The sequence below is a fragment of the Neofelis nebulosa genome, chromosome 9 (assembly GCF_028018385.1).
Source record: "Neofelis nebulosa isolate mNeoNeb1 chromosome 9, mNeoNeb1.pri, whole genome shotgun sequence".
NCBI classification, from domain to species: domain Eukaryota; kingdom Metazoa; phylum Chordata; class Mammalia; order Carnivora; family Felidae; genus Neofelis; species Neofelis nebulosa.
Window position 1 is genome coordinate 127,184,580 of NC_080790.1, and position 59,099 is coordinate 127,243,678.

The window sequence follows — 59,099 nt, forward strand, 5'->3', positions numbered from 1 at the left end:
TCCACTCATTCCAAAATACCGATTCCCACGTGCTATGAATGCAGTAGTAACTCTCGGTGCAGTAGAATGCTGTTGCACAAAAATCAAGTACATGATCCAATCATATCCCAAAAATTCCATACATAGCTGTCTATATAATTACAATGTGCAGAGAGAGGCATATTTTTTCTTATCTAACCCAGCCTGAAGTAGCAGGATTGGTGACACTTATTTCTCTCTCTTTTTTAAAGTAATCTCTACACCCAGTGTGGGGCTCAAATTCACAACCCTGAGATCAAGAGTCATTTGCTCTACTGACTGAGCCAGCCAAGGGCCCCTTGTTTCGTTTTCTTAGTGCTATTATAACAACGTCTCAGAAAAGTTTACTCCTAGACCAGTCACCAAGGAAAAAGTGAAGGAGATGAGCAAGCCAAATCAGAGAGATCTTCTTGAAGGGGGCTTCTTATAGAAAAACGGGAAGGGTCACTCGTTGTTAGGAAATCCTGCGGCTTTGTCATTTTTCTTGGATTTGACCATGGCTGTTACTGGACCTTCAAATTTGTATGTACATATTACAGTCAACTTGACATATTAAGAGTCAACTTGAGGTGTTCAACAGTAAAATCTGCTGGGATTTTTTTTTTTTTTTTTTACTGAGAATGCATTAAATCTATAGACCAATTAGGGAAAATTGCAATCTTTATAATATGGGGGTCTTCAGGCCTAAGAGCATGGTACATTCTTTCTTTTATTCAGAACCTTTTAAATTTCTCTCCTTATTATTTGTTGTTTTCAGTATTGAAAGCCTAATATAGCTTCCGCTAGATTTATTCCTCTATATGAAATGACTCTGATACTATGCAAAGGAATATTTTAATATTTTAAAATTTTCATTTATTATCTGTTGGCATATAGAAAAACCACTGACTTAAAAGATATTTACTTCATATCTAGGCACCTGCTAAATTCATTTACCTGAAGTAATTTCTAGATCCATTTATTATTTATTTATTTATTTATTTATTTATTTATTTATTTATTTATTTATTTTGAGAGAGCACGCACAAGTGTGGGAAGGGGGGAGAGAGAGAGAGAGAGAGAGAGAGAGAGAGAGAGAGAGAGAGAGAGAGAATCCCAAGCAGGCTCTGCACTGTCAGCATAGAGCCCAAAATGGGGCTTGAACTCATGAACCGTGAGATCATGACCTGAGCTGAAACCGAGAGTCAGACGCTTAACCAACTGAGCCACCCAAGTGCCCCTATAGACACAATCATGTCTTCTGCAAATAGTTTCATTCCCAATCCTTCTGTCTTGATTTCTTTTTCTTTCCTTTTGCACTAAGATCATTGCAATGTTGAGGAGACGTGGTGGTAGCAGGGATGCTTTTAACTCATTCCTGATGAGACGAAATAAAAATTCATCTTTTGATCCCATTCAAGGGGACAGCTCCTGATATTTAACCATTTCTTGACTAAGGAATTTTTTCCTTTCCTATTTCAAAAGTGATATTCAGCACGTTCTTCCTCAAGAGTTCTCCACTTCTCCCTCTTGGGCCTCAGTATCTATCTAGTCTTTATGCAGAGGGCTCTTAGTCCCGGGACTGGGACAAGATGTCTGGTCTGGGTGTTGTCTGCTGAGTCCTGCTTGCTTCCGACAGGGTCATCCGATCCTTCCTGGTCTTCAATTTTGGCTTCTGTTCTGCCCCATCTATTGATGGTGTCACTTGTCTTTGGGTACAAGTGTATCTGGATCTGGTGGTGCCCCCTTCTGTGGCCTTTGGTCTAGGTATTCACATTCGGGGAGACTTCATCCCTCACCCAGGCCACGCTTAGGGGGACAGCATGTGCTGCTTGCCCAAGGGCACCTTGTCAGTGTTGGCCCATGGGATGGGGAGGTGTCTCTGCCTAAGGTGCCAAGTTACTTCTCCTCCTCCACTGTAGGTACCTTGTGAAGGTAAGGATGGCCGGGTGAGACCCTTCTTCTCAAAGTGTCAAGGGGGAAATGGGTCACAAGGCTTGTGGGGTCTGTGTACTACAGACCTCACAACTGAGGCACATAGCAGGCACATTGCTAAAGAATGCTCATAATTTTTCAGCCTAAGCCTTGTTTATTCCTCAGTCCACTGGTTTTCAAAGTATGGTCCTCCACCAGCAGCACCCAGAAGCTTATGAGACATACAAACTCTTGGGCCCCACACCAGACTTACTGATTCAGAGAGCCTGGGGTGGGGCTTGGCAATGGATGTTTTGACAAGTGCCTGTGGTACAAGCTCAAGTTAAGGATGACTGCTCTACTCCTCTCCTCATTACACTATGGGCCTGAAGGGCTGGGCAATGTGTAGGCAGGTGACTGGCCCTGACTGAGAAACCAGAAGGTCCCGGGTGTGTTTATCTGAGCCCCATATAAGTGGGTTCGGGTGTAGGCCGGGTCTGCCCTAGTAGTGGGATTTCCTTCTTGCAGAAGGGGAGTTCACTCCCTGTCTGCTGGATGCTAGAGGCAGTTTCATTTTCCAGGACAGATTTGGTGAGGGAGGGCAGTTCAGACTCTAGATCACTGGGGCAGCCTGCTCTACCCCAGGTCCTGGCTGCTGTGGCAACCCTGTGGGCCCATCAGGTAAAGCAGGGAATCAGAGGGTCCAAATTAGGGGGTCTGAAACAGTCTAGTCTGTTCCCGCTCTGTGGTGGGAGGCGGGGCTGTGGGATTCCTGGTCTCTCATGCTCCTGTTTTCAGTTCCAAGGTGTGGCTTCTCAGAGTCTGTTCTTCTCTAGTGATGGAACGAAGAAGAGGAGAAGGGGGAGGAGAAAATGATTCTTTCATTAAAAAAAAAATCCTGTCCCAGACGCATTAGCTTCTCGTCTCTTCTTCTGAGATGCCGACAGGCAGTTCCTAACCTGTCAGCTGCTGTGGTGTCCCGGCTTCTCATACTCTCATGTCCAGTGGCAAGTTTTCCACGTCTGTCTCTCCAGATGAAGCTAGTCAGAAAGCGGAAGTTCTCTTCCAAAACTCACATAGTCACTCAACAAACGACTCAAGGAGGTACTGACCAAAGGATATCAGAAGACGGTCTACTATGAGCAGTGCTGGGGGATTTGCTAGGAATTTCACTGTGGGGGTGCAGCAGAGAACAACTGAGTTGGGGATGGAGCTAGAGAGCAAGTATTGGACAGCAGCATCAGGACCACCTGGGAACTTGTTGGAATTGCTAGGACTTGTTAAGACTTGCAAAATCTCCGGCTGGAGTTGCATCTGTTGTTCTGAAATCTCCTGTTGATCAGGGGTAAAGCAAACGGTCAGTTAGGACAGACTGGTGTGAACCTGTTGCAATGCCAGGATACATCTGGATAAGAAAAGAAATTTAGGGATTATGCACACTACCAAATTCTTTTTTTTTTAAATGCTTATTTATTTCTTGAGAGAGAGAGAGCGAGCGCGCATGGGAGTAGGGGAGGGGCAGAGAGAGAGGGAGACACAGAATCTGAAGCAGGATCCAGGCTCTGAGCGGTCAGCACAGAGCCTGATGGGGGGCTTGAACTCATGAGCTGTGAGATCATGACCCGAGCCGAAGTCGGATGCTTAACTGACTGAGCCACCCAGGCACCCTTACCAAATTCTTTTATTAATCTCACCAAGGTACAATGAAATTGGCCTTAATGTTTAGAGGTTAAATGCAATGACGGTGAACATTCAGAAACATATCAATGTAGACAGAAAGGTTAGGTGATTGATGAATTTTTGCAGAATTTAACATAAGAGGACAAAGCTTAGTCAATGCATGACATCAAAGAACTGGAAACAAGCCAAACACCCACATATAGAAAATAGGACTTTTAAGTACATTTAATTCAATTATACTTAATTTGATCAAAATATTTCTTAAAATGTTTAAGGAATTTTCATGAATATAATATACATGATGTCATTGAGTAGAGTGTAGTGGTTATTAAGCTGGACCCTGAGAATCAAACAAAGCTAAACTGAATTCTGTGTTTGTCCTGGCATATCACACTTCTCTTCTTTCAAACTATAAACATACTTACAGATTCTCATATTTAAACAATTTTTTCAAAGGTTTGTTTATTTTTGAGAGACAGAGCGCAAGCAGGGGAGGGGCAGAGAGAGAAGGAGACACAGAATCTGAAGCAGGCTCCAGGCTCTGAGCCGTTGGCACAGAGCCCAATGTGGGGCTTGAACTTACAGACTGCAAGATCATGCCCTGAGCTGAAGTCAGACACTTAACCGACTGAGCCACCCAGGCACCCTTGCAGATTCTCATATTAATGAAAAAAATGCAGAATAAAAAGTGAAATTCTTCATTGATCACCATTGATCCCCAACCCTATCTCATTTCCTCCAGTTTTTATAGACTGTGACTCTTTAGGCATTTATATGTGTGCATATACATAATTATACATATAATTAACATTTTTAGATTTTTGTATAAAAATGGGAAAACCTATGTAATATCCTGTAAACACTTTTTTAAAACTTCACCGTATTCTATGTGTGTGTGTGTGTGTGTGTGTGTTTGAGAGAGAGAGAGCACACGAGATGGAGAGAGGGAGAGAGAATCCCAAGCAGGCTCCACACTGAGTGGACGCGGGGCTCAATCCCACGACCCTGGGATCATGACCTGAGCCAAAATAAGAATCAGACCGTCAACCAACTGAGCCGCCCAGGGGCCCCCTCTAGAGATATGTCTATGGCTATCCATAGAGAGCGCTCTAATTCTTACAACTTCTGCATGCAATTCCACAGTCTGATTATCCCATAAAGTACTCCTCTAATTATATATCCATACAGTCCCTGCGTATTTACTGTTCCAATAATCTGCTGTAAACGTACTGTGGATGTGCAGATATTTTTCTACTAAAACGTAGTTCATTAAAAGATATGAGCTATTCTTGTTTTCAGAAGTATTACCAAGTTGTACTTTGAAAAGACACGGACCAATTTTTAAACCCATCTCCAGCGTTGGGGAGTTCTTTGTTCCCAGAGCTCGACCACAGTAGATATTATCTGTGTTTGGGTATTGGGACTTTCTTGCCAAGAAATTAGAGCTCATGAGTAATTTAATTGCATTTCCCTGATTCCTACTGGATCTGACCATCTTTCACCTTTATTGGCCCTTTGTCTTCATTTGAACAATGAATTTTCAGAGTCTTATTCACTACCAAGAGCTTATCCTTTTCTTAGTTATTAAGCTGCATATAGATTCTGAATATTAATTTTGGCTATGCCCTAGGCAAAGGTCTCCAGATATGTTGCCTATCACTTTGCTTCTGGTAGATTTTCTATCTTTAATATAGGGTCATTGACTGTATTAGTCATTTCCATTTTGTTTCTTGAACCTTAAGTTTTGCTTAAGACCTCCTCTCCCCTCTGACTCCGAACTATTGTAATTTATTGTAACATTGGTATGCCCTTTTCATGTTAGTGTCTGTCTCATCTGGAATTTACTTCTGTGGGCAACTCCAGACACAGACTTTCTTCTTCTCTTCTTCCTCCCCCAGAGGATGTTCATTTATCTACTTGTTGTTCATTCAATCATTTTACAATTGATATGTGGATTTCTGGGCTTGTTACTCGATTCCATTGATCCACCTGTTCCTATGCCAATTATTATTCCATAATTACTACAGGTTTATATTCTGTGGATGTGGGAACCCCTTCCTTATTCTCTTAAAAAAATGGATTCATCTCCCACACTCCCCTCCATTTGAATGTTAGCATCTATTTACGAAGTTCTATTAAAAAAAAAAAAAACCCTGCTGAGGGGAACCTGGGTGGCTCAGTCGGTTGAGCGTCCATCTTTGTCTCAGGTCATGATCTCATGGTTCATGGGTTCAAGCCCTGCATTGGGCTCCATGCTGACAGTGGAGAGCCTGCTTGGGATTCTGTCTGTCCCTCTCTGTGCCCCTTTCCCACTCCCACTTTCTCTCTCTCAAAAATAAATAAACTTAAAAAAAAAACATTGCTATTTTTATTGGTGCTTCATTAAATTTATGGATCAACTTTCGAGAACTAATGTTTCTGGTATTAATATTTCCTTCCAAGAATTTTTGATGGTTAATATATTCGGAGCTTCCAGCATTCCCTTCAGACTTTACTTTTGCTCTGTCCATAGGTTTTACACAGTTCTTTTTGAATTACCAGCTGTTTAATTAGGGGTGCTTTGCCATTGAGAATGCAATGCCTTTTTTTCTTCTCTAATGTTTCCTTTTCCTGGATGGGAAATCTCCTGACTTATAAACTTGTTCACATTTTGTTTTTCATTTTTGTTGATTATTTGTCTATATATTTATATATAGTTTGACACGCATATATGTGTTTTATTACCCTTGTCAATTTTTTTTCAAAGAAAGCTAAACGACAATAGGAGCATCCTAGACATTTTTGTTATAATGAAAATGTTCCCACTGTTTCATTATTTCAGATGTTTATGTGCAATGGGTTTTGAGTAGCAATGCTTGTTATCTAAGTGATTTTCTTTTCTTCCTTGGTTTCAAGGAGTATTTTTTTCAGTTTTTGCATTAAAAAAGCTATCATTGAAGTATAGTTGACATACAATGTCATAGGAGTTTCAGGTGTACAACATAGTGATTTGACAATAATTCTATTACTCAGTTCTCACAACGGTAAGTGTTGTCACCATACATTACCTTATTGACTACGTTCTCTATGCTGTATTTTTCATCTGTGACTTATTTGCATACAGTATTATTTTTTTAAATTGGCTGAATATTATCAAATTCATAATTTGGTGCCCATTGGAAGCTTTTCTTTCCTCTCTTAATGTAACAAATTTAAACAACAGGATCTTTGTAATCAATAATCAACGTTTATGTTCATCCCAGAAACAAAATTTATTAACTATATACAGAATAATTTTGCTATTTTATATTTAGAATTTGTATCTGTTTAAAATAGAAATTATTTATTCTTTTGTGACTACACGTATGTACTATGCTTGCCCTGTTTATTTGGGGGGTGTCTTTGTCTCCTAGAATAAGGTGGTTAAGTTTCCCATATCTATTTTCTTTCTTCTGCTTTGTATAATAAGGAAATGTGTTCTTTGAAGTTTGATTTATTGATTTTTTTATTAAAAAAAATTTTAAGTTAACTCTACCCCCAACGTGGGGCTCAAACTCACGACCCCGAGATCAAGAGTCACACGCTCTACTGATTGAGCCATCTAGGCGTTCCTACCCTTTGAAGTTTTCTTTTTTAAGTTTATTTGAGAGAGAGAAAGAGAGGAGAGGCAGAGAGAGAGAACCCGAAGCAGTCTGCACTGTTAGCGCAGAGCCCGACGCAGGGCTCAAACCCACAAACCACAAGATCATGACCTGAGCCAAAACCAAGAGTTGGACACTTAACTGACTGAGCCACCCAGGCTCCTTTGAAGTTTTGATTGGCTTTCTGCATAAAATGGTCAAGGCCATGTCCCTTTTTAAGAAATGATTTTGTTTAAAGAATCATAGGTTTTTTACAGACATGTCACTTTTCTTTATGGTAGAAAGGGGCTGGTCTGGCAATCGCTGGTTTTGGTTTCATGTCCCGTTCCCACTAGCACCTTTCGCTGAGTTGTACTTATTTAAGAATAAGTACAGGTAAGGCTATAGCTCACATTGAGCCTCAATTTCTAAATAGCTGTATTTTCTAAATAGCTCAAAATCTGAATTAATAATTCTTTTGCTGTAGTGTTTCATAATTAAAAAAATTTTTAGGGTAGGGGCACCAGGGTGGCTCAGTGAGTAAAGCATTCGACTCTTGATCTCAGCTCAGGTCATGATCTTGAGGTCGTGAGACTGAACCTCGTGTCAGGCTCCATGCTATGCATGGAGCCTGCTTAAGATTCTCTCTCCCTCTGCCCTTCCCCTCTGCTTGCGCTACAAAATTAAAAAAAATTTTTTTTCAGGGGAACCCTCTTACCCTGTTGGTGGGACGCAAACTGGGGCAGTCACTCTGGAAAACAGTATGGAGGTTCCTCAAAAACTTAAAAATGAGAACTACTCTATGACCCAGCAATTGCACTACTAGGTACTTACCAGAAGGATACAAAAATACAGATTCAAAGGGGCACATGCACCCCTATGTTTATAGCAGCACTATCAACAATAGCCAGAGTATGGAAAGAGTCCAAATGTCCACTGACTGATGAATGGATAGAGAAGATGTGTGTGTGTGTGTGTGTGTGTGTGTGTGTGTGTATAAAATGGAATATTACTCAACCATCAAAAAGAATGAAATCTTGCCATTTGCAATGGCATGGATGGATCTAGAGCGTATTATGCTAGGTAAAATAAATCAGAGAAAGACAAATACCATATGATTTCACTCATATGTAGAACTAAAGAAACAAAACAGATGAACATAGGGGAAGGGAAGGAAAAATAAGATAAAAACAGAGAGGGAGGCAAACTGTAAGAATCTTAATGATAGAGAACAATCTGGGGGTTGATGGAGGGAGGTTGGTGCGGGATGGGCTAAATGGGTGATTGTTGTGTTGAGCACTGTTATATGTAAGTGATGAATCACTAAATTCTACTCCTAAAACTAATATTATACTATATGTTAACTAACTTGAATTTAAATAAAAATTTGGAGGAAAACATTTTTTCAGACAATATTTTATTATTTTGTTATGTTTGGCTTTTTAATAAATACAATCAGTTTGGGCAGAAAATCAGACATACAATTTTTTTTAATTAAAAAGATTTTTAATATTTGAGAGAGAGAGAGAGAGAGAGAGAGAGAGAGAGAGAATGAGCAGGGGTGAGGGGCAGAGAGGGAGACACAGAATCCGAAGAAGGCTTCAGGCTCTGAGCTGTCAGCACAGAGCCAGACACGGGGCTCGAACCCACAAACCACGAGATCATGACCTGAGCCGAAGTCAGATGCTTAACCGACTGAGCCACCCAGGTGCCCCAGACATAGAATTTCTGCTTTTAGAATCTGTGGAGATTTTCTTTGTTCCTAATACATTACAAAACTCAAAGGGCTGGCTATTAAATAAATGTTGGGTATATAGTAACTTTGTAACATTTAGGTCAAGTTTAATTGTGACACTCTTCTGTACTCAATTTGCCCACATAGTTTTCTGAGACAGACGTAAAACAAAAAATTCTTTTTGTTTCTATTAAGTTTTACTTGATTTAAAGCATACAGCTTTGGTGCATAAAGACTAATACAGAATCTGAAGGCTAATATTTATCAATGTACAATTCTTCTTTGTCTCTTTGATACAGAACATTTGGACATTAAGTTTATGTGGTCGGGCGTCTGGGTGGCTCAGTCGGTTAAGCGTCCGACTTCTGCTCAGGTCATGATTTCAGTTTGTGGGTTCGAGCCCTGCATCGGGCTCTGTGCTGACAGCTCGGAGCCTGGAGCCTACTTCAGATTCTGTCTCCCTCTCTCTCTGCCCCTCCCCTACTCACACTCGGTCTCTCTCTCAAAAATAAATAAACATTAAAAAACTTTAAAAAAACCTTTCTGTTCTCTTCCTATCACTACATAGGCATTGAAAGGTGGCGGGGACTCTGAGAGCATAGGATTTAATGGGTGCCAAAGGAATATTTTGGCACAAACACATCTATTGTTTCCAAATTAAATGTAATAGAGAAAAGTCGGTCCTTGAGCATAAGGAGTTCCTACTATATACACTGTGACTTATTTACATTATTTTATTTACTCTGCATGGGCCATCTAACCTTTTAGTGATTTTTCTGGTCTGGCGATCTTATTTATTTAATTAATTAATGTATTAATTAGTTTATTTTTTTTTAATGTTTATTTTTATTTTTGAGACAGAGAGAGACAGAGCATGAACAGGGGAGGGGCAGAGAGGGAAACACAGAATCTGAAAGAGGCTCCAGGCTCTGAGCTGTCAGCACAGATCCCGACGCGGGGCTGGAACGCACGGACCGTGAGATCATGACCTGAGCCAAAGTCGGACGCTCAACCGACTGAGCCACCCAGGCGCCCCAAGGTTTGGCGATTTTAAACGTGAGTATTCCGTGTATTCTGAGTCCTGGATACTTCATCTGCCCCAAAAGGAATGTTCACAAAGATGTATTTCCAGGATAACCTTCTTTCCATAACACAATTCTGTCAGTTACTCCAGGCTCAAGAATGAGATTCATTCCTCAGTCAACCCAAAAGTCCTGGACAACCTTCCTGCTATTATAATAATACTTTAAAGAAAAAAAAAAACATACCCATTCAGTGGAAAAGTTGAAAGTATGGGCAAAGAAAATACACCTATATGGCCACATCTCAGACTTCCACTATTAGTCATCCTTCCTAGGAACTGTATATTTCTTTCAAAGGCACAGTATAAAAAATTTATAATATATCAGTTTAACGTAAATTCTACAAGTCATTAGATATTATCAATGGCAGATTATAATTTAAACTTGACTTTAATATTTAATAGCTTCTTTGTGGTATATCCCATAAATAGGCATAATCTGACTAATCCCTCAATGTAAACAATTTTTTTCTTTTTTCACTATGATAAAACAGTACTACGGACGTATTTCTAGTTAACTCTTGTATATTTCTCTTAGGATGCATTTCTGGGAGTTCCTCTGTTTAACCCTGCTTTTTCATTTATGACATAATCCAAATTTACCTTCTTTTTGAAGGCAACATTTCTATACAAATAGTGATCTCACTTTTTGATATCCCTTGGCCAATGTAACACATTTAGCACTACCTGTTGTAATAATTTTAATTTATTTTTTTAATTTACATCAAGGTTAGTTAGCATATAGTGTAACAGTGATTTCCGGAGTAGATTCTTTAATGCCCCTTACCCATTTAGCCCATCCCCCCTCCCACAACCCCTCCAGTAACCCTCTGTTTATTCTCCATGTTTAAGAGTCTCTTATGTTTTGTACCCCTTCCTGTTTTTATATTATTTTTGTTTCCCTTCCCTTATGTTCAGCTGTTTTGTCTCTTAAAGTCCTCAAATGAGTGAAGTCATATGACATTTGTCTTTCTCTGACTAATTTCACTCATCATAATACCCTCCAGTTCCAACCATGTAGTTGCAAATGGCAAGATTTCATTCTTTTTGATTGCCGAGTAATACTCCATTGTATATATATACACCACATCTTCTTTATCCATTCATCCATCGATGGACTTTTGGGCTCTTTCCATACTTTGGCTATTGTCAATAGTGCTGCTATAAACATTGGGGTGCATGTGCCCCCTTTGAAACAGCACACCTGTATCCCTTGGATAAATGCCTAGTAGTGCAATTGCTGGGTCGTAGGGTAGTTCTATTTTTAATTTTTTGAGGAACCTCCATACTGTTTCCCAGAGTGGCTGCACCAGTTTGCATTCCCACAAGCAGTGCAAAAGAGAGCTTCTCTCTCCCCGCATCCTCGCCAACATCTGTTGTTGCCTGAGTTGTTAATGTTAGCCATTCTGACAGGTGTGAGGTGGTATCTCCCTGATGTATTTCCCTGATGAGTGATGTTGAGCATTTTTTCATATCTGTTGGCCATCTGGATGCCTTTGGAGAAATGTCTATTCATGTCTTTTGCCCATTTCTTCATTGGATTATTTGTTTTTTGGGTGTTGACTTTGATAAGTTCTTTATAGATTTTGGATACTCACCCTTTATCTGATATGTCATTTGCAAATATCTTCTCCCATTCTGTCAGTTGCCTTTTAGTTTTGCTGGTTGTTTCCTTCGTTGTGCAGAAGCTTTTTATTTTTATGAGGTCCCAACAGTTCATTTTTGCTTTTGTTTCCCTTGCTTCCAGAGACATGTTGAGTAAGCTGTTGCTGTGGCCAAGATCAAAGAGGTTTTTGCCTGCTTTCTCCTCTACGTTTTTGATGGCTTCCTGTCTTACATTGAGGTCTTTCATCCATTTTGAGTTTATTTTTGTGTATGGTGTAAGAAAGTGGTCCAGGTTCACTTTTCTGCATGTCTCTGTCCAGTTTTCTCAGCATCACTTGCTGAAGAGACTGTCTTTATTCCATTGGATATTCTTTCCTTCTTTGTCAAAGATTAGTTGGCCATACATTTGTGGGTCCATTTCTGGGCTCTCTATTCTGTTCCATTGATCTGAGGGTCTGTTCTTGTGCCAGTACCATACTGTCTTGAGGATTGCAGCTTTGTAATACAGCTTGAAGTCTGGGATTATGATGCCTCTTGCTTTGGTTTTCTCTTTCAAGATTGCTTTGGCTATTCGGGGTCTTTTCTGGTTCCATACAGAATTTAGGATTGTTTGTTCCAGCTCTGTGAAGAATGATGGCATTATTTTGAAAGGTATTGCACTGAATATGTAGATTGCTTTGGGTAGTACTGACATTTTAACAACGTAATAATTTTTTAATGAATATAAGTAATTCACCTTCCCCAAACCTTAAATTCTATGAGGGCAAAATGCTCCACAGTATTCAGTCTGTGTCACAATTTGACAAGCAAGGGGCATATGTGCTCCCCAATAACCCGATGTGGAGGACTCAAGATTCCTCCCACTGTATGTTCGTTAGGCCTTTATTCTGCATTACAGATTTATGGGAGTTAGAATGACAATATAGAAGGGCTCTCTGTACCCTTCACCCAGTTTCTACCATTGGTTATAACTCATATGACCATAGTACAATATAAAAATCACAAAACTGACATTGGTATAATGTGTGTAAATCATCCTATGTCATAGATATAGATTAGTAGAACCACCATGGCATTCAGGACTCAGAACTACTCCATCACTGTAAAAACTTCATCTACCCCTTTACTGGCACACCCAGTCCCTCCCTGCTTCATCCCTAACTTTGGGCAACCACTAATCTGCTCTCCATTTCTATAATTTTTAAAAATCATGAATTCAGTTTCCTTATTAGTTTGGGGGATATTTATTTCATATTGGGTGGGTTATAATAGTTTATGCTTTTTGAGACGCCCTTTACGTTGCCAAAGTGTGTGTATAGAGTTGTTCATAATATTCCCTTATTATCTTTTTGATGTCTGGAGGGTTTGCAGTGATGGCTGGCTACTATTTCACTCCTGATATTGTTAATTTGTGTCTTCTCTTTCTTCTTAGTCCACCTTGCTATCCAAGTTTATGCTTAGACTCAGACTCCCACTTTTTTTTTAATTTTTTTTTTTTCAACATTTTTTATTTATTTTTGGGACAGAGAGAGACAGAGCATGAACGGGGGAGGGGCAGAGAGAGAGGGAGACACAGAATCGGAAACAGGCTCCAGGCTCCGAGCCATCAGCCCAGAGCCTGACGCGGGGCTCGAACTCACGGACCGCGAGATCGTGACCTGGCTGAAGTCGGACGCTTAACCGACTGCGCCACCCAGGCGCCCCTCAGACTCCCACTTTTTATGACCCATCCTTCTAGGACTATTTGACTATATGGGCAGTTGGAGAATCATGAAGTATTCGTTGTTTCAGAAGTCAATAAAATTTGGAGATGTGCTCATTGACTTAGTTTGGAAGCAGTGGGAATATCCAGATGCTACACAAGAAGGTGACGTTGGAAAATCACAAACATCTGATGACTTTGGGTAAGAGTATCTTTCCCATTTGTTGATAAGCTGCCTACTTTGAGATTTTTCTTCCTATTGTACAAATGTCTACAGAACTCTTGAAATGCTTACCTAAATTTCAGCTGTCTCTAAATAATCTGTGGGGGCTTTTGAAGGAAGGGATGGGCACATTCATGCTACGAACACTCAAGCTTCATGTATCACAGACTGCTCAAATCTTAATGCCTTTCTCAAAGACAGTGGTGCAAATGCTAAATTCTCTGATACTCAAAGCATTGAAAAAAGAGCACTGTATTTTCCTCTGTGCAGGGCAATATGCTTTTAAAGCAGAGGTGAGGTCTCTTTGAAGCAAGATGGTGACCCCTGGATGATGGTGAGAGAGGGGCAAATATGTCATGCTCAGGTAGTTGACACAGGGAGCAGAGGTGAAAGCCATCACAACTCACACCTTAACTGGTCAGAGTAACCTGGGTCCCTGAGGTGAGGAGACATGAGCTCTTTGCATTGGGCTTCCCTACAGCGGAGAAAAGAATATGAAAATGGATCTTTTTACCCATCATTATTCTTCTAGAGTCCCTCTTGCCACATCCCTCTTCTTAAAGATGTAAATACTCTTTTTAAAAAAATTTTTTTCAATTTTTTTTTTTTTCTTGAGAGAGACAGAACATGAGCAGGGGAGGGGCATAGAGAGAGGGGGAGACACAGAATCCGAAGCAGGCTCCAGGTTCTGAGCTGTCAGCACAGAGCCTGACGTGGGACTCGAACTCATGAACCATGAGATTATAACCTGAGCCAAAGTTGGACGCTTAACCACTGAGCCACCCAGGTGCCCCAAAGAGGTAGATACTCTTGCCTATCTTTGTGGTGGGGTGCCTGGGTGACTTGGCCGGTCAAGCATCAGACTCTTGATTTTGGCTCAGGTCATGATCTCAAGGTCCGTGGGTTTGAGCCTTGCGTGGGGCTCTGTGCTAACAGTGCCCAGCCTACTAGAGATTCTCTCTCTCCTCTCTCTCTGTCCTTCCTCTGCTCGTGTGCATGCTCCCTCAAAATAAAGAAACTTAAAAAAGAAAATCAAAAAAAAATAAAAAATGTTTATGGCAAAGCAACAATCAAACTGGGAAAGAAAACAAACCTCAAATAATCAAGAAGTTTATATCTACCTGGGGAGAGATGCTGTGACCTTAAATATCAATATAGAAGCCACCAGGATTTCAAATCACATAGAACATAAGTTCAATACAGAGTTCAGACATAGTAAAATACAATTTTCTCCTGAAGTTTTATAATAGCATTTTGAAAGAAGTCACTGCCCATTAGCTGATGTCTAAAAATTTAGGGGATTATTATTTCTGCTTTGGGTCATAATTAAACTCAAAGAATAGGGAATAGATCAAATGTAGATAAGCTGTAATCAGTTTTTAATGTGCACTGGAAGCCCAGAAGTAAGTTTAAAATATATATTTCTGAGACTCAGTCCTAGGATATCACAAGTGATATCTCGGTATTGAGCTTCCTGAGTTAAAAATTGCTCCTTCAAGGTGACCTTAATATGCTTCCATTTAGAATAGTCAAAGTATGAACTTGACTGCAGGATAGCATAACCTGAGTTATGATCACTCATGTTCAATGTAAGAAAATGTTCTTTCCTTAAATTACATTTTCAAAAATATAAACTGATATATAATCAAATGCCAATCTATAAAGTTTCAGGAAACATAAGAAATGACCCCCATCTACCACTCTGTGAGAACTGAATGAACATTTATTTCTGATCTTAAAATTATCAACTGAACCTTTACTAAGATCTAACCATTATCAGATCATTCCCATGTTAGTTTATGGTAGTCACACACCAATGCCCTCAGTTCATTTAGCTAGCTTCCAGTACTTTTTTTTTTAATGTTAATTTATTTTTGAGAGGGGGGAGGGGCAGAGAGAGAGGGTGACAGAGGATCCAAAGCGGGCTCTGCAATGACAGCAGAGAGCCCAACGCGAGGCTCGAATTCACAAACCGTGAGATCATGATCTGAGCTGGGGGGTCAGACACTTAACCCATTGAACCACCCAGGCACCCTGGTTATATATACATTTCAATGCTAGCTTCCAGTACGTGGTACTTAAGCTACCTCCTAGGACATGTAGAACAGTAGAATGAGAAGCTTAGCAGATCCTCTCTCCAAAAGCACTGATAAAACTGAACAGGACTCTGGTAGTGGACGAAGAGCATACAACAAATTGAGAAGTATTTCTCCAAGGAAACTACTGAACTAGAGGTACGAACAATGAGATTCTTGGTGTTTTACCCCAGCTTTGTCAGGCCAGTAGCCTCACGGCAAGCTAGAAAACTAGACACTTTGATTTAAGAGAAGACTGACTTAATTTGGAAACCTAGAAGCTAGGAAAAATCCCACGTTTGGGTAGTTTTGGAAATGGTAGTGAGCTTGGTGCAAATGAACGACGAAGGTCAAGGTTGTGGTTAGCCTGAGGTTGTGATCCTCACCGGGGTCAGCAACAAAGTGGCAAACTAGCCGGAACTTTTTATCAGAAATCCAAGAAATGAGATAGGTATAGTTAGCCCTGATGAGTTCACCATATCCCTGGTGATCCGGAATTCTGAGAAAGGGTGGGCACAGGCTTAGGATAGGAGAGAGGACCTTAACTATCTACCCTTTCCTGGTTAAATGGGAGGCCATGCTCAGGCACAGGAGAGACACGAGAGCGTACCATGGAAAATAAAACCTGGAGCAGACTTGTAAACAGATTCAACTTTGAATTCAATACCCAACATTCACATAGGTTTGTTGGCAAAGGGTAGAAGCCTTATTGGCTCAAGATGTTGGAGCACAATCTTCAGCCAATCAGTGGCTACCTATGAACCTATGCTAAACAGGATTAAAATCAGGCTTATGAAGGAAATCAAGAATTTTTAGGGATGCCTGGGTGGCTTAGTTGGTTAAACGTCCGACTCTTGATTTTGGTTCAGGTTATGATCTCACAGTCTGTGGGATCAAGCTCCACATTGGGCTTGCTGCTGTTAGCGCAGAGCATGCTTTGGATCCTCTGTCCCCCTCTCTGCCCTCCTCCATGTATGCGCTCTCTCTCAAAAATAAATAAAACATTTAAAATATGGGGCAGAGACAACAGTAGTTGTATACCACAGGGGAGACAGACTCCAAAGGATTAGTTCAGACAAGTCACCAAAAAACTGCAACAATAATGCCCTCCTGTGGTAGAAATCAGAATCCAGAGTCACTACAATATTATCTAAAATGTCCTGTGTTTAAGAAAAAAAAATTACAAGCCATGTAAAGAAACTGGAAACTGTGACCCACACAGAAAAAAGCAGCCAACAGAAGTTTTGAAATTTTGAAATTTTGGGTGGGGGGGGGCTGGGGGGCAGATGCTGGACTTAGACTTCAAAAACCATCATTGTAAATATGTTCGAAGAACTAAAGGAAACCACTGCAGGTATGACAATGATTCAAATAAATATCACTAGAGAGGCAGAATTTATGAAAACTGGAGATTCGGGGTTTAATTTGGCATAGAGCAAAATATGAAGATATATTATATGAAATATGAAATATGAATATGAATATGAATAAAATAGGAATAAAATAAAATAGGAATAAAATATAAAATATGAATATATATTTGAAGATATATTAATAGATATTACCTAATCTGAAGAACAGAAAGAACAAGAATAAATAAAAATGAACAGAGCATCAAAGACCAGTGGAATGCCCTCAAGCATACCGATAATATACATAGTAGAAGTCTCAGAAGAAGAGAGAGAGAGAAAGAAAAAATATTTGAATATTGACCAGAAAGATCTCAAATTTGATGAAAAACAGTAATCTGCCTCGCGTAGAAGGTCAACAAACTCCACACAGGAAAAATAGAGAATTCCACAACTCCCTCCATCATGATCAAACTGTTACAAGCCAAAGACAAAGAGAAAATCTTGAAACTGGCAAGAGAAAACTGACCCATCACGTACAAGAAAACAACAGTATAATTCGCAGCTGGCTTTTCAAAAATGGTGGTAGGGTAGAGGCAGGGAGAAGAAACTTTCACGGTGCTGAAGGCAAGAGACCAAACCTGTCCACCAAGACTCCTATCATTTCTGGGGGAGGATTCAGATATTCTGGATTATTTTTCTCCTCCAAATTTAATTTTTCTTTTATTCTGAGGCTTCTAGTTAGTAACAGTTCTTTATTTTATATTTGTCTTAATGTTAATATTCTTTTAAATCCAATCTGGATTTTTCTGAATTCTCCATAAACTTCCCATTTTACTCTTTTGTCTTTGCCTGTATTATTCTTCCATTTATACCATCTATTGTATTCATTCCCAATAGTTCTCCTTTGTTTTTAGAATTACTTTCTGATCCTGCTTCACATTAATGATAACTTAGCCATCATTTTGAGACCAGAGTAGCCCTACCCACAGTTCGGATGCAGGCAAGTAATAGGATGTTCTGCTTAATTACACTTTTTGTCAGTGGTGGAGAGTCTTATATTTGCTCCTTCATATTTTTGTAATTTATTTCGTTTTATCTCATGAAGCAAAAACCAACTATTTTCTAGCAACTGAATAAATCCAAATAAAAAGATCAGTGATAAAACTTCATATCTGATTGGCAAAAATATAAAACATTGGTAGAACGTGGGTTTGTAGAAATTGTGATGACAATGATATACACACACATTAGAGTTTAAGTGCCAACTTAGCAGAACTTCACTTTTGTGCTTTAAAGTATACAATGGAGGGGCGCCTGGGTGGCGCAGTCGGTTAAGCGTCCGACTTCAGCCAGGTCACGATCTCGCGGTCTGTGGGTTCGAGCCCCGCGTCGGGCTCTGGGCTGACGGCTCGGAGCCTGGAGCCTGTTTCCGATTCTGTGTCTCCCTCTCTCTCTGCCCCTCCCCCGTTCATGCTCTGTCTCTCTCTGTCCCCAAAATAAATAAAAAACGTTGAAAAAAAAATTTAAAGTATACAATGGAGATTCCTCTTTGAAAAAGTCTAATTCTAGAACTTTAAATATAATATACTGTTGATTAAATCCATAAAGGCCTATCTACGATTTAGTGGACCACTCTTTGTATTAACAAATGGACACAATGTAAATTCTATGTAATAAATCAATGGGAAGTCTAGTGTGACACTCTAATTGTTAGTGTTGAAGTAGCATTAAAATCAATGTACTGTATTTATATTTAGTCACATATTAACTCATTAAAATCTGTGGCTAAAAGAAAAACTTGAGAGTAAAATCCAATTAACACTCTATTAAGTGTAAAATTTTTGAGTGTAAAATTTTTAGTAGGTAATTCTTACAGAAAAAGACTTTCAGTTTAAAGAATAATGTCTGTGCCTCTTTATTGTTTAAAAAATATTGGTGTTGCTTTTTTTTTTAATTTGAGAGAGAGAGAGAGAGAACGAACACACAGGTGACGGAGAAGGGCAAAGGGGCCGAGAGAGAGTCTCAAGCAGGCTCCATGCTTGGTGCAGAGCCTTATGTGGGACTTGATCCCGTGACTCTGGAATCATGACCTGAGCCAAAATCAAGAGTTGGACGCCCAACCGAGCCACCCAGGCACCCCTGGTGCTGCTTTTAAATGAGACCTTCAAGTTGTATGGCTACACCCCTCATTCTTCACCCTCATACACTGCCCCTTCCTAACCTGCAATCGTGGTATCCTTGTAGCCTCCACACACTCTACCCACCCCCCACACACAATAACTCATTGTGACTTATATTGTGATGTGAGAGTCTAGTCTTATTTTCTTCTCTTATTGCCCCCCCATCAGCATGCCAACCAACTTTGGATTTTTCTCTATCCCTAATGCAGCCATGAGTGCCTTCAGACAGAGCTCACCCTTGAATGCACAACAAAGACTTTACACTGTAATGCAGAGGCAGGAGTGTGAGGGCTTTGGAAGAACATTCAGTCATGTCTGTCCCTTTACTCGACATAAGAAAATTCATACAGTAGAGAAACCAGACAAATACAACGCGCACGCTAAGAGGCCTTTGAAAGTACCTATCATTCAGCATTTTCTACTCACCAAAATACCCATGCATTTGAGCAACTCTTTGAATGTAATGATTGTAGAAATCCTTTTTATCAGAGCTTCAAAGTTTATACAGTATCAGAAAAAGCAGACAGGACCAAAACTACACAAGTGTGACGCTTGTAACAAACAAGGTCCTTACACTGTGTCCCCTCGTTATTGAACATCAGAGACTTCACATTGGACAAAAAACCCTCCGGTGTGATGAATGTATGAAGGACTTGAGCCAACAGGCAACCTTGAAGTGACATAAAATAATTCACACCCCAGAGCAACTCTTTGAATGTAATGGATATGGAGGTAACTTTGACAAAGTTTCAAAGCTTACTGAACACTGGACAACACTTACTGAACCAACAATATACAAATGTGATTAATGTGAAAAATGCCTTAAGGTTTACTCACAGTCTAATAGACCTCAGAGAACTCATACTGGAGAGAAACCCTTCAAGCATAATCTATGTGGAAAGATCTTTAGTCAAGGAGCCATGAAATGGCATTAAAAAAAAAATCACACTGGAGAGAAACTTTTTTGTTGTCAAGTTGTGTGGACATGATGTTAGCACTAACTATGATCTTACCCAGCATGAAAGAACTCATAGTGGAGAAAAGCCACATGGATGTAGCCAGTGTGGTAAGACCTTCAGAACTACATCTAATCTCAGCTATCATAAAAGAACTCATTCAGAAGGGAAACCCTTTATTTGCATTCAGCATAAAAAAGCTTTTCAAATGGGGCGCCTGGGTGGCGCAGTCGGTTAAGCGTCCGACTTCAGCCAGGTCACGATCTCGCGGTCCGTGAGTTCGAGCCCCGCGTCGGGCTCTGGGCTGATGGCTCGGAGCCTGGAGCCTGTTTCCGATTCTGTGTCTCCCTCTCTCTCTGCCCCTCCCCCGTTCATGCTCTGTCTCTCTCTGTCCCAAAAATAAAATTAAAAAAAAAAAAAAAAAAGCTTTTCAAAGAAGGTCATACCTTGTTCAACATCAGAAAATGCATGGGAAACCATTTCTAAAAGGACTGAAAAGATCTCTAGGTGCCACATCTTTACTCAGCACCACACAATTCATCCAGAGAGACCTGATCTATAGCTAAACAGCTTTCTGTACTGAATATTCAACCCTTGTTCCTCAGAATTCATACTTATTGGAAAATTTTAGAATATAAAACTCATGTATGAAACTTAAGAACAAACTCAGCAAGGAAAGAGCATTGTATGATTACAGACGTATTTTCTATCTTCCTTTGACCATGGCTCTTTGAAATATCCACCACAAAAATGAGAGGATTCAGCCTAGGATTTGGAATAAACCAAGGCATTGTCTTTATCATATTCCCTGTATTGAAAGTAGGAAGCTATGAAGAGTAATGTAATCAGGAAAAATTTTTTCTTTAGGTTATTCAGTGAAGACAATAAATTAGATCATAAATACTTTTGATACAGAGGCAATATGGTAAATGATAAAAAGATTTCATGTGGAACACTTTACACCCAATCCAAGTAGACATAAAGTGATATGAACTGTTTCTGAGATAAAAACTATTGAAAAAAAATTCTAGCTGCAGAAACCAACCAACCAACAACAACAACAACAAAAAAACCAACCAACCAACAACAAAAAAAACCCCTTCAATTGATTTTTCTCTAGTTTTGAAACCAGAACGTAAAGAATGATTACTGATGGGTATTGACATTTGTAATATAAATAAAAATGTTGGGGCTGACAAACATTGGTATCTGTGTCCTCTGGCCTCATGGAATTATCATTAGTCTTCGATCTATTTAAAAGGAAAAAGATTTATACGATTTGAAGAGAAACCAGAGTATAGTCTTCAATCTATTTAGAGAAAAATGAGGATACTGACTTATTACAACAGAGGGCTGTTGGCTTGCATTCAGAAACTGGAAAACCTACTTAAAATATTTTTTTAACATTTATTTACTTTTGAGAGAGAGAGAGAGAGAGAGAGAGAGAGAGAGCGCGCAAGCGAGTGAGCATGGGGAGGGGAGGGACAGAGAGAGAGGGAGACACAGAATCTGAAGCAGGTTCCAGGCTCTGGGCTGTCAGCCCGACGTGGGGCTCAAACTCACGAACTGCAAGATCATGACCTGAGTGGAAGTCAGACACTTAACTGACGGAGGCACCCAGGTGCCCCTGGAGAACCTACTTAGAGTAGTGTTTTGCTTGAAAGTAACTACATTTACTAATGACTTAATAAGCAATAAACCTTTCTAGTATCTGCTACCTAGTGGATTTCTGACCTTACAAACCTAGGACCTATCATACACTGCCGGGTGAATTCCTTCAACCATTAGTGATGAAGTTCCCCTGCCCAGCCTAAGGCAGAGGGTCTAGTTTAACAAGTCTCTTGAACCTGATCCCAATGCACCGACAATTTTTTGAATAGGACCCTCAATTTCTGTTTCTTGCCCATAATGCTTCTCTCTCAGATATTACTAAGGCTTCTCTAAAGAAAAGTTCGTTTTGGATTTCCAGATGAGCCTTGCGAGCACATTCGCTAATATCTTTCTCCAAGTTAAAGTGGATACAGATGTTAAGTTCTTGTACCTATACAGGGCTCACTCCACTTGGACTGGATTCAAGGTAGAGGAGCTGAAAATCTAACGGCACTTGGCTGAGAAGTGAACTAAAATATGTTTGAGAAATGGCTGAGAAAATGGAAATGAGATGAGAAACACAGTCATGAAAATAGTGACATTACGGGCCTGAGGTGGCTCATAAATTCCTAAGTTCATGAGACCATGCATCAAACCTCCTCTCCCACCTTATTTGGTTCTTAAAATCCAGGGCTAAAGCAAATTGAATGGCATCTATGGCATATATTTGGCCCAAATAACTCCTACCAGTCCACAACTCCAGTACTGAAATCCAAACGATAGGAAAGAAAAAGAAACTGAATAGAAAACCAAAGGGACTTGCTCTGAAAAGCTGGGCTTCCAAACAGGCCATCAATGGATTTGTTAGGGTAAGAGACCCCTCGCTTAAAAAAGCCCAGACTAATATTCTCCTGTCCCTACATGTTTGCCACACTTGCTTGGGGCATTCACTAATGGCAGGTCAGTCTCGGCTTCTGAAATAATGGTCTGAACCGACTGCCTAAGAAGAAGAAGAAGAAAAAAAAGCATCCATTATGAAGTGTTGGTCATTCGAAGACATCTTGATCAAAGAACTCCAGGCAAAATCATTTTACGTTTTCCCCATTTTTAATAGATCTGTTTATAAATAACTTACTATATCTGATAATACAGGGTTTTCAATACAACCAAATGATAGTTGGGAGTGATTTTTATATCTACCTTGGAACATCTGAATATTGATGTTATACACATGTCCAGTTTGAATTTTTTGTCATTAAGTCTTTCAGACAGTCAAGACCTAACATAAAATCCTTTATACTGACATTTTGAGGAGCTATTAAAAGTATTGTCCAATAAAATACCAGGAGCCCCTAGATTCTAGTTCCTTTACAAAGAATTGGGGACCTACACCATGTCACCTAGTGTCTAAGCCACAGAACCAAGATCATAAGTATGAGATTTGGAAGAACTATAGAAAAATATCCTTCCTGGTTGGTGGGTAGAATTCAGAGAATCAACCTCAATTTTTCAATGTTCTCCAACTCTAGCATCTGGTCATTTCTTTTTCATCCCCTTCCTTCCTTCCTTCCCATATTTTAACCATGCATTTAAAAATTGAGAGCCTATTTCTATCAGGCATACTTGTTCCTAGCTGCTGAGGATATACCCATCAATGGACAAAACAGATACATCTTACTCCCAATGGAGTGTACATTCTCATGAGGAAGACAAACCAATTACAAATCTACAGAGTAGCCATAAAGTTGGGGAAATGGGGATAAATATTTGATTTGTGACCATGTTATAAAATCAACTAATGCCTACACTTGACAGGGAAGAGGGAGATCACCCAATGTGAGCCTAACAGGATGATGGGCTACCCCTTTATGCCAGGATGGAGAGAAACTGGTTGGATTAATTTCCAAAGCTGGGTTGGAGGAGATTGCCACGTGAAATTGGGTGCACATTCTCCAGATCAGAAACTCTGATTACTTCTTCTGAGGGATGCTCAAGGCACAGGTTATCTTGTGAAAGTCAGAGACAAAAATCTGAAGTATGTACTCCATATACAAGTGGAGAGGCTGCTGAAACTTCTAGGCCAATGGTCCGTGTCCAGTGCAGTTTTGTGAAGTACATGGAACGATACGCTGCTAATGAGGAATTAAGAGTTTGAATATATCACATAAGCCTTTGGATGTATCATGTATTATAATATCAAGCAACCATTGTATATATATGTATATATTTACCTGTATCCAGAATTTATGGCCACCATGTACATGGATGGGAAGGAGTCAGCCTGAATAATTAGATCACACTGGTTTATTTATTCTTGAGAGTTCATGCGCGTGCACATGCCAGGGAGGGGCAGAGGGATAGAGGGAGAATCCCAAGCAGGCTCTACACTCAGTGCGGAGCTGATGCAGGGATTAATCCCATGACCCTGGAATCATGACCTGAGCTGAAATCAAGAGTCAGATGCCCAACTGACTGAGCCACCCAGGTGCCCTGATCATGCTAGTTTAGGTCCACAGCCGTAGGAGTTCAAAATATTGTATGGATACCTACCACCTTTACAAGATGCTTGAACTCTTTTTGCTCAAAATTTTTTATTTACATATTGGGGCTAAAGCATATCTAGATCAAAGCTTTAAATGGCCGTTTGAAGAGAGAAGTTAATGAGCAGCAGAGAAGAGAGATACAGAGGCATAAATAGATTATCAAAGCCAGGCACCTCCAAGATCATCCAGTAGGAATTTTCACGCTGAGATTTACATACCTGAAGGAATTTGCGGACCTATGCCTACAAGGAAAGGAAACCACAGGATTTACTGGATACATTTTCTTGGATGATCAACTTTATTTGAGGTCATATAATGTAGGCATTATTCTATGAAAATGTAAATGTGGGGTAAGCTACAAAACCATCATACATTTTAAAATAAAACCTCACCTTTTTAACAAAAGACTACTGAAGCAATTGGACATCCACAGGCAAAAAGTAAGTCTTCACCTAAGCCTCATACATCTACAAAAATTAACTCCAAATCAACGGATTTAAATGTAAAACTAGAAGTTTCAGGGGGAAAAAAACGCTGCAGGAGTTCTAGGCAGAGACTTCTTAGACTGGACACCAAAGCATGGTCCATAAAGGAAAAATGTATAAACTGGACATCAGAGTTAAAAACTTTTGTTCTGCAGAAGACCATGTGAAGAGGATGAAAAGACAAGCTACAGACTAAAATATTTGTAAACCAGATAGATCACAGAGTTGATATTTGAAGTATATAAAAGCCTCTTGAAACTCAATAGTAAAAAAAAAAAAAAAATCCAGTTAGAAAGTAGGCAAAAGACGTGAACAGTGTTTGTGCTGAAAAGGATAAACAGATGGAAAACACACACATGAAAAGATGTTCACCATCGCTAGCCATTAAGGAAATGCATATTAAAACCACAATGAGCTGTCACTGCATACCTATCAGAATGGCCAAGATAAAAAATAGTTCCACCCCCAAATGCTGGCAAGGATGTGGGGAGACTGGATCCCACATTGCTTGTGGGTATGTAAAATGGTATAACCACTCTGGAAAATAGTTTTGGCCATTTTCCTTCCTTCCTTCCTTCCTTCCTTCCTTCCTTCCTTCCTTCCTTCCTTCCTTCCTTCCTTTTCAGAGAAAGCGCATGCATGAGACAGCACGAGCAGAGGGAGGGTGAGAGGGAGAAAGAGAATCTTAAGCAGGCTCTACGCCCAGTGCAGAGCCCAACTCGGGGCTTGATCCTGGGATCATGACCTGAGCCAAAATCAAGAGTTGGATGCTCAACCTACTGAGCCACCCAGGCACCCCTGGAAGTTTCTTATGATCAATTATCATACAACCCAGAAATTTCACTCCTGGGCATTTATCTTAGAAAAATAAAAACTTATATTCACCTAAGAACCTATACACTGATTTTCACGGTAGCTTTATTTGTAATAGCCCCAAACTCAGATGTCTTTCAGTGATTCCCTAAACCATGTGGTCCATCCATGCCATGGAATGCTACCCAGCAATGAGAAGCAAATGCCAATACATATAACATGTTGGACGAGTCTCCAGGGAATTAGGCTGAGTGGTAAGAGCCAATCCCAAGCGTCATATACTCCAGGATTCCATTTATATAGCACTTTCGAAATTATAAAATTTTGGCAATGAAGATTAATGGTTCCCAGGTTTGGGAAGGGGGTGGGATGGAAGTGGGCGTGGTTATAAAAGGGCGACCCCAGAAATCCTGGTGGTGGTGGAAAGGTCTAGAACATGACTGTAGTGGCGGATACACGACCCTGCACATGTAATGACCTTGTATAGGACACGCACAAGCACACTGGGGGAATCTGAAAAAGAATGGAGAATTTTATCAACGTTAATATCCTGGCTTTGATACTATACTATCATTTTACAAGATGTGGCTATTGGGGAAAACCAGGCAAATGGCATGTGGAACCTCTTTATTATTTCTTACAATGGTATGTGAATCTACAATGGTCTCAAAAATGTCAAAAAAAAAAAAAAAGTCAGACCCAAAAGAAAGTTTTTCCCTGCAGTCTCAGGTTACACCTGTAGTCACAGATAAGTTTGCATCATCCTTACGATAAAAAAATCGTGAAAGAGTCCAATGCCTTCAGTTTAAAAGATGAGAAAACAGAGGCATATCAAGATTAAGCACCTACTCAAGCCCCTAAAACTTGTTACTATCAAGCAGCTCATCACAAGTTCTGCCTTTCTAGATTTATAACGGAGCATTTTGTGGCAAATGTCAAGCCCTCCAGCCCTGGATCCAAACAGCTTTGGGATCTATCCCTTCCGGACCACAACTATCTGGCCACGTGATCTTAGGAAACTAATGTTTGCATTTTTATAATAATTAATATGAGAACAATCGTACCTACACCAATGGGATTTCAAGATGCTGAAATAAAATAATTCATGCTAGTACAGAGGGCTGGTGGTGGGAGATTTAAAAAATTTTTTTTTTAATGTTTATTTATTTTTGACAGAAAGAGAGAAACAGAGCATGAGCAGGGAAAGGGCAGAGGACAGAGGGAGACACAGAATCCGAAGCAGGCTCCAGGCTCTGAGCCGTCAGCACAGAGCCCGACGTGGGGCTCGAACTCACAGACCGCGAGGTGGTGGGAGATTCTTGAAAGAATGTCTCTTCACTGCTATGAAGTGCTAGACCCCGGAGCTGAAGGCTTTGATTGAAAGACATAAAAGTGACAGCACCTGGTCTATGAGCAAAGCCTAGGACAAGGGAATATATTAAAACAAAACAAAACAAAACAAAACAAAACAAAACAAAACAAAACAAAACAAACCCTCAGAAGCACAAAGTGGGAGATATAGGCGGGTGGAGGGGATTGGTTCACAAGCCTGCTAAGTCAACTGTGGCCAGGTGCAAAGTCAGGCATCTGAACTGTGCCCCCCCTGGAGGGTCATGCCAAAGAGCCTAGCCCTTCAGCGTCAGACAGCTGGGGGGCTGAAGCCCAGGGGGGCCCCTCACTGCTAGGAGGCCTGGGGCAAATTGCCTCTTTCTCAAAATCATCCCTTTCCGCATCTCCAAACCAATAGAATAATTCCCGTTGAGGACGTCTGTGTCAGTAAATGAGATCATGAGCATGACAATGCTTAGCACCTGCCAAGTCCTCAGGATCTCCCAGCAGCCCACGACAACGCCCATCGTGTGTGCAAAAATGCCACCACCTTGAGGATAATTCAGCTACTTGCTCAGCCACAAATGATGATAGAACACATCTTCTATACTCATACCACTCTAAGGTAATCTCACATCTTCGTGTTTAACACAGGGTCTTCCGAAATGATCAATCAAGAAATTAAGTTCTCTGATTCCAAATTTCACGTATGCTCTCGCTCCCCGTCCTCATGTTTTGGACTCAGAGGTAAGCGTTCCCCCGCGTGGAGGTTAAATGGGAGGCAAAGGAACAGGGGACTGGGTCTCAGGTCTGGTGCTGTCCTCTGGGCCCAGCTGGCTTCTGTGTGGGGCATCCTACCCTGCCTGGGCTTCTGTCCTGCTGCTGTGTGTGGTCACCCTAGCCTTTGGGTGGAAGTGAGCATCACCACCTGGCATGCTCTTTCATGGCCTCTGCTCCAGACATCTGCACTCTGTGCCCATCTCATCCCAACCCTGGCCCTCTACCTCTGGCCCCTACATCAGTTTCCACTGCTGCTCTAACAAAGCGTCACAAACACAGAGTACAGCTTGACACAATACAAATTGATTACCTTATAGTTCTGGAGGCCAGACGTCCAAAATGGGTCTCATGGGGCTAAAATCAAGCTACTGGCAAGACTGCGTTCCTTCTGGAGGCTCTAGGGAGGACCCATTTCCCCGTCTCTTCTAGCATCTAGAGGTTGCTTGCCCTTCCTTAACTCTTAACCCCCTCTCATCAGCGGATGCCCCTGCCTCCTTTTGATTACATCAGGCCCACCTGGACATTCTAGGATACTCTCCCCATCTCAGGAACCTTAACTTAATCCCACCTGTGAAGTCCCTTTTGCTATGTAAGGTAACACAGTCACAGGTTTTGGGAATTAGGATGTGGTCCTCTTGGGGTGCTGGTGGTGGGGTCATTATTCTGCCTACCATACCCTCCCATCATTCACAACCCCTGCTGGAGCAAACAGCACCTACCGCATTTCCCCCAAGTCACCGATGGGCCAAGGGAAAGAGGAGGTGCCTTTTTACACCATCACCCCACTGAAGGCACCTCACTGCTTCTTCTCCGTGCAGCTGCTTCATATGGGTAGAGGGCATCAGGTGAGATCCCCCCATCTCAAGGCTCTAAGTGGGAAGTGTGTCACAAGCCCTTCTGTGGTGTGTGTTGTATGACATCATGATTGGGGTACACAGTAGGCACGAACAAAGAGCACTTGGGAATTTTCAGCCTAGACCTTGACCAGACACTCCTGTGTTCCCTGCTCCTTCTTATTCATACCATAGTTGGGGCCATTAGGGCTGAGAGCCCTGCGGGCAGTTACTGGCCTTGATTGGCAAATGAGAAGTTTCTGGGTGCGATGACCCGGGCTCTACATAAGCAGGCTCAGGTGCGTGCCGGGCTTGCTGACCGTGTTGGAGCTGACCTCTCCGAGGGGGTGAGTTCATGCTCTGTTCCACTGGGACGTGGAGGGAGCTTTGTTCAGGGTAGATCTGGAAAGCAGAGCTACACATTTTGGAACATGGGGGGAGGCCCCATGTGCCCCCAAATCGCAGCTGCTGCAGCATCACGTGTGGGCTCCTTGTGGGGCCCTTGTAGGGGAGCCTGCAGGTCAAGGTTGGGAGGCTGTTGTGTATTCCTGGTTTCCTCTGTGTGACTGAGTTGGTAGTGATTTGGGGTGGGGATGGAGGTTGGGATGCCTGGCTTCACATGCTTCTGCCCTCAATTTGAAGGTGTGGCTTCCCAGGAGTCTGCTTTCTCCTAAGAGGAGGAGGAGGAGGAGGAGGAGGAGGAGGAAAGAAAAATGGCTCTTTCATTTCTCAAGGTGATATCACAGGTGAATCGCTTTCTTCTGATTTCCTTCCTAAAATACGAATTTACAGGGCCCGAAAACATTTTGCTGCTTGGGCTGTAAGGGAGAATCTGTTCCAGGCCTCGACCCTACCTTCTGCTGGTTTTGTGGCAATCTTGGGCGCTCCTTGGCTTGTACACTCCTCTCCCGAATCTTTTTTCTCTTTACATCGCATTCTCCCGTCTCCTCATGCAGTGTCCCTCTGTGCATGTCTGTCTCTGGATCCAAATCTCCCCTTTATAAGTCCCATTGGAGTAAGGCCCACCCTAATCTCATTTTAACTTGATTACTTCTGTGAAAGCCCTATTTTCAAGTCAGGTCACATGCTGAGGTACCAGGGAGCAGGACTTTAATGTAACTTTCTGGGGGGACCTGTTAGGAATCCGTAATAGGCAGACACAAAAACTTATCAAAACTTATTTCTTCTGGGAGAGAAGTTTCTTTTTGTCTTGTGGTTACTGGTCATTCAGCTTTTCAAATCCAAATTGATAAATTTGTATCTGCCTTCATTTTCAAAGGACCTCTTTACTGGGTATATAAATCTAGGGGGTGTCTGGGTGGCTCAGTTGGTTAAGTGTCTGACTCTTGGTTTTGGCTCAAGTTATGGTTCCATGAGTTCGTGCCCCATGTCGAGCTCGGGGCTGACAGCGCAGAGCCGGCTTGGGGTTCTTTGTCTCCCTCTCTCTCTGTCCCTCCCTCACTTGAGCTCTTTCTCTCACTCTCCAAATAAACAAATAAACTTAAAAAAAACAAAAACAAAAAACTCTAGGTGTATGGCCTCCACTAAATGCTCAGTCACGCTGTTCTCCCTGAGCACTGGGATAGTCTGGAATCCTACCTTCTAACCCAAGAAAGTAGGATTGGTTAGTGACCTCCAAGAGTTCTGTCGGACTCTGTATCCCAAGAACTGTTCTCACAAGTCTGGTGCTGTATAGGCACATTTTCAATGTCCACCAAGGGCCTGAGGGAAATTCTTATATAGGTGTTTAGGGCTCCCCCTCCAGCATCCTGCCCTCCACACCCCAGCTGTGTTGGAAGGAAGCTCCAAACTCTGATATCCTCTCCCATCATCCAGCAAGATCCCAGCTTGGGTTCTATGTTCCTGCACTGTGACCCTAGCAATGCCATCCAAGAGAATGCCAGGATCATGCGCTTTTCTTCTGTCAAAGGTCACAGCCTTGGATATGTCACTTTCTAGAGTGTAAGAATAGTGACTTGTTTATTTATCTAGCTTTTTAGTTCTTTCACGGCAAGGGGGCAACTCCCAGCAGCTACTCCATCATGGCAGAACCATAGGGGTCTGTTCACTCAAAGGACAAATTTACTTCATTTCTGCAGGTGCCCCACGATATCTCAGCTCCTGTAATTGTAAATCTTTATCAATCGACACTGCATGGCATTTAACAAGTGATTGTATTCATCAGGATTCTCCAACAGGAGATACACAGGACTTCTTATAAGGACTCATGTGATTATAAAGTCTGAGAAGTCCCTAGATCTGTAGTTGGCGAGCTGGAGACCCAGGAGGGCTGATGGTGTAGTTCCAGCCCCAGCAAGAAAGCCTGGGAACCAGGAAAGTCGACAGTGTAAGTGCCAGTCAGAAATCTGGCAGGCTTGAGACTTCAGCACATACACCAAAGATATTTCTTTAGCTGTTCCTTTTTCATGAGGATGGGTGATTTTTGCCTCCCCAAACTCTACAAGGGCAAAGTATATTTCTTAGAGTTTCTGCTTTCCATTACCGCTTTCGGCCACACATTCTTACCTATCCTTTTTTCTTTCTTAATGTTTATTTTGAGAGAGAGAGAGAGAGAGGGAGGATGAGTGGGAAAGGGTCAGAGAGAGGGAGTAGAGAGAATCCCAAGCAGGCTTCGTGCTGTCGGCACAGAGCCCGATGCGGGGCTCCATCTCACAAACCCTGGGATCATGACCTGAGCCGAAATCAAGCGTTGGATGCCTCACCGACTGAGCCACCCAGGTGTCCCCTTATCTATCCTTATATGCTGTCACCCTCTTATGCCCAACTTGAAAACTACCAAGAGGCACACGGAAGCTTGCATACATATAAAGCATAAACTGTTATTTCAGGAGTCTGTGAAATTTAGAGATGTGGCTGTGATCTTTTCTCCGGACCAGTGGGCTTATCTGAGCCCTGAAGAGAGACAGTTGTATAAGGATGTGATGCTGGATAACTGTGATTACCTTGTGTCTTTGGGTAAGGAGATCTTTCCCTGCTGGTTTAATTACTTTGTGTCTTTGGGTAAGGAGATCTTTCCCTGCTGGTTTAAAACTGCCTGTGGTGGAATCTTTCCTTCTGTGTGAATATCTCAAAGCCCCTGAGAATGCTTGACTGAATTTCATCTTGACCTCCTTCAGCAAAGGACTGGAGCCCTGTGATGCTAGGAAAGGACATTTGCATCTTGTGATGACCCAAGCTTCATTCACCATCTTCCAAACCATCACACTTGCCTTAAGAACCATGCTTCTCAGGCTACTGCGTGCCTCAGAAACAGCTGGGGAACTGTTATAAATGTAGATGGTCCTTTTTTTTTTTTTTTTTAATGTTTATTTTTGAGAGAGGCGGGGCAGGACAGGAGATCCGAAGCAGGCCCTGTGCCGACAGCAGACACCTCAAAGCAGGACTCGAACTCTCGACCCTCAAGATCATGAGTTGAAGTTGGACGCATAATTGACTGAGCCACTCGGGTGCCCCTGAGTGGTACTTTTTTAAAAAAGAAAAACAGGGGCGCCTGGGTGGCGCAGTCGGTTAAGCGTCCGACTTCAGCCAGGTCACGATCTCGCGGTCCGTGAGTTCGAGCCCCGCGTCAGGCTCTGGGCTGATGGCTCGGAGCCTGGAGCCTGTTTCCGATTCTGTGTCTCCCTCTCTCTCTGCCCCTCCCCCGTTCATGCTCTGTCTCTCTCTGTCCCAAAAATAAAAAATGTTGAAAAAAAAAAAAAAAATTTAAAAAAAAAAAAAAAAAAAAAAAAAAGAAAAACAATAATACTTTGGAGGTTGCTGGGAGATTTTTAGGGTGGTAAGGAGATACATCATTACCGAAAAGTGTGGGTCTAAATTCTGTAATGACCACAGCATGATCAAGGTCATTGGTTTCTCTTAGGACACTGGACTTACAAGGCGGAAGTCATATCCTCTTTGAAGCAAGGGAAAGACCTCTTGATGGTAGAGCGAGAAGTGACCAGTGCTCCGTGCCCAGGTAACTGACAAGCACCAAGCAGGTGGAAACTGTTCTAGCTTATATCCCAACTAGTTGGTCAGAGTAACCTGGACCCTTGAAGTGACAGAAGAGCTCCCCACAGGCTTCCAAAGAACTCTTATTTTCCCCCTGCATGTTTCTTACTCTCCCTGGACTCCTTTTGTTATACCTCTAGTCTCCCAACATTAAATGGCATGCTGGTAAAATCCTGAGGCTAAAATTACCATGTGAAGAGCTAGAAGTATGAATAGCTGAACTGGTCAAATAACTGATCAGTAATTAGAATGAATGAATGCCTTAGCTCAGAAAAGTGTCCTGAAAAGCCTTTTTTCCCCCCCAAGAAAGAGTTCTAGAGAGGGATTTTTTTTTTATCTCTAGATTAAGCTAATAGGTTAATCAGATGAACCATCCCCAGAAAAACAATCCAATTCGCCATCTAATGGAGAGCAAGGACACCCCCATCACCAACAGAAAGTAGAAACTGCCGGAATGCAAGTTCACTAGGGATTTAAGAGAAATGTGTTTAAGTTTCAGGGCACAATACAGAAGGCAGACTCCTGAAAGTCCGGGGATAGAAAGTTAAAAGCTGGAACAGATGATGATCTGGCTTGGGACATTATCAGATCCAAAGAGTGGAATAAAATCCCAAAATGCATATAGGCTGTAATAGACATTTTGGGAAGAGGGTGTGGAAACCAGGAAGAAATTCAAAGCTTTTGTAAGATTGTTCACAAGAATTCCAAGTAACACTGGGCCTTCTTAATCTTTTTTTTTTTTTTAATTTTTTTAACATTTATTTCTTTTTGAGAGAAAGAGACACAGCGTGAGGGGGAGAGGGACAGAGAGAGAGGGAGACACAGAATCTGAAACAGGCCCCAGGCTCTGAGCTGTCAGCACAGAGCCCGACGCGGGGCTTGAACTCACGAACCGTGAGATCGTGACCCGAGCTGAAGTCAGATGCTCAACCGACTGAGCCACCCAGGTGCCCCCTTCTTATTCTTTAAAAACTTCCTGACCTGGCCCAAACACCTTTCTCATGCCAAGCTCGTTCATCTATTCAGAGGGGTCCTCTCTGGACTTTCTCATTATTCCATTAGTGTTTTGCCTTTCTTCCTTACCTTCTCATTCTTTGTGCGCTGCTGCATACTTTTCTATCAAGTTGTAGTCACTTTTAGATTTCCTACAGTATTTTTTCCTCCTCTCTTCAGACTTGTGGTTTTAGAAAACAAACCTGTTTGCTTTCACCACTTACACACACACCAATTTGAGTATTACAGTTTACACAGTATGGCTGGCAGTGAGGTGGTGGGCAGACTGGCAATCATGTAAGGAGAATTCAGTCAGATTCTTCAGTTGATAGCTAATGATCACTGTCGCTCTATTCGAGAATCCCCCATTATTTTATATTCCCTTCCTCTGTAGTCCAGTCTGGTTCTCTCTACCCACAGCCCGTCTGATGTATTTCCTATGTTACCTATGCACATATCAGATATAAAATACTGTTTCATATATGAGTCCTTTTTAATTTACATAACGTGTTGTGAAAAGTGTCCTCTCTTTCCATTTCTATTTCTGAGATCTTTATATGTCGTACGTGTGTGCATGTAGTGTGTGTACCTCTATATACCTACATATATGCCTTATTTTGTAGTGCAATATACTGTTTAAAATTTTTTTTTAATGTTTATTTACTTTTGAGAGACACAGCATGAGTGGGAGGAGGGACAGAGACAGGGAGACAGAGAATCCCAAACAGGCTCCAGGCTCTGAGCTGTCAGCACGGAGCCCGACGCGGGGCTTGAACTGATGAGCCATGAGATCGTGACCTGAGCCGAAGTCACTTAACCAACTGAGCCACCCAGTTGCCCCTTCCCTTACTCCCCTTCTTATGGCTGTAGAATCTGTAGGTAGGTCACCACTTTCATTCCTGATGTTGGTAATTTGTGTCTTCCTTTTTTCCCTGATAGGTCTGGGTAGGTTTATCACTTTTCTGGATCATCTTTTTGTTCCACTGTTTTTGTCTGTATTGGTTTCTTATTTTCTAGGTCACTGATTTCTTCTTTTTTATTTCCTTTTTTTTCCTGCTTACTTTGGTTTAATTTGCTCTTTATAAAAAAATTTTAAAGCGGAAGCTGAAGTCCTTGATTTGAGACCTTTCTTCTTCCTAATATAGACACTTAGTGCTATGAATTTTACCCAAATACTGCTTTAGTAGCATCTCACAAATTCTTACATATTGTGTCTTCATTTCCCTTCAGTTAAAATACTTTTTCTCTTTTCATTTCTTGTTTACATAATTAGAAGTATATTAGTTTGAAAATATTGAGGGATTTTTCAGGGATTTTTCTGCTCAATTTTAAATTCTGTTAGAGTGAGAGAGCCTACTTTGCATTACTTGAATCCTCTTAAGACTTGTTCTATGGCCAGAATGTGGTCCAATTTGGGAAATGTTTCCTTGTGCACTTGAGAAGTGTATTCTGTGGTTGATGTTCCATAAACAGCAATTAGATCTAGTTGCTTGATAGTGCTGTTCAAACCTATCACATATTTGCTGATATTCTGCTTACTTCTTTAATCAATTATTGAGAAAAGGGTATTGAGATCTCTAACTATAATTGTGAGTTTGTCTATTTCTTTGTCATGTATTTTGAAGCTCTGTGGTGCATGAACTTCAAGGTTGCTATGCTACTGATCACTTTATTATTACAGAATATTTTCATTCCTGGAAATATTTATTGCTCGGAGATTTGCTTTGTCTACTAGCCACTCAAGCTTTCTTTTGACTGGTAACAGGGTGGACATGTTTTCCATCCTTTTCCTTTTAACTTAATTGTGTCTTTAAATACTTAGTGAATTTCTTTACAGAAGACATAATTTGGCTTTGTTTATTCAATCTTGATAATCTCTACCTTCTTAATTGGAATATTTATACCAGTAGTTCTCAGTGTGTGTGTGTGTGTGTGTGTGTGTGTGTGTGTGTGTGTGTAGGGGATTTTGTCCCCTTAGGATATCTGCCAGTGTCTGGTGACCTTTTTGGTGGTCACAGCTGGGGATGGGAGTGTGCTACCGGCATTTAGGGGGCAGAGGCCAGAAATGCTATTAAATACCCTATGTGCACAAGACAGTCTGTACAACAAAGAATTATCTGGTACAAATTGTCAATAATGCCCCGACTGAGAAACCTAGTTTATTATCATTTACATTTAATATGATTATTGATATGGTTAGGTTTGAACACATCTTGTTATTGATTTGTCACATCTGTTCTTTATTCCCCTTTGTCTCCTTTATGGCCCTCTTTTGAGTTGACTATCTTTTTAGAATTCTACTTTATCTTCTTTGTTGGCTTATTAGCTATAACTCTTTATGTTCGTGATTGCATTAAGGTTTGGGTTTGTAGTATCCATCTTTAATACGCCAGTTCTTCCATTTCTCTCCACCTGGCCTTTATGCTGTTGTCACACATCTACTTTTCCATCTGTTACAAGCCCCACAACACACTGTTGTTGCTTGTGTTTAATCAGCCAATACTTTTTTTTTATATTTGTTTATTTTAATTTTTTTTTTTTCAACGTTTTTAATTTATTTTTGGGACAGAGAGAGACAGAGCATGAACGGGGGAGGGGCAGAGAGAGAGGGAGACACAGAATCGGAAACAGGCTCCAGGCTCCGAGCCATCAGCCCAGAGCCTGACGCGGGGCTCGAACTCACGGACCGCGAGATCATGACCTGGCTGAAGTTGGACGCTTAACCCACTGCGCCACCCAGGCGCCCCGATATTTGTTTATTTTAGAGAGAGAGAAAGAGAGCAAGCAGGGGAGGGGCAGACACACACAGACACACACACACACACACACACACACACACACACACACAGAATTCAAAGCAGGCCCCAGGCTCCAAGCTGTCAGCACAGACCCAACCCAGGGCTTGAACTCACAAACCAGGAGATCATGCCCTGAGCCCAAGTCGGATGCTTAACTGACTGAGACACCCAGTGCCCCAATACTCTTTTAAAGAGCCTTAGGTAATTTTTAAAACCTTACATATTTACCATGTAGTTACAATTTTTGATATTCTTTGTTTCTTTGTATAGAGCCAAATTTCCACCTGGTAGCCTTTTTCTTTTGCCTTAAAATTTTTAAAAATTTAAATCTTTTACATTTGCTTGTAGTATAATTCTGCTGGAAATCTTTCAACTTCTATATTTCTGAATTTTTTTTTTTTGCCTTTTTTTTCTTAGGTTTAATTTTGAGAGGAAGAGACAGAGGGCGAGAAAGGTAGGGGCAGAGAGAGAGAGAGAGAGAGAGAGAGAGAGAGAGAGAGACAGAGAATCCAAAGCAGGTTTCAGGCTCTGAGCTGTCAGCACAGAGCCCATTGTGGGGCTCCAACCCATGGAACGCAAGATCATGATCTGAGCCGAAGTCAGATGCTTAACCAACTCAGCCACCCAGACACCCTGGCCTTCATTTTTGAAAGTTTTTTGCTGGGCGCAAGAATTCTGCTTGGTAGGGTGTTTTTTGTTTGTTTTCAGGATACTAAAATTTTTGCTCTACTCCCTTTTTTGTTATTGTTCTGCCTGTAGTGTTTCCAGTGGGAAATCTGATGTCCTTCATCATCCTGATCTTTGTTCAATGTGCAGAATGTCTTTTTTATTCTTTTTTTAAAAAGGTTTTCTCTTTATTGCTGATCTTGAACAATCTGATCATCATGTGCCTTGGTGTCTCTCCACATTTCTCAAGTTTGGGTTTGTGGGGTTCCTTGAATGTGTGGGTTTATAGTTTTCATTGTGTTGGAAAAGTTTTTGGTCATTATTCCCTCGAATATTTTTTTTTCTGGTCCTTCCTTTCTCCTCTCTTCCAGCTGCCCACGTACTCAGCCATGTGAAGTTGGTAAATCCTCTCACCTTTTTTTTTTTTTTTCTTTCCTCTCGAGGACTTCTATTAATGGATGGTGATCCTTCTCTTTTAGTCCTTCTATTCCAGCTTCTGAGTTCTTCAGCCCTTTTCCTCAAGTTCTCCAACCAGGATCTCCATGTTCCTGCTTTGTCTTTGCATAATTTTGCTATAAATGTGAACTATTAAGTTTATTTAAACCTTATACCTTCAAACCAATTATTTCTACTTTGTTCTTTTTAATTCTCACCTGATCCTGTCTTATGTTATAATGACCTTTATCTTTTAGAAAATATTACTCCTGTCTGTTTTAAACTATTCCTCGGTACCCATCCATTTTCACTTCAGTACCTCTCAAGATCTAGAATGAGGAAGATCACAGAAACCCATGCTAGCTCACCATCTTGGCACTGTAAAATTTTTTATATTTATTAATCTATGTAAAACTTTCTATGTTCTGCAGAAATGCTCAAAATGATTTTTTCCCCTAGCAATTAACCAATTTTAATTTAGGTTTCTTTATCACAAAAGCTAGAACTTCTAGCCCCACAGTCTGACAAAAAAGTTAACAGAGTAGGTCATCAAGATACTAGAAAATGATGTGCTGTGCATCATAAAACTTGAGTGTAGTGTGTGTTATCAGAATTTGGGACTCCCTCTCATTTTGAAGAACCTATGCCTAGAATTCATTTCAAAAAAATTTTACAAGGATGGATATATAAGATGTGCTTGGTGTTCTTTGAAGTAACAAAAATACAACTCAACCACCCAAGTAGAGCACTGGCCCAATCAATATTGACTCTGTCCTACAGTAAAATATATAAAATCTACATCATACGCCAGTAAAATTAAGAAGTCAGGTTTATATCTATTTATATAAAGACCCCCAATTTTATTGTTTAATGGAAAATAAAGTATAATCACTTTTACAAATTGCTGTATCTATATGCCAGAGCTATTTTAAAGGATCTTAATGAAAATTAACCTTTACTCCCCGCTAGAATTTCATGTGATTCTTTTTAGATTCTTTAAGCTTTGGTGATTTGGTATTTAAAATTTTTAACTACTTGCCTTTTTTTTTTTTTTTTTTTTAACATGGTCACCAATGTAAGTATTTCAAGTTTACAGAAATCTTTCACGGGCCACCTGTTGGTCGTTTAAATTCTTCTTCTACTTGGAGAATGGGTCTCTCCTTCCTCCTACCTCTCTGAAGTCCCCAGTCACTAAGCCGTTCCCTCCCCGTACCCCACTTACTAATGATCTTGATGTTTGTGGCAGTGCCTGAATTTTTTTTTTTTTTTTTTTTGCCTTTAATTTAAGTAATCTCTAAACCCCACGTGGGGCTCAAACCCATGACCCTATTTTTTTTTTTTTTAATGTTTATTTATTTTTGAGACAGAGAGAGACAGAGCACGAACGGGGGAGGGTCAGAGAGAGGGAGACACAGAATCTGAAACAGGCTCCAGGCTCCGAGCTGCCAGCACAGAGCCTGACGCGGGGCTCGAACTCACGGACCGCGAGATCATGACCTGAGCCGAAGTCGGCCGCTTAACCGACTGAGCCACCCAGGCGCCCCGGCAGTGCCTGAATTTAATTCGGCTTCCCTCCTATTGTTCTCCTGACAGCATGTCAGCCAGCACTGGCCAGTTATCATGCCCTTAGTGAATCTGTGACTAGCATCAGACCGAGCTGTCACCATGCAAAATATCAAAAGTTCTGTACCTTTGTCCAGCCTTATGACTGTGAGGGCTGCGGCATGGCGTTCAGCCACCTCTCCCATCTTACTGGACATCAGAGAATTCACACGGTACAGAAAGCCCACAAACCGGGCCAAAACGCAAAGGCCTTCAGACATCCCTCATCCTTTACAACGCTTCAAAGACTCTCTATTCTGGATAAGCACTTGGAGTGTAACCAGTGTGGAAAAACCTTTAACAGGACTTCCAAGTTTATTCAGCACCAGGATGCGCACAGCAGTCTGAAGCCCTACAAGTGTGGTGTGTGTCAAAAGGCCTTCAGGTTTCTCTCCTCCTTTAACGTTCACCACAGGCTTCACGTCGGCAAGAGACCAAACCTGATCCTCCACCAAAAACCTCATTCTCAAAAGAAACTCTTTGCCTGCAAGTCTTGTGGAAGGGCCTTTGACAGTTTCGCAGGGAAAATGCAGCACCAAAAAATTCACGTGAGAAAGCAATGCTACACGTGTAATTATTGCAAAAAGGACTTCAGCCCATACTCACAGTTTGTCCTCCATCAGAGAGTTCATACCGGAGAGAGACCCTACAAATGTAATGACTGCGACAAGTCCTACAAGAGCAGCTCCAATCTTAAAAAACATCAGAAAATTCATAGTGGAGAGAAGTCCTTTTCATGTGACAACTGTGAAAAGGCCTTTACGCAGCTCATCGATCTGCAGCGTCATCAACACGTTCACACTGGAGAGAAACAGTACATCTGTAGCAGTTGTAAAAAGACCTTTGTCCGTTTCTCAGACCTAACTCAACATCAAAGAAGTCATACTGGAGAGAGGCCATACAAGTGTAATGTTTGTGACAAAGCCTTTAAGTATCAGTCAAGCGTCATTAAACATCAGAAAACTCATTCTGAAGAGCGGCCCTTTACGTGTCCTGAATGCCAAAAGACCTTTCGCTTCTGCTCAGATTTTAACCGGCATAAAAACATTCATACCAAAGAAAAACTCTATAAATGTAGTGAATGTCAAAAGGTCTTTAACAATAACTCAAATCTTAACAAACACATGAAAATCCATACTGGAGAGAAACCTTTTGTATGTAACCAATGTGGAAAAGCTTTTAGCTTAAACTCCAAACTTACTCGACATCAGAAAACTCATGATAAAAAGAAACCCTGAACAGCTGTAAGAGGCAGAGAGGCCTTTCGAAAGCACTTACGTTTGGGTTCAATTCCCAATTCTAGCAAAAGAGGTCAATGTGGAAAAAGGTTTTTGCTCAAAGCCTTTTGTGTAAAACATCAGAGAAATAGAAATATGTGTATGTTGAAGAGACGGAGATGGGATTAGAAATGTACTCCATATATTGCATTGACTGGATTTTTTTTTTTTTTTTTTAAGCAAAAATGGCTGCACATGTTCACCAGAGACAGGAAATTGTAGAAGGCTGCTCCTATCATGAAAAGTAGGCTAGGAGGTGGCTGGAAGGGTGGAGCGAAAAGAACGCTGGTTTTGTTGCTTGTTCATAATCTATTTTCGCTGGATGAATAAAAAGCCTATTTTTAATGGAGCCAGCTCTCTAAAGATGTAAACTTCTGTAGGGAGATGATCCAACCTGAATCTAAGCATAACTAAGGGGGCAGGGGAGGGGAAAGCCTTCTCTCTGGAATTAGAACTATCAAAAAAGAAGACACTTTGCCAATGGACCATGAAAAAGGAAAAGCTGATCGTGATTTAAATTTGTTTTTTTAGTGTTGATTCATTTTTGGGAGACTGAGAGATCATGAGCAGGGGAGGGGCAGAGAGAGAGGGAGACCCAGAATTCAAAGCAGGCCCCAGGCTCTGAGTTGTCAGCACAGAGCCCAAAAGGGGGCTTGAACTCACAGACTGTGAGATCATGATCTGAGCTGAAGTCGGATGCTTAACAGACTGAGCCACCCGGGCACCCAAGCTGATCATGATTTGAAGGCTAAAAGGCTAAGAGTGGACATAAGAAATCTAAAGGTTGTTGGTTGGGGGTGTAATGGCTTCTCCCTCTAGTCAAAGCAGATATAACTCTGGAACATCCAGCCTCCCCGAGTAGTTACACACTGCTTCGATGTATCTAGAGAATCAAAAGAGATGGACGAATGGCAACAGTTCTAGTTAGATTCAAGACGCAGAGTATCTATTACTTGCCCTGTAATTTGAAGTAAGTTGATTTCCTGTATGCTTTAATGAATAAATACTAAGTCTTCTAGTTATGTGCTAACACGGATGTATGATGCTGAATCCATTCGGGCCTTGGGTCAGAGATCTAATTATACTTCCCTGAATCGGTCCCCATCATTACTGGTAGCAACTTCTCGCTGTTCAGCCAGCTGGGACAGGTGTGGCCTAACAAGTCTGTTTAACGACTGGCCTCGATCCACAGAAAGTGACCAGAAGACCGCATCCTGTTTCTTCTTTGTTATTCCCATGTCTTTCTGCTTTCCTAGATGTTACAGTGGCTGGCACAGAGCTAAATTGTGTAATCCCCAGACGTGGCCCCTCCTCGTCTTATTCCTTATGTGTTTATCTCTAAGAAAATTGTGTGTGTGTGCATATATATATGTGTGTGTATATACATGTGTGTGTGTGTATATATATATATATATATATGCACACACACGTGTGTATATGTATGTGTGATATATATATATGGCTTACCTTTATAAATAAGACCCCTTATAGTTTCATAGATTAAGTTATATATAAGCTGAAGATACAACTGAAATAAAATGTTTTGTTTTTTGCTCTTACAACTAAAATAAGTTTTTGAAATGAGTACAGAATCAGGGTACCTGGGTGGTTCAGTCCGTTAAGCGTCCAACTCTTGACTTTTGGGTCAGGGCGTGATCTTGTGGTTGTGCCATTGAGCCCCGTGTCAGGCTCCACGCTCAGTGTGGTCCCATGACCCCCTTCCAGAGTTTGATGAGTTTATTAGAGCAGCTCACAAAACCCAGGAAAAGTGTCCTTGCTGTTCACCAGTAGATTATTGCGTTTCTCGGTCTCCTCCCTCTGCCCCTCCCCTGCTCACTTGTTTTCTCCCTCTCTTAAAAAAAAAAAAATCATCCACACTTATCAATACAACTATAGAAATAGAAATGGTTATTGGGATAAAGAGAAAAAAATTTGTGCAGTGGACTCCTTACTCCTAAACTTGGTTCTCAAAATTCTAGGTTAGAGTTAAAATTAAACGAACTATTTCTCGTGCTTCAAATCCATTAACCTTTCCAACATGGCTCCTATCAGGATCAAACTGCTAATTCTAAAGTCTATAAGACAAGAAAGAGGGGCGCCTGGGTGGCTCAGTCGGTTAAGCGTCCGACTTCAGCTCAGGTCACGATCTCGCAGTTTGTGAGTTCGAGCCCCGCGTCGGGCTCTGGGCTGATGGCTCAGAGCCTGGAGCCTGCTTCCGATTCTGTGTCTCCCTCTCTCTCTGCCCCTCCCCTGTTCATGCTCTGTCTCTCTCTGTCCCAAAAATAAATAAACGTTAAAAAAAAAAAATTAAAAAAAAAAAAAAAGAAAGAAGCTTTAATAGAACAGAACATCTTCTGAAAAGTCTTGTCCTCCAAATTTGCCATCACTAAGCTCAACAGAAATTTCGATCTCAACAAAAATTCTCATGTACTTTTTGAGATCTGCCATGTCTCCTGGGGGCTATCACTAATTAGAAGCCATAATTCCTCAATTACAAGAAAAAGAAAAAAGTCCCCATGCAAAAGTTAGGCTATTCAAGACATTATAAAATGTCAGCACAAATTTTTGTTTTCTGCTTATTTCCAATCGAATTTTAATATTAAAATCACCTAAGATGTTTACATTGTTTCACTGGAGTTGTTGGTGTGATAAGTAATGGAGAGCAAAGTTATAAATGCTTATTTATGTTTTTGAAGTTTATCTATTTTGGGAGCGAGAGAAAGTGCAAGTTGGGGGGGGGGGGGCAGAGAGGGGAGAGCAAGATTCCCAAGCAGGTTCCACACTGGCAGCGCAGAGCCTGAGGCAGGGCTCGAACTCACGAACTGTGAGATCATGACCTGAGCTGAAGTCAGACGCTTAGCCAACTGAGCCATCCAGGTGTCCCTAAAGGCTTCTATTTAAACTTGAAATGTCATCTGAATACTAACCTAGGGTATACAACTAAATTTTTTTTTTGCTTTTAATCACGAAATTCTTACTTTGTTTTCGTTGTCACACATCTGAAGATATAATCTAACAGGATGTTTGTGGGTTGAGCTGAAGTCTTAACCTCCATGTGCAGAGACACTCTGTCCTCCTGTGTTTCTCCTCTACTCTCACGCAACGACCACACTAGCTGTGGGGGGGGGGGGGGGGGGCGGTTCCCACACCAAGCAATTCTGTGACCTGGGCCAGGTATCCTGCAGTGTAACTCAATTCCGATCCTATGTACTTGGAGACAGTGTCACATCCCACAGGTTAAGGGTTCGGTCCCACAAGACTGCCCACCCCCCCCCCCACGCCAATCATGAGACCAGGTCGTCATCTGTGTTGACCCTTCAGCTACAAATCAGAGGGTCTATGATCCCCTTCTCGAGTTTGATGAATTTGTTAGAGCAGCTCACAAAACCCAGGGCAAGTGTCCTTGCTGTTCACCAGTTTATTATAAAAAGACATAAAGGGTAAGGACGAACATCTTACCGGAAGAGATGTGTGGGACCTGCTATGCCAAGGGGCACAGGGCTTCCATGTCCGTCCTGGGGCCGCCACTCTCCCAGCATTGCCATCGTGGAAGGTCTCCGAAGCCCGTGCTATTGGCATTTTTGTTACAGAGGCTTCATCATGTAGGCACGATGGATCATGAACTCCACGTTTAGCCCCTCTCCCCTCTCTGGAGAATGGGGGTGGGCTGAAAATTTCAAGCTTCTAATCGTGGCTTGGTCCTTCTGGTGACTGTCTCCCATCCAGGAGCCCACCAAGAGTCACCCCGTTACAAGAAAAGACACCACAGTCAGCGATGAAACTCTAAGGGGTTTAGGAGCTCTGTGCCACGAACCAGGAGCAGAAATCGATATATGTATTTTCTATGATCTCACACCCTGCTACCTGCAAATGTGACCTTATTTAGAAATAGGACCTTTGCAGATAAAATCAAGATGAGGTCAAAATCGAATCGATGAGGTCCTTATGAGAGTCAACACAATATAACTGCTGTTGGATGAACGTTTTCCCTGTATTAAAGATTGAGTTATCGGGGCACCTGGGCGGCTCAGTTGGTCGAGTGTCCAAGTCTTGATCTTGGCTCAGGTCATCTCCTGGTTCGTGGGATCGAGTCACGAGTCAGGCTCTGCACTGACCGTGCAGAGCCTGCTGGGGATTCTCTCTCCCTCTCTGTCTGCCCCTCCCCCACGCATTCTCTTTCTCTCCCAAAATAAAATTTTTTAAATATTAAAAAATAATAAAGATCACATTATCTCTGAAGACAATTCAACTTCCGTAGAATGCAAAGTGGGAGTAAGTGCACAGCATACAATAATCAGCTGTACACATATAAGCAATGTTGGATATTTGCATGAAATCAGTGGCTCTTAGATGATTTTTAGGGAGGGGTCTAAAATAATTTAGAAATTACCAAGCTAGATTATATTATAATCTATATTATCGACTGTCAGAGGCAACAGATTCAATTAAGCATGGACTGGAAAACACCCACTGGGTGTGAAAATATTTGGGCTACTGCCAACTTTGACCAGATCCATGGGAGTGGTGGGAACAGATACAAGACTACATGAAGCGAGTTGAAATGAGACCGTCAAGTGAGGACGTTTTATCCACAGAACAGAACACTGCATTGTTCCCTCTAAGCCGGTTTCAAAGATAAAGCTGAAAGAAATAGTTATAGGGCACTATTCGGGGAACATGCAATCCATTATTCTAGTTTTTATCCCTGGATAAAAACTAGATCACAGGGAATCATCTGCATGGTGTCTATTCAGATGACAATGAATCGGTCCCCTCTAACGACGGAGAACGAAAGTCACAGAAAACCCACTGCCTTGGCAAGACTGGCCTGTGTCAGTTATTCAGAGACCATCTAAGAAAATGACAAGAAAGCCATTCAAATAGCCAGTGTAAAACCTAGCTCATATTATCTGGGCCTTTCTGGTACAACTTGAGTAAGTCCATAGGAACATATGATTTCTGTGTATTTATGCCAGCCTTTCCGGTGGTGATCTGATACTTGTCTCTGATGCTTTATTTTACATGTTTCTACTATTTGATCTGCATGTACAAATTACTATCAGCCTCCTCGAAATCCACTGTAAAATGTGGGAAGTAAAGCCCTAAACAACTTACCTTGGACTTGTTAATTTTCGGATGCTCTTGAGAAAGGGCCAAGAGTGGTGATACCAGAGCTGGGTAAGGAAGAACGAGGAATGGAATCGTGAGAGGTCTGGGTAACTCAGCGGCTTAGGATTACTTATCAAGAGAGTGGTCCTTTGACCAATCTGGCGACTGATTATCCACTTGTCCATTTACTTAAAAAAAATTTTTTTTTTTACTGTTTATTTTTGAGAGAGAAAGACAGAGTGTGAGTGGGTGAGGGAGAGGGAGAGGGAGACACAGAATTCGAAGCAGGCTCCAGGCTCTGAGCTGTCAGCACAGACATGGACGCGGGGCTCAAACTCACAAACCGTGAGATAAGACCTGAGCTGAAGTCAGATGCTTAACCGACGGAGCCACCCAAACGCCCCTCCACTTGCCTGTTTAAAATTCTGAAATGATCACAGAGAACTTTTCTTACCGAGTGAATATAAACCGTTGTTTTTTATGGAATTACCATCAATTTAAGCCTTTGAAAAAATCAAAAAGAACCTGTGTGCAATAACTGGAACAATAAAATTTAGGATATACAAAGTTTGGAACACTTTTCCAGCATTAAAAATACTAGGATTACAATACTTATTGGCACAGGAAATGTTGAAATGATGTCATTTACCTATTTTCCTAATATTTTTTAGCCGCTTGAGGGCAGAGAATCCAGAAGCTCAGAAAGGAGAGCAAGTGTTTTCAGATGTTTGCCTTTTTGTCTGGCCTCTCTTACATGAAGTTTCACAAGAGGAGCTTTTGCTGAGAAACTTGCTTTAACCTAAATGTGGGAGACGATAGAGCCCTGACCTGGAAATCGAGACACGGATTCAGTTCTTGGCTGTTACCAGCAAACTGTGTAACTGGATATTTACTTTCTGAGTTCTAATTATAAGATAAGGCAGAGTGGGGTGCCTGGGCGGCTCAGTCATTTGAGCATCTGGCTCTTGATTTCGGCTCGGGTCAGGATCTCACGGTTTCGTGAGTTCAAGCCCCACGTGGGCTTTGCGCTGATGGCGTGGAGCCTGCTTGGGATTCTCCCCATTTCTCTGCCCCTGCCCCACCTGCATTCTCTGTATCTCTCAAAGTAAATAAATAAATAAGCTTAAAAAAAAATAAGGCAAAGTTACAGAGTTTTAGAAACCTTCTCTTTACCTCCACTGCGATTCTATAAGGGGGCCATTCAATGAATCCCAAGGGTGGTGGTAAATATGGTCTGAGCAGCTCAGAATAAACAGAGAGCGGAGGGTACAGGGAATGACACATATGTGCTTGGGAAGTGATGAGAAACCATTTCCTTGGCTATAGCTGGTCCCTATTCCTTCCTTTTCCTCAACCCATAGCCCCCAAATCCTTCAGGAAAGTGTCTTTTCGTATTAGATTCTCATCCTGCCCATTCCCTTCAATTGCAGCTCCCATCGTTCTTTTGAAAGTTGAACTGAAGTTTTGCTGAGCTGCAATTACGGTGTTATCGCCCAGACTTTGCTCACACCAGAGGGGAAAATTCTGGCCAGTAACTTGAGCACGTTCCTTTCCAGGATTCTTCTGCCTCCACACTGAAACTCTAGGGAGAGGTTTCAGTTCAGGAATGTGTTCTTCCCGTCGTGATTTCTGTTCCCGAGGCCTGCTGCTTCCTACTTCACTGGCCTGGTTTTGTTTCAGCCTGGGCCTTGGAGCCACATTTCCAGCAGCTGGAACTTACACTTGGGAGTCCCAAGGGTCAAGTGCCTGGTGGGCTGGACCTGTGCCCATTTTACAGGTGAGGAAACAGGATTGGTCTAAATAACACGCCCAGGGATGCGGTGCTGTTTTGTGACAGGACCTGACCTGAACCCAAACATCAGGCTCTTAAAATCTTATGCAATGCTGCCAACATCTCCGCCCGCACCCTCTAGTCCCTCCTCACTGAACTCTGGTCCAGTCAATTCTGCACCCTGGCCATTCCCTTCAACCGTAGCTCGCATCTTTATCCCAACAGATCGTTAGTGTAAAACAACTAACCTAACAATAACAGTTAGGTTATTTATTTCTCATAATGATTATGTGTTCCCTTCCCTGCTGCCCTCTAGCCCGACAGCCTGCAAAGCCAAGGGCATCAGAGAAACTTCTGGAATCAGGCTTTAGTCACTTGGATGCACAAACCTTCCACCCTCACAGAGCACCTTCTTCAGGCAAAGAAGGGCTGCAGGGAGCGCCCACCCTGAGGCCTGCGGGTCAGGGGCTCAGCCAGGCTCTCGCCGCCCGTCTCCTGGACCACTGGAAACCCGCTTCGGGGCCTCCCTGCCGAGGGAGGCGGGGGGGGGGGGGGGGGGGGGAAGGGGGGGGGAGGAAGGGCGCGTCCCCCCTCGTCGGACCGAGGTCAGCCCCGCCCCTCCTTCTCTGCGACCCCCGTGGGTCCGGAGGCCCCCGCCAGCCCTTCCCACAGCTCCCCGGTGCACCTGCTTCGCTTCCACTTCGCACCAAGTACAGCGAACAGCGGAACCCGAGCAGCTCGGAGCCGGCACGACCCGCCCCCGGAAGGACCTGGAGAACCGGAAGGAGCGCCCAGGTAGAGCACCAGGATCTGTACATGCGCAGAAGAAGCCTCCGGGCGGCCCTTCCCAGGCTTACCTAAGGGGCGATTGTCGGCTTCCGAACTACAGTCCCCATAAGGCACCGCGGCCCCGCCCCGCGCGCGCCCCCCACCCTCCACCCCCCCTCCTCCCCCGCTGAAGGATTTCTCCAGGAAGGTCGACTTTGATTACCGGGCTTGGCTGATCGCTTATTAACTATTAATACAAGGAGAAACGTTGCTTATTAACTTCGTCGAAGACTATAGCTGAGAAGCGAAGATTACAGCCTCGGAAATGTCCACCCAAACGTGAATGATTCCAAAATCTTTATCTTCCTCCTAAACTTTTCTTCTTCTTTAAGCCGTTTATCTTATTCTTTCTACTGTTTTTCCCACCGAGCATCAGAAAAAAACACACGGGAATGACCCTACGAACATTCTAAATGTGATAACTTCTTTATAGGGGAGCAATCAGAAGACTGTAGCCGTACAGTGAAGCCTTCACCTACTTTGGTGGATCCATACAAATATTTTGAATGTGTGAAAGCGTGGTAGAATTCAAACATCTATCCAGGAATTCACGCTGAAAGAAAATCTATGGGAGTGTAGTAATAATAATAATAATAATAATAATAATAATAATGAAAAGTATGGTATACTCTTAAATACAACAGTAGGCAAACAAATATAAAAAGCATAACTTTATCTTTTACATATACACTTTTGGATAAAGATATGCACATTTAAGTAGGTATTAACTTAGATAACATTTAGAAAGATATGCTCCCGGGGCGCCTGGGTGGCTCAGTCGGTTAAGCCTCCGACTTCAGCTCAGGTCACGATCTCACGGTCCGTGAGTTCGAGCCCCGCATCGGGCTCTGGGCTGATGGCTCAGAGCCTGGAGCCTGCTTCCGATTCTGTGTTTCCCTCTCTCTCTGCCCCTCCCCCGTTCATGCTCTGTCTCTCTCTGTCTCAAAAATAAATAAACGTTAAAAAAAAAAAAAAAAAAAAAAAAGAAAGATATGCTCCCAAATTAACAACGGTAATCCACAGGAGATGAGATTATTTAGGAGGAAGAGGGACTTTCCCTTGTGCATCTACATAATTTTTCTATGCAGAAGTAAAATGGATGATATTTCCATTCTATGTATGAAAGATACACAAAATGAAAGAGAAATATCAAGGCATCCTTGGCCTATTAATTTGAATTTCAAATGTGTATCTCTGTGTAAAGACAGAAAATAGAATAAACACACACACAAACTCTCATGGACATAAGTACTGGAAATGAAAATATTAAATGTTCATCACTTATAGGTACGGGTTTATAGGGAATTTTTAAAATTCTTATTTATTTAATGTGTATTTATTTTTGAGAGAGCGAGAGAGCAGGGGAAGGGTAGAGAGAGCGGGGGACACAGGATCTGAGCTGTCAGCACAGAGCCTGAAGCAGGGCTTGAACTCACGAGCTGCGAGATCATGACCTGAGCCAAAGTCAGATGCTCAACTGACTGAGCCACCCGGGCGCCCCGGGAAATTTTATTTTTGATGTTAAGGGGCTTTCTTTCCAAAAACGTCCTTAACGTCTCAGTACCTTCTGTCTGTCCTCAAGCCATTCTTTCTGCCATCTCACCATCTGTATTAGTGTGCTAAAGAGTGTGTAAAAAGGTGTCACCACAGGGTGGCTTAAACAACAGAAATTCATCATCTCATGGTTCTGGAGGCGGGAAGTGTGAAATCGAGGTGTGGGCAGGGGTGGTTTGTGCTGAGCGCTGTGAGGGAGATCTGTTCCTTGCCCGTCTCCTCGCTTTGTGTAGCCTCAGGCGTCCCTTGTCTTGTAGGTGGTATTCTTCCGTGTTTTCATATGATCTCCCCCCTGCACGCGTCTGTCTCCAAATTCTCCCGCCCCCTTTTCTGTAAGGATACAGTCATATTAGGTTAAGGTTCACCCAAATGACCTCATCTTCACTTGATGATCTGCAAAGACCCTATTTCCAAATAAGGTCATACTGACAGATACTGGGGGTAAACTTCAACATCCTTTTGGGGGATAGAATGACCATCCAGCAATTTTCCTGATAGCTGTAGTAGAATGAAATGAAATATGGCCTCATATTTGTTTTGATATGCGTATGGGCATCTCTCCTCAGAGGTATTTGGGCAATACAACGTAAGTAGGTCTTGGAAGGGTAGAAAGCCACGCACTGAATCTCCAGCAGAGTTAGTGGAATTCGGGCCGATGCTGGCATATAGGTGGTGCTCCAGCTATCAAACGTTTGCTGAGTGCATGGTTTCCAAAAGAGAGAAGATACTGCAAGAAGGAAGAGGAAAATAGGGAAAGTGATGAGAGGGGATATGGTCTGAGTTCTATAGCTTGCTGGGTCCCCAACTCTGGGGCTCAGTCTGGCCAGCACAACACTCAGGGACTGGTCTCTAGAACGTCTGAGTTAGGACAGTGAGTCTAGGGGGAGGAAGAGACAGGTAGGGGAGTGGAGCCAAGGGATCAGGAGGGAAGCTGAGAGATTGGGAAGGTAGAGAAAGGGAGAGGAGAGAAAGCCAGAAAGTGGGAGGGAGGGAGGGAGGCTGGGAAAGAGGAAGAAAAGACATCAAAAGGGAGGCCTGCAAAGCAGATATTGGATAATGCTGTTTCCTCGAAGGCCACCAGGTGACAGTATTCGCAAGGACCAGCTGTCATTGACTACCAGGATGACAGGCTCCTTACTGATGTTAACCTAGTCAACTCATCTGTGGCTGATATCTGTTGGTGTTTTTGGTTCCTCCTCACATCCATGCTGCCTTTTTCTGATAACATCAGTTCAATTTTGCTCGGGGGAACTACCACACTTCTGTTAAGGTCTGACATATATATATATATATATGTATGTATATATATATATATATATATATATATGCTTGCATAGGCACACTGCACAACTCCAGAGGATTCATCCATTTATTTATTAAAAAAATGTTTAATGTTTATTATTATTGAGAGGGGGAGGGGAGGGCCAGAGAGAGACACACACACAGAATCCAAAGCAGACTCCAGGCTCTGAGCTGTCAGCACAGAGCCTGACACAGGGCTCAAACTCACGAGCCGTGAGATCATGACCGGAACTGAAGTCGGACACTTAACTGACTGAGCCACCCAGGCGCCCTGGATTCATCCATTTACATTGCTGAGTGGTATCTTCTGGAATTGAGCAGTGCCAGACCTATACAACTGTCAATGGCAGTCACTGAATTGTGGTCTAGTAAGTTGCCCATCCTACTCCTGGCCTAGGCGGAACTGAGTCATTCTGATATGGATGCCTTGAAGCAACTGCCCATTAATTCCTATTATGTAGGTCTCTAGAGTTAACCTAGTTCTGGTTCTTTCCAACTCCAACAAATTCCTTTTTAATGCAGTTATTCAGAGATACTCTCTGTTGCCAACAAAGAATCTCAAGAAGTCGCAATCTACACCTCAAACCTTCCTCAAACCGGAAGCCAAATCACAGCAAAGCATCTTGAGTATTAAGATTCAGCTAGTCTTTATTCATTATCCATCATTTCTTCATCCAACAAATATTTCTGGATACCTGCTACGTGCCAGGCACTGTTCTAGGCTCAGAAGCAACAGTGAAGAAAACAGACATGGCCCCTGCCTTCATGGAATCTGTCTATTCAGAAACGGGTGAGGGAGACCACAATATTTATTAGCCACAGCTAGCTATAGCATTTCAAATAGCTGTATAATTCCGAATTGCGAGGAGCTTTGGGAGGGAAAAGGATGGAAGGCCATGTGGAAGGTAGTTTTAAGTAGATAGCATTTATTTTAGGCTCACTAAGGGCAAGCACTTTCTATGTCCCATAGCAATCACCAGCACAATACTGCAGATTAAATACTACTGGGGGCCTTATTTCACAGGTGTGATCGCCAAGCCTACATTAAGTAGAAATAGATATCATTAATAATGTATAAATATACATAGGATTTTCCCAGGGGCCTTCAAAACTAAAACTGGGGCCGTCCTGGGCGAACGTGGACAAGGTGTCATTCTCCTCAGTAACTTGGCTAAGGTCACACTTCAGGGAGTGGTGGGGTGAATACTCCCTCCAGCTTTAGTTTGACCCCGAAGCTCACGTACGTAGTGACCACCCCGCGGGTGCCCTCGGATGTGCACAGTCCATGGAGAAATGGAGATGAGCAGGAGAGGCTGAAGGCAGGTCGGCGAGGAGGCTGGGGTCCAGGAAGAGATGGGAGTTGAGATGATCGGAAACTGACAACCATCAGTAACCGTTTGGATATGCAGGGAGGAAGGGGGCAGAAGTGGGTTGACTCCAGGGTTTTGGCTCAGGAGTGGGGTGGAAGCGATCCGGGTAGAAGAGGGTGATTCAGATTGGCTCTAGTGGGTATGCCACCCAGGTAGAAATGCTAGGACACGGTTGGAGAAGAATCTCGGAATTAGGGAATCCCCTTGGCTTAGCTTGTCAGAGCCCAGAGAAGAGTTAGAGGTTAATGCCTCAGGATCAGTCAGGAAATCTGGTTGCAAGCAACAGACATTGACTCAGATCAGCAAAGAGGGGGACTTTTTAATGAGGGTGTCAGGAGGCTCATAGAACCAAGTCAGAATACGGTGAGAAATAGGGTAGGCTGAGTGGCAGGAATCAACTACCTCTGGTGGGGATGCCACTGCCACCACTGCCCCAGGCCTTGGCTGTCACGCTGCTGAGGCTGCCTCCACCGCCACTGAATAATGGACACCACTGTTACTGTTGCCACGTTGTAAATAAAATGCTCTCCCCGTGCATTTGTGTCAGTTGCTGAAGATTCCAATCCCGGGCGTCTGATTAGCTGAACCCAAGTCACATGGCTCACGGCCACGTGCCAGGGGTGAAGAAAGCAAGTGTGTGGCTTTTGAGGTTTTCATAGCGGGAGCGAGTGCCCTGCTTCCTAAGCAAGATTTACATGTGGGTGACTTCCCATGTACAGAAAGGATGTTCAGAAGTCAAAGAACCAAAGCGAATGGATGCTAATAAAATGCCTAATACCGCTTCTGTGGCCGCCGTGTGCACCCATGCGGTCGTGTAGGGGATGTTCAAAGAAAAATCCTGCCAGGTACAGAGTCGTCCGAAAGTGGCTCCCAAAAGTTCTCGCGGGGTTGCCTGGGCACCGAGCCAGCTGGGTCAATGAGGAGGAGTGCCTCCTTCTTAGCTCCCCTGAGACCAGGGGTCCTTTCCTCCGCAGGAGAGACTGTACCTTCCCCAGTGTCCCCCAAAACAGGTGCGGTCCCCAGACAACGGTAAACCACAGGCAACCTCAATCCCTTCTGCCTGGTGCCCAGTTTGTCGCTTCCCTTCATTGATGAGGCTGCTTTCACATGCTCGCCCACAAGAAGGGACAGTGATAGGTGCGGGGTCCTTCCCCCAGAACACAATCACTTACACTGAGAATCCAGTAAATCATTGTGCCCTCACTCATTCCTGTGGGGTAGCGGTAGGATGGGGGGGACCTGTGCATTTTCTTCTCTCCCTGACCCTCGACTTGAACTTTACTCCCTACACGGTAAATCTTGGCCTAACCTGTTCTATGAGATGTCTTTGAGTTTTTCCTGAGCCTGATGAGTGAGGACCCCAAAGGGACCACCTTACCCTAACAATGCTTTGCCAAGGTCCTAGAAACCCCCTGTCCTCCCTGCCCTAATTATCATATCTGCCCTATCTTCCTACCTGTCGATGCTATCTTCTTTGTGCTGCAACCTTTGGCACCCTAAACCCTTTCTAGAGGAAAACCTTTCAAGAACTTCCCATCCACACCGAAGTTTCAGGGACTCAGTTAACTCCTCATGCGTGTATCTGGGGAACACAATCCTCAACAACTTCAAATAAGTACCCACGGTGGCTTGGTGGCACCTATAGAGAAAAAAATACAAGTAGATTTGGTGGGGGCAGGGGAGGGAACGTCCCATATTCCCTTAAATGAAGTCCTGGAGCCCCTGCCTGTGGTAAGGCTGGTTCTAGAAGTCCTTCCCTGTCCTCCTTCCCTGCACTACCAGGCTGGGTGGTCCTAGAAGCCTGGACCCAGGCCACAGACCAGAGGGCTCAGGCCCAGTTGAAACAAGACAGATGTCTCCAGCACCCACTTGGCTGCCTCCTTGGGCACATCAGCCAGGACTCCAGTGCCAGGATGGACATGTCCTTCCTCCCTCCCTGTTAGACTGGGAGCTCCCGAGAGCAGGGGCCTTCCTGGCATCCTCCCCGTAGTATCTGTAATGCCCAGCAGGCTGCCCTGTGTGGAGCAGGTCCCCGACAAAGTCACACGTCACCTTTCAGAGGGAGGCAGCGTCTGGGGTTTATCCTTGGGTGGGGGAAGGCTCTCTGAATTTTCAGGAAGAGGGCCCACAGATTCCCAAGAGATCCCCGGTAATAGCTCCTACCCTACTCAGTCTCTGCAAATGTTGACCCACCCAGGCTGCCTCTAGGCCCTCGAGTGCCTTTGTGTAAATTATAAAAAGGTGCCTCCCACTTAGATTTGTCTATTTATTAAACTGGGAAATTGTTTTACTAAATATACAAATCTAGGCTGTGATGTGAACGGTGACCCCTAGGGTTGTAAAGTGCACAACCTGCGCACCTCTGCTAAACAGCCCTGGACGCCACTCCCTCCTCCACCGCTCCCTCCTCGGTAGAAATAAAGTAGTGGGCCTTGCCCTCAGGGGCCAGGATCCTGTCTGCACATCATGTTCCCTGGTTCCCTCTAAGAGCCCAGTCTGATCGGGGGACAGTCTTTGATGACACTGTAGTACACAGGGGTGGCCTCCTGGGGCGGGAGCTTGGGCCGGGCCAGCTGGCACTGAAATAGTCCCCGGAAGGCCTCCCGGAAGCGCTGGGACATAAGAGCGTAGATGACGGGGTTGACCGCGCTGTTCAGGTAGATGCAAAGCCGGCAGAGGAGAGAAGGAAGCCAAGGTTGAGGTAGGGCGGGCTCAGGAAGGAATTCACCACCACCAGGGTGCGGTAGGGCAGCCACAGCAGAGCAAAAACCACCACCACCACAGCCAGCATCTTGGTGACCTGCCAGGTAGGACAGGAAAAAAAGGGACACGTGGGTGCCAAGGGAGAATCCCAAGTTCCAGGCCTCTCCGCAGGGTTGCAAGAGGAGAAAGCGCAAAGAACAACCGGGCCTTTGCCAAACTGTGCCCTCGTGCCTCGCCCCCCGCCTCCCCACCACTTCAATTCCATTCCCAGCTGGGAAACTGCTGTGCACCCCTGCAGGCCCCGCTCGAGTCCTTTTCGCTGGGGAGCCACCACCCCAATCCACCCCCAAAGCCCTTGGATGGGCCAGCATCTTCACTGGCAGCAGATTCATGAATCCACTGCTGTCATCACAGGTGAGGATTAGAGGAGTGAACCCAGGTAAGGAACACAGAATAGTGCCGGGAAGGCGATAAATGCCCTGTGGCTGACTGCTGCCGTGGACATAGCCTCTGTTCCTTCCGGTACAAGTGCATGGGGTTCAGAGCCAGGCACAGCTGGGCTTAAGCTTGCTTCTCAGAGCCCAGGAATGTAGTCCCCATAAGCGACCTCTCCAACGAGACCTGGCCCTGACTAAATCAGTAGACTTCAGGGCTGTGATAGTCCCCAGGAACCCAAAATCTCAGGAATTCCCTAGACAGTCTCGGCTCCTGGTTTTACCAGATTCAGATTTAATTCTACTCCATTTCAGGTTCATTTAGGTGATGATACACGCTGGATGCCCGTGTGTGTGGGCTTTGGAGCCAGGCTGCCCGGGTTCAAATCTTGGTTCTAGCACTTACCATTTCTGTACCCAGGGACTGCCCCTCTGTGGCTCAGTTTCCTCGTCTGTCAAACAGTCTGTACACCTTGGAGTTGTTACCAAAAACTCAATAGGCTAAGTTGTGTGAAGTGCCTGGCACATAGCAAGTCCCCAATAATTGGGGATGTATATAGTAATATAATATAGTTATTATTATCAGCAATAGTATTCCCCACCCTGTTCTCCCAGACATTCTGCTTTCATGGGAGGCACCTTCCCTCTTGCTGTCGTAGGTGGCATTCTGCAAGGGCTCTCTTGGGCATCCAAGGATGCTCAGTCCTTAAAGCCCACTGTCAAAAAAGACATTCATGTGCCAACAACAGGGTAATAACAGGTACCCTATATTGAACACTTACTAGGTGCCAGATGTGGAACATTCACTACTATAATTCTAATAATTTTACAGGGTTGAAAATCAAGGCTTAGAGAAGTTCGGTGACTTACCCAAGGCCACGCGGCAAGATGTTAACAAAGCTGGGGGCTATTTGTACCAGCAAAAGTTTCATCTAAAGCGTAGGCCATCGGGGAGCTTGAGCCCAGCCCTTTCAGGCTGAGCAGGAAAGTAGTAAATGGAGAAGTAGATGAGTGGGGGGGAGGGAAGGAGAGGCGTCTGTCTGGAGCCTCAGGTCATGATGGGTCTACAGCCAGAGCTAAAGGTCCACACCAGTTTAGCCTGTGTCCTGCCCGCCTTTCCTCTAAAGACCACCGTGTTTGAGGTGGCTGTAAGAGCCCCCCACAGTGCACCCATCCCGAGGGGTGGTGGGGGGGAGGCAGGGAGAGGACATGGATGGTCCTCCAGGGCTCAGGAGTGACTCAGCAGGGTGAGGTAGCCTCCCCCCTCCTCCTCAAGCCGAGGGTGTGGGCGGAAGGCTGAGGATTAAGACGAGTTGGGCTTGGGAGCCCTCCTCCCACCTGCAGTCCTTGAATACCCTTGGGAGGCCACACTGCTGGAGTATGGGTGGAGGACATAAGGAGCCTGATCACTTGGGTTCTCACCTCAGGTGCCTCCAGGTGTCACCTCACTCCCTTGTCCCCTCTGAGCCTGTTTCCTTATCTATAGCAATGGGTGTTAAGCCTCCCAAACAAGGGGTAATGTCAGGAATGATCACAGAACCAGGCACACAGCAGGTGCTCCATAAGTGCTGGGTCTCTGCTGACCTCACCCCAATCCATCCCCATCTGGTCTGTCTGGCTCCCCGAGGCCATCCAGGCAGCTCTGGTGTTAGCTGTGGCGTGGACTCGGGAAAGTCACTTCCCCTGTCTGAGTCTCCGTCTCCCCATCATCAGGAGAATACCACCGTGGGGGCCAGCCACTGGTTGTGCACGTTGAATAATAGCCAGCACTGATTGAACATTTGCTTTGTGATGTGGCTTCAAATGGGCTCCAGGCTTCACATGGTTCATCCCATTTCTCGGGACACCCCAATGGGGTCGGCGCTGTCATCACCCCATATGACAGAAGAGGAAAGTGAGGCTCAGAAAGGAAGAAGTGAGAGCTTCAAAAGCAAGCCTAGTAAGTGGCACGGCAGGGGTTTATACTTGAGGAGTTTGACTCCAAAAGGGCCCAAGCTCCCATCCATTCCATCTGCTGGCTCAGTCCAAGGGATTCCAGGAAGACGGAGGTCCCCACCTGCTTCCGGGAGTTGAGGGCGCCTTTCTTGCCCCTGCAGGAGAAGCGCTGGTGGCCCGCGGGGCTGCCCTGGTGCGCAGAGCCCCAGTGCCCCGGGTGCGCAGGAGGCAGGGGCCGCGCGGAGAGGACGTGCGCTATGAGCACGTAGAACACGGTGGCCAGGCCCAGGGGCAGCGCATAGAAGAGCGCGAAGTCCAGGAAGCACACGGGCAGGTAGAGAGAGCGCGACACGCGGTAGCCGCACTGCACCTGCACGCCGTCGGCGTACGCGGTCTCGCGTGTGTCCACCAGGAAGAGCCAGAGCACGCAGTAGGCGCTGGTGCCCAGCCACACCAAAGCCGCGATGCGCTTGGCCCGCGCCACGGTGCGCAGAGTTTGGGCGCGCAGCGGGTGGCAGATGGCGAGGTAGCGCTCCACCGTGAACGCGGCGATGGAGCCCGTGGACGTGTTGATGCCCACGTCCTGCAGGTAGGTGATGCCCAGGCAGCCTGCGTGGCCGAAGACCCAAACGCGGGCGGACGCCGCCTCGGCGACGGTGGGCACTCAGGCCGCCAGGAGCACCAGCAGGTCCGCCGCGGCCAGGCTCACCAAGTAACAGTTGGTGGGCGTGACCATGTGACGGCCCCAGAGTACCACCAGGACCACCATGGCGTTGCCGGCCACACCCATGGCGCATACGAGAGGCACCAGGGTCAAGATCACCGCTTGTACAGCCGGCGGAGGCTGGGGCAAGGCGCCCAGGCTCGACGCGTTCGCGCGCTCAGGGTGCTCGGTGTGGTCCTCCATGCGCGCGGGTCCGCCCTGCACCCCGAAGGCAGTGGCGAGTTGGGGGGAACACCCCGGCTGCAACGGTGCCCTCCGGCGATCTGGAGGCGCTCTCCTAGCGGCAAGTTGGGGGTCCGGCAGCTGTCTCCGGCCCAACTGTCGCCGCTCAGGAAGCTGAGGACTCCGAGGAATGAGGAGCAGGAACGTGGAGCTAGGCGCGTGCCGCTCAGTTTCCAAGACGACTTTTAAGCCTGAACTGGCGCGATCTTTCCCGGGGTGAGGTTTGCTGCAGGGGCGCTTCGCAGACTAGCGTGGCGCTCCAGGAGGGCACTGGGCGCCCAGACGCCGCCTCCCACAGGACCGAGTGCGGCAGCCCTCTCGGGTCTTCCCTCCGCTCTCTAGGTTCGCGGGTCTCAGGACTCCGATCTGGGGTGTCCCGTCAACGAGGCGCGGTGTGTGGTGTTGGGTCTCCGCCTCGCTGGACTTTCTCTTGGCTCGGCTTTCCGCCACCACCCCGCGTCGGCTCTCTCCACGGATACCGCTGGGCTGATGCTGGTTGACCGAGCTCAGCACCCGTTCTTTCCCACCGGCTCCTGGCACCGCACCCCCGACACTTGGGGTCTGGGAGATGCAAGGTGCGGTGGGGGGTGGGGGGGAGGAAGGATGCTTTAAGCACCCTGCTCCCGCGCCTTTGGCCTGGGCTTTCGCTCCCTCCCCTCTTTCTCTCCTCTACAGGGCAGCTCCACTGGGCACTGGGGGAGGAGTCGGCCACCCATTGGTTTCTGGACTCAATCCAGAAATCCTATCTTGTTCCACCGGCAGAAACCTCAGCCCTGCTATTGACAAACGGCCAGCGGAGGCCCAGACCTGCCGGGGAGGGAAGGTATCTGCCCATCTAGACCTGGGTTGATCCCCTCTCCTCCTAAACTGGTTACTTTTCACTTTCTCCTGCT

At 43.8% G+C, this 59,099-nt stretch overlaps 1 protein-coding gene and 2 long non-coding RNA genes across 3 annotated transcripts; all 3 read right to left on the reverse strand.

Annotated features, from left to right (window-relative positions):
- Window positions 1-1,064: 1,064 nt before the first annotated feature.
- On the reverse strand, window positions 1,065-47,935 carry LOC131485880 (uncharacterized). Its single transcript, XR_009249052.1, has 3 exons — window positions 47,820-47,935; window positions 45,370-45,428; window positions 1,065-3,316 (listed from the first exon to the last, which is right to left on the reverse strand). It is a non-coding gene; the product is annotated as an uncharacterized LOC131485880 (long non-coding RNA).
- Window positions 28,139-34,312, reverse strand: LOC131485881 (uncharacterized). The gene is made up of 3 exons (XR_009249053.1): window positions 32,239-34,312; window positions 31,481-31,983; window positions 28,139-31,435 (listed from the first exon to the last, which is right to left on the reverse strand). It is a non-coding gene; the product is annotated as an uncharacterized LOC131485881 (long non-coding RNA).
- Window positions 47,936-51,724: 3,789 nt separating the features above from the next.
- LOC131485878 (thyrotropin-releasing hormone receptor-like) lies at window positions 51,725-58,297 on the reverse strand. Its single transcript, XM_058685847.1, is given in 3 exon segments — window positions 51,725-54,869; window positions 54,872-54,988; window positions 57,382-58,297. Coding segments are annotated over 3 exon segments (1,101 nt in total). The 5' UTR covers window positions 58,168-58,297; the 3' UTR covers window positions 51,725-54,671.
- Between the last annotated feature and the right edge of the window lie 802 nt (window positions 58,298-59,099).